General features: G+C 45.8%; 2 protein-coding genes and 1 pseudogene across 5 annotated transcripts; 1 reads left to right on the top strand and 2 right to left on the bottom strand.

The window, feature by feature from the left end:
• The first annotated feature begins 2,199 nt into the window (after nucleotides 1-2,199).
• LOC147606578 (phospholipase D beta 1-like) lies at nucleotides 2,200-58,008 on the top strand. 4 transcript variants are annotated; one of them, XM_086791861.1, is made up of 12 exons: nucleotides 2,200-2,330; nucleotides 2,478-2,601; nucleotides 2,997-3,932; nucleotides 4,336-4,452; nucleotides 24,427-24,621; nucleotides 24,701-24,982; nucleotides 45,347-45,415; nucleotides 45,510-45,657; nucleotides 55,901-56,049; nucleotides 56,153-56,326; nucleotides 56,517-56,714; nucleotides 57,032-58,008. In XM_086791861.1, exons 3-12 carry the CDS (start codon nucleotides 3,003-3,005, stop codon nucleotides 57,323-57,325), a joined length of 2,556 nt encoding a protein of 851 aa, XP_086647987.1. In that variant the 5' UTR covers nucleotides 2,200-2,330; nucleotides 2,478-2,601; nucleotides 2,997-3,002; the 3' UTR covers nucleotides 57,326-58,008. The 4 variants fall into 4 exon arrangements, with proteins under 4 accessions (XP_086647987.1, XP_086647984.1, XP_086647986.1 ...); XM_086791858.1 differs by having other exon boundaries at nucleotides 56,987-57,476; XM_086791860.1 differs by lacking the exon at nucleotides 2,200-2,330 and having other exon boundaries at nucleotides 2,346-2,601.
• On the bottom strand, nucleotides 35,263-37,888 carry LOC147606580 (uncharacterized; annotated as a pseudogene).
• Nucleotides 38,860-39,929, bottom strand: LOC147606579 (uncharacterized). The gene has a single exon (XM_086791862.1). It carries the CDS (start codon nucleotides 39,808-39,810, stop codon nucleotides 38,911-38,913), a length of 900 nt encoding a protein of 299 aa, XP_086647988.1. The 5' UTR covers nucleotides 39,811-39,929; the 3' UTR covers nucleotides 38,860-38,910.
• Nucleotides 58,009-60,948: the final 2,940 nt, after the last annotated feature.

Here is a 60,948-nt window from a genome sequence, read left to right as displayed (position 1 = left end):
TATATAAGTAACTAGGTATCCGAGTTGGAATATATACAAGAGTATAAGAAATATATTCCAAAATTATGTGCAAAAAACGAAGGCAAATGCTACCTTCAAAGCACATGTAATTATTCAAAAGATCAAAAGATCATTATAAAACCATGGATAAAAGCATAGAAGCTACTCCAATCCATAAAAACCATAGTTGATCATAAGAATCAATGCATACCATCTAATGGACATTAATCATGCCAAAAGAAGCATTAAAATTGGTGGCCAACTCATCAATCCGGAGTATATGAACATTGTGTTGTCCAAATAAAACTCCAAAGTAAGAAAGTGAAACACATGTGTGTAGCACTCAATAAGAAAACCCTAGACATAAGTGATCTAGGCAGAACCTGATGAGTCCATATAAAACTTGGAAAATATAAAAAAAAAATCCACCAAAACAAACCGATCAACTAACCCATGATAGAATTTGTCTTAGGCTTAAGAAATTAAGCACAATCCACACTTTAATAAGTGCAAAATAAATTATCATGAAAAAGTGTCAAAGGTGAAACACACTTTGAACGAAAATTATAGCCATCAAAAGAAATTAAGGAACATGTCCAAAAAGAATGGCTAAACAATGGTAAAAAATCATGAATATATCGTTTAGAATTAATCCAAACATAAATATCCATTAATACGAGGTATAATCGTATTAATAAAATATGCGAATAACCCGCATCTATCTAATGTCAGCACGAGAAAACGTACTTCAATATTAAATAACCCTCGAAAATATTAAATTCTCGAGAAAAAGAATTATCACGATTTTTTTCTAATTTTTCCTAATTTATAAGGCCTCAAAATATAATAATTTATAGGGACGAGGGAGTTAGCCTAGCGTACATACCAATAAAGCTGGAGTTTGAAAAGACACATCCTTTAAGGAGCCCTAACCTTTTCTTCTTTTTGATGAAATTCCTATCTTGAAAAAATAAGGAAGTGAAGGAATTTATTGTTGGATGTAGACTATTATAAAAATTGGTCAACTTTAAGCATTGACCAACCATTTGGAACACACACAACCTTCCCTCTTGAAAATAAAATTTTATTACAACATTGGACACTTCAAAGGATCACATATGGTAGCCATGTAAGAAATCCCCACTAAAAAATTGAATGTAACACATGGCTTCTTGCACTTTTGTCAATAAACACCTCAAAACTATGAGCTCATTAGGACGAAAACTAGCACATCATATCATCTCAATATTTAAAACTAGGATCATAGGCCAAGCCACTAAAACAATTTACTTGTTTGTAGAAGCCAAATAGTATCAACCATGCGTGCGCAACCATGGATGCATCATAGCTAAAGGTTTAAGGGAGGGCACGAGAGAGGGAGGGGGTGCATGGCATAATTTCTAGGTTCATCTTACATTTAATTGGATGAGATGCATTGAAGGTGAAAATTATGTGAGCATATGTGCCAGTGTAGCCCGCTATTAGAAACCATTATTGCAATCGCTTCATCTATAAGGTGGTTGTCAAATACACAATGCTACTACTTTCCTTACTTTTATTAGTATATCCCAAATTTTTTGTTAGAAAATCAATCATCCACACGCTTGAGTATTGGAAGACAATGCACCAAATATTATGGCATTAGAATGTAACACTAATGCACCTTTGATTGCCATCCAAACATGGCTTGAACGATGGTGTGCAATACAAATGCTTGCTATAATTGGCTAGTCCTGTGGTAACATCCCACATGAATTCACATTATTGTAGTTGAGCCAAGGGGCCATCCACACATGGCATGAATGAGGATAGATGCACAAAATTTGCTTGACCATTGTATAGAAAATTGATAGTCTTTGAATGGGGTTCTACAATATTCATACATGAGAAATCGACACGCGTAATGCATGCTGTCATCTACAAGAAGAGGAGCCCATATGAGCCGGCAAGAGCAATCGACACGCGTACACCATGCAACAAGAGTAATCGACACGCGTAATGCATGCGGACATCTATATATACCACATTTAAAACAAAGAGAATATTGCGAATACCTTGGACTTAATATACCACATTCAAAAGAAACATGTTTGCCACATATTGACTCAATTCTCAGTCCTCAGTGATGAAGACGGGGTGTGAATTCATTATTATGATTTATCGTATATACATATTATTATTTACTCGCAAAAGGCGTAAGGGATAATAAAATTAACTATGGAGGCTTGCGGACGTGTCTCAATGTGGAGGTCCTGTCACACGTTTCCAGATTGTCGCTGTTGTTGCAAGTTTCTGGTTGTCTCGAGGCCACCGAATCACATTCTTTCACTGTACTACCCAAAATCTGATCTTGCCTTTTGCGTAATTAAAAGTTTTGCTATTATCCTAAGGTTTTGAGCGGCGATTTCTGCTTTTCCGATGCGAAAAAGCTCACTGTGTTTTGAACTTTCCATGCATTTTTTGTGCATTCGTTGCAGATGGGCGATGAGAAAAATGGTCAAACTGAGGTGGGCTTGCGCTGATTTGACGCCACAGTGAGCCGATTTTTCGATTGCTGTTGTGGGTTTTTCAGATCAGAGCAAACGACTGACCCAGAAATAGGTCAATCTTTTTCCAAAATTTCTCGTTCACTTTTTTTATTTGGGGGACTGTTTTGCGGGAAAACTAGAAAGAAAAATGGTGCTCTCTAAACTAAATAAATAAATAAATATGCAGATGAGCGTTTTTTCCAGCTTGATCGTCCCTTTCAACAGGCATTATTGCTTGTTAACATCAAATAATATATTGTTTATTTCCGCGTTTAACCTACTTGCCTGACAATACTTGGGATTTTTTACTCTTAAAAAACAAAATTGCTCGGATATTGATATCTTGAGTAGTGCCTTGCTCTCTAGCAATCAATCTTTTGTTTTTTTAAAAAGCTTTCTTTTCTTGAATTTCGGCTTTGCATAAGGAGTGATTTGATTTAGCCCTGAAGAGCAGTTTTCTTTTTCCAGTTCAACATGGACTTGCATACTGCTACACCAAATGGACCAGAGGCACCGGTTTCGGGAAACCCAAACTGGAATCATATCTTGCTGTATGGGACATTGGATGTGTGGATTTATGAGGCAACTAACTTACCTAACATGGATTCTTTCTCTGAGGGTTTGCGGCAATGCCTAACTGTGTGCCAACCTTGTATGAAAGTGATCCCAAATGCAGATCCAAGTCAGCTCCACAAGCGAATCACTAGTGATCCATATGTGTGTGTCGTCTTGCAAGATGCCACTGTGGCAAGGACACGGGTTATCCAAAACACTCCGGATCCCAAGTGGGATGCGCATTTCGTGATCCCGGTAGCGCACACTGTGGCTGAAGTGGACTTCGTCATCAAAGATAATGACATGCTGGGTGCCCAGTTTATCGGACAAGTGAAGATCCAGGCTGAATCACTTCTGTATGAGAAAATCGAGAATTCAACTTATGACCTCCTTGGGAAGGATGGGAAGCCGTTGAGGTCAGGTGTGCAGCTTCGGCTCTCTTTGAAATACTGTGCAGTCGAAGAAGACCCACTATACAAAGATGGCGTGGGTGTTGGTCCGGATTACAAAGGGGTTCCAAATACCTACTTTTCTTTGCACAAAGGTGGGCGGGTTACTCTCTATCAAGATGCCCATGTCCCGGACAATCTGCTTCCTGAGATCCGTCTCCAGGGTGGGATAAAGTTTGAACATGGAAAATGCTGGGAGGATATTTGTCAAGCTATTGAAGATGCACATCATCTTGTGTACATTGCTGGGTGGTCCATATATACCAAAACGAGACTAGTGCGGAGTGGCACATCGCACAAAAACCTCGGTGAATTGTTAAGGCAGAAGGCCCATTATGAAACCGCCCGTGTTTTATTGCTGGTTTGGGATGACAAAACATCACATTCTGTCATAAAAAATGTGTGTCTCTCTCTCTCTCTCTCTCTCTACACACACACACACACACACACACACATATATACACGTATGTATGTATGTATGCTCTTATCTATCATCCTGTATAATGCTAGTGCTAAAATAAATGGCAGCAGAGAGGAGGTGCTTGCCGGTGGAAGGACATTCCAGTATACTCTATCCAGCTTGGACAGAACTTTCACCTTCATTTCTACTTTTTTTTTTCCCTCCCAAATTTACTATTAACTAGTCGTTCCTAATTTTAGGCTGTTTCTGTTGCAGAGACGTCATCTGTTTCCGTTCTCTCTCTCTCTCTCTCTCTCGATTGTATGAAGAAATATTGTTGAGGATGCATCTGATAATACAGTTGTCAAAGAGCTGTGTTTCATATATGTCTTTGAATGTGCAGGTTGGTGTTATGGGTACACACGATGAAGACACCAGAAGATTCTTTAAACATTCAAATGTTCATTGTTTGCTTGCTCCTCGCTATGCTGACAGAAAGGTCAGCTGGGTCAAGCAAAAGGTTAGATACCCATCTTCTCAGTGGTTTTTGAGCTCGGTCTTCCATGCACTTTTGATATACCCAACGATTTGGTGGCTAGCAAGAGTGGAGCTATGTTAGTAAGAAAATTTATTTAAAAAAGCTTAGCACCATAGATTATCAAGAGAGGGTGTGGATGTTAAATGCATGATTATATATAAAGCCTTCCAAGATTGTTTGCTAGGTTATGTACCCCTATTGTCATGTGCATCCTTGAATCCCGATGGTCATAGACATGTATATTCTCATTAGCAAATATATGGGCAGATTTAGAGTGGATTTTGCAGCCGTACAGGCTCCCGAAAGTGCCCAAGACATAGTCCAATGGTTGGGACACCTTTTGGGCATAGTTTGGACACAAAATATGACTTTTTGGACAAGGCAAAACCGACTTGATTATGAATTGATACCTTTTTTCTAGAAAGAGGATAATTATGCATTCATTAGAATGATCATTCAAAGATCAAGAGGATCCATTTGTTATAGTCTGCAAGGCAGCAAGTACACATTGGTGGATCAGCACACGCTTCTCTTGTCCAATTGCAAGTAGAGGGCTACAAGGATCTTTGGTATGCATCATGAAGCTGTGAATCAACAAGATCATTGTATGTATAGTGTACTGCAGACCTGCACGGACAGGTACAGGCGAGTACAGTCCTGTTCAGTCGTGAACAGTTGCAGGCGGTGCTTCTTCAGCTGCAGGCGGCGCTTTATCAGAGTATAGTCGGTGCATCAATCAGGTGGCTGCAGGGAGAAAAGTACAGACAGCCTGCTGCAAGTACAGACTGGTACGGTCAGTCCCTCTGGTGCAGAACTACGCATAAAAATTGGTAAGCTCTGAACATATCTATCTTTCTTTCTTTCCACTGGCTTATGTCTGCTACAAAGTTGTTTCATCTGGCCCCTTGTGAGAGGAGGGGTATGGCAGTTTGAAGGGTGGAAACAGAGATTGGACAGTGGATGTGTATTTGAACTGAGTTTGAAACCATGTTCATGGAACAGCCAGATGTGTGCTCAAGGCTGCCCTGTTGAATTGTCTTGGTTGATTAGAGGGAAGCACAGTGTGTTGCTTTTGTGGGACACAAATCTGTGTGTGAATCCTCTGTGCTAAGAGGTCTTGAGGGTTGCCAGATTGGACATATAGGTTTACTTTTCCTGGACTGGCTTTGTTGTACTCAGTTATACATTTCATTGAATTTGAATAAAGAAATACCAAAAGGGACACCAAGCTTTGGGGCCAATAGGTGTCGATTTCCTTTCAGTTCTGGAGCATTCTAGCTCCTGTTAATTTGTTATTTATTTGGACTACAATTGGAAGGGTGATTGCTAGTCTACCGCACTTTGGTTTCTACCAGAGGCCAGTTGCAAGGTTCCATTGCCGGGACCCATCATCAACTTTCTTAAGGGGGTGAGCTCGTGGTTGTCTCGAGGAAAGTCATTGCTGAAAAATTCAGCAACATGTCAGACACAGAAGACGAATATTTTTATAATGAAGAGGAAGAGCAAGAGACCTCTCTTGAGAGAAATGAATATGAGGATATTCTTGCAGGAGAACAGGCTGCAGATGATGCACAATATGAGGATGTAACACAGCCAGAAGATATGCCTAGTAAAGAGGAAGATGATGCTCAGTTTAAAAATCGTTTGACAGGTGTAATGGATGTGTTTATGTAGCTCACTCAAAGTGAGCAGTTTGCTGAATTTATGAGATCGCGTTCTGAGCCTGAAAAGAAGAAGAAAGTGCGTTCTAAGAACCTACCTCAGGGCAATAGTGGTGCCTTTCCATAGGATCCATCTTTTGGACAGTTTCCGAACATGCAACATGCTTTTGGTGCCAACTCACAGAGTTCCTTTTTCGGACAGCCATCTATTCCACAGCAGTCTATGCATCCAGGCTATTTTGGTGGTGGCTCTGTGTTCCAATCCATGACTGGGGATTATCCTCAAGGAGGCATGGGTATTCCAGGGAATTTTGGAGCTAGTTTTCAGCCTGGTATGCAAGGGAATATGTATGGTGGTATGCAGTCTGGAATGCAAGGAAACACGTTTGGGGGCATGCAGCCCGGAATGCAAGGAAACATGTATGGGGGCATGCAGCTCGGTATGCATAGTGGTATGTTTGGAAACATGGCTGGAATGTATGGAATGCTAGGTGTGGGAACCGGCAATATTGACCCTATGATGGGCATGAATGCCGGGGGTAGCAATCTTGTGGCCGTCTGGACATCTGCCTCCCGACCTGTTGTTCAGTGTTGGCCGATTGAGTTTCTCTGGCCGACTGTGGTTTTTTCTGGTTGTGATCAGATGGGGCTGCTGTCGGCTTGTTTTGGGCTGGCTGACCAGCAGCCCAGGGCCATATATATAGAGGGCCTAGCCCCCACACCTCTTGTATATTGTGTATAAGATCTACTGTATATAGCAAAGTTTATACAGCTTCTCTCTCTCTCTCTTCTGCGTTTTGCAGAGCAGTTGTCTTTCATTTCCGCTGTGCATTCTGATAGGGAGAGCAGCTAAGGACATCCTGCACTCAATACAAGGGTGAGATGGTGAAAAATTCTCTATAGAGCTTACTTGGAGATGGGCTAAAAAGGCTTGCTGGGAGAGTGGCTGCAGAGGGCTGTCGAGTACAGTTCGGCACAAAGTGTCGGGTACGGCTTGTTGGGCGGAGTGTTGTGTACGGGCACCACAGGGTGTCGGGGGTACTGGCCATGGGGGTACCGGGGGTTTATATAGGAACTTGTATGGTGTACGGGTGCAGGGAAAAGGGCGAGCAAAGTGGGGTACAAAGGACGGTGTACAGTGAAAGTACGCCGGCCTGTGGCTGCATGAGCGTGGGGAAAGGGATGGTACTTGTGCACGGGCAAAAGATGAGGTACGCATGTACCTTTCGAGTCAGTGGCAGCATGGGCGTCCACGTGTCGGTCAATGTGGACCATACGTTGGGGTGGTCAGCCTTTGGTTCTTACGCGGCTATTGTACGGGCGCTCGAGTATGTGAATGCCATCTTTTTGGGATAGGGACCCCTAATTTAGGGTGCCGGCCTTGATATGCATGCCGGAGCGGCCGGTGGGTTTGAAATTTTTTTTTTTCGATGAAAATGTCCGGAGTGTTTCCTTGGTTGTGGGAGTGTAGACCGTTTGTCACTCGGACACTCGGACGTGCATTTATTAAGGTTTAAAGTTTACCGTATTTTAATTGAAAATAACTAAAATTTACGTATAGGCTTAATCCGGTGTCTGTTTTGAGTGCTGTAAAATTCTATATGAGGGTAAAATTGCGCGCAGATTCCAAATTTGGACTCAGATTTTTAAGATTCCAAGTGGAAATAGCTCGATTATTAAAATTGACGATTTTTACATCATAAAAAGACCATAAATTCATCTATCAAACGGGCATATATTATTATTGAAGATGGGCATGTTACAGTGAGAGATACTTGTGGGTCATTCCCGTGGTGTGCTCGACATCAGAGATCTCATGCCTCGACATCGACCTCGACTTGGATATCCTATATCGGCATATTTGTTTGTTTTGTATTCATTGATTGTATTGGTCTTGGCCAGCGTGCCCGTGGATTGTTCTTGAATAAACTCCTAAAAGGGGGCGGGGCTGTCATGTGCATCAGTAATGCCATGGACCTTCTCAAGACTAAATCCAGAAGGGGCAAGCAGATAAAGACCATGAACCAGTAGAAGATGGACATGGAGCAGGACTTGGAGCAAAGCATGGATCAAAAGGCTGTCGGCTGCATGGAGGCTGACATCAGCATGACCAAAGGGCTGTCGGCTGCAGGACAGAGGGTGCTGGCAGCAGGCGCATCCAAGAGAACCAGTCGGCTGCATTTTAATTGATTTTATGAATCAATAACTGGCCGACCAGCAGTCGGCCAGTTTCCCACATGCTCCAAGGCCTATATAAAGGCATCCTTGCTCTTTGTCTTAGGCATTCTCTCCCACTAGGGGATTGGATCACTAGAGGTCCCATAGGGGACAGATTTTAGGGTTAGCTACCTTTTTATGAAGGCAGCCAAGGGCTGCAAAGATATGTACCTTTTTGTACCATAGTTTATAGTGAATTTCCAGCACTTCTCACTCTCTCTCTCTACTCTCTCTCTACCTGCGTTTTTGCATCAGATGGTGCGTTTTTGCATCAGAAGGTTTCCAAGAGTGTTTAGGGCTGAAAGAAGACTTCCCAGAGCTTCCGCGTGTTACATTGGTATCAGAGCATCAGGCTCAGCAAAGCTAAACACTGATTCAGTCCTAGATGATGGTGTACAGGTCCAAGGTACAGGAAAGTACACGGATTCGAAGCCCAATGCAAGAACACAGATCGGGAAGAACTCCCAGGAGGTTTGTTGGTGGTGTTCCACAGTGCCAGATGGGGATGGCAGTTCCGTGAGCCAGATAGGTTCTAAGGGAACGGTCCCAAGGGAGGTTGATCCTCCAAGGGTGGTGTGAGAGTGCCAGACTCAGTTCCAGGAACGAAGACCAAGACGGTGTTCAGAGTCAGGGCAGGAATGGATTGTGGACTAGAGGAAGGACAGATGCATAGATCTTCATCAGAGACAGAGTGGTTTGGAGAACAGATCGGATTTTCAGAGAAAAAGGTTTGCCAGGGATGGAAGATGATAGAGGGACTTCAGGACAGGATTGGGATGATGACAGTCATCCAAGAGCAGGTTGGATTCCCGTCATCAAGTTTAGCAGAGGGGGATGTCATGTGCATCAGCAATGCCATGGACCTTCTCAAGACTAAATCCAGAAGGGGCAAGCAGATAAAGACCATGAACCAGTAGAAGATGGACATGGAGCAGGACTTGGAGCAAAGCATGGATCAAAAGGCTGTCGGCTGCATGGAGGCTGACATCAGCATGACCAAAGGGCTGTCGGCTGCAGGACAGAGGGTGCTGGCAGCAGGCGCATCCAAGAGAACCAGTCGGCTGCATTTTAATTGATTTTATGAATCAATAACTGGCCGACCAGCAGTCGGCCAGTTTCCCACATGCTCCAAGGCCTATATAAAGGCATCCTTGCTCTTTGTCTTAGGCATTCTCTCCCACTAGGGGATTGGATCACTAGAGGTCCCATAGGGGACAGATTTTAGGGTTAGCTACCTTTTTATGAAGGCAGCCAAGGGCTGCAAAGATATGTACCTTTTTGTACCATAGTTTATAGTGAATTTCCAGCACTTCTCACTCTCTCTCTCTACTCTCTCTCTACCTGCGTTTTTGCATCAGATGGTGCGTTTTTGCATCAGAAGGTTTCCAAGAGTGTTTAGGGCTGAAAGAAGACTTCCCAGAGCTTCCGCGTGTTACAGGGGCCTTTTCCCAGCTTAGTGTGGTGTACTGTGCAAGATCCCTATTCCCTTCTCTCTCTCCCCTCTCTCTCTATATCTTTATCTCTTGGACACATGGTAGAATCTGTCACGGCATGCCCCGTTGGACTTACATAGAGAGATTGAATGGAGCAAAGATGTTTTCAAAAATTGAACTCAAAAGTGGATACCATCAGGTAAGAATTGTGGTCGGGATATCCCCAAAACTACATTTCGAACTCAGCGAGTCCACTACGAGTTCATGGCCATGCCTTTTGGTTTAACAAACGTCCTAGCTACATTTAACTGCATGATGATGTGGGTTTTTAGTGTGTTTATCTTTTTGGACGACATGCTGATTCAGAAGAGCAGCACGACATTGACGTAGAAAAAGTGATGAAATTGCTTGAAAGCAATGAGCTTTACGTCAATGGGTTGGTTGAAGCCTTATATTGGACCTTCTGACTCTGATATCCACAATGAACAGGAACCAGACATAGTGGACGAAGCTGAAGTTATGGTTCTAGAACATATCCTCTTGCATCGTTTCAAGCACGACTCTGGCCGAAAAGAAAGACAGTTCCTCACCAAGTTTCAAGACGGAGGGGCACATGAGGCAGTGTGGCTTGACAAGAACTTTGAAAATTATCCGTCATTATTGATGGACTATTTGGAGGCTTTGTGGCTTCCGTTAAGATAAGCAGAAGGGGATGTCACATGCATCCCACACTTGGATGCCACGTTGACATATCTGCACAGCAGGTGTAGGACCTGGAGTGGAAATTGGTCCCTTGTGAGCCCTAGTCTGGGATGAGTCAGCTAGGGTTCCACTCTTGAGCGTCCAAGCTTAGGTGTACAAGTCCCGTACATGGTGTGCAAGGCCCACACATGAAGCAGTGCCGGTCCTTAATGATGACAGGTGTTCCGGGCATGAGGCTTGTAGCCAGAAGGGCCCTGAGAAAAGCATGTAGTTGCATGTAGATTGCATGGAGTGTATAGTGGTACCCTACACCTTGGGCCATGTGGGGCAGCCCATAGCACCTTGGGCCATGTGGGGCAGCCCATGGGCCATGGCTTTGGCCCATGAAGCCCATAGCACCTAGTGGCGAGCCCTAGGAGGGCATGGGAAGCCTGTTGGCCAGCTTCTACCAAGCTTGGCCAACATGTCAGCCTTAGGGCTGTAGCCCATTCGGCCAGCCCCAAGGGCTGCACAGCTAGTCGGCTAGCATAATGTGAAAAGGCGCCTGTTTAATGAGCATATAAACTCGTGGGCTGTTAATAAACAGGTCGATGGACATGCAGATTTCACATTGTGAAGTTTTCATCCGAGTTGTGGGCAGTTGATATTGTGTTAATTCTTTCTATCTTTAGTAGTGCATTTGTTCTATCAACTACTTATTTGCTGGAATAATTCTTTCTATTTGCTACTTCCCTTTTTGCTAGGCTTCATTATGGTTGAGTCTGCCCTGCATCTCCGTCTCCGGAGGTTTGACAGAAACTCAGTACCAAGGCCTTTGTGTGAATATATGCTTGTGTGTGTGTGTGTGTGTGTGTGTGTGGGTGGAGTGCGTGTGTGAGAGCATATCTTGATACAGAGTTCTACACCTACTGCACTGATGACGTTACTGGGGATGTCGTAGTATCTAGTCCATACTATGCATAATGGAGTTGATAGTTATATAGTCTTGTGGGTTGACTACCATGAGTATATAACATGCACGTTCCTAAAAGGTGAATTTGGGCATGTTGTTGGATTCATCTAGGTATATATATATATATATCAGTTAGGACTATATAAGCATAGGCTTGGCAAAGGTCATAATCGTCTCAGATTCACAAAGTGCTGGAGGTATTCAAATGGCCAGGACAGCCAAGGGAATTCCTAACGCAAAGGTGAACATGGTGGTCAAGAACCAGGTCATGTTCAGTGTCACGTCCAGGCCCGTGCCATGGCTAAAATCCCTTACTAATCATTATTCAAGTCAGTCATCAGTAGAAGCATAAGTACCATCAGATAAGTATCATCAGCATTAGCATCTATAGCATCATTGTCTACAGCATCATCCTCATCATCAGCAGCCACATCATCATCAAGAATCACCTTCATCATCAAGAATCACCTTCATCATCACCATCAGCAGCAGGGTCACGATCAGCAGCATAAGCATTAGCATGGAGGCCTGTCCACAGCCAGCCAGGCACCTAGGCAACAGGCGGCCATGCACCACTATGAAGGCATCTGGCGAGGGCAAGCAGTGAGTTAAGCGCAGCAATTTATTAGCATATTTAATGATTATTTGTCCAAGTAGCAGGCCGACAACAACAGTTGTTGGCCGATGTGTACCTCAAGCATATATATAAACATCAGTCCTAATTCAGCATCAATCAAGTCATTCTCATTCTTCATCAAGGCCAGCATCTGTAGAAGATATGAAGAAAGGGGCTAGAAGGTCACCCCCTTGGGGCTGACCAAGGCCCAACCATATAGCATTTATGCCACCTTTTGTATAATATTAAATACAGAAAACCTTGACACCAATCTCTCTCTCTTCCTCTCTCTCCTCTGTCTAAATCATGTTCAAATCAACATCTTGTTCTTAATTAGGCTTAGGATTGTGGATCAAGAAGAAAGCCAACTGGAAGTTATGGAGGCACAAAGCTTCCAAAGCGACACACCAAGAGAAAGTACGCTTCCGCCAAGCATAGAAGAGCTCGTGAGAATAATGATAGAGCAATAAATTCTCTGAAGATGCAGCTTGCCGCAAAAATAGAGAAGCCCAAAGAAGGCCTCTCAGATCTGACACATGTTCTTCACTATGGAGGAACAAAGAAGAAAAGACGACGAAAGACATGAAGAAGCCAGAAGAAAAGCAGCAGAAGAAAAAAATAGAGGAGAACAGAGACATGTGGAGGAACAAAGGGATAAGGAAGCCACACACAAATATGAGGAAAACCAGCGCCGTCGAGCAGCCGTTGATCGGGAGTTTCAGCAAAGACTCGCTATGCAAATCTAGATGATGGTACAGATTCTGGCATCCCTCCCCAAGACGGCTCCGAATACCTCGTCTTCCACCACCCCTAGCACCACCGTTATACGAACCTCTCCAAATTTTAGTAAGTATGATGGTAAGCGTGATCATGCTGCCGTTACTCAGTTTTTTCATCAATTTGAAGCACATTTTCCATTAGTTAAAATTAGAGATCCACAAGACAAAGTCCATGTGGCAGCACACCAACTCACGGGGGAGCTGTTACTTGGTGGCAACATTGGTCACAACTTCACACAGACCCCATCTCAGGCCAATTCCAATTTGATTGGACTACCTTCATGGCCGACGTCAAAGCCTGTTTTTGTTGGAAATCATGGATCTAGGGATAGGCTAGCCTATGGAGGCTCAAACATAATGCTAAACATGATTATAAACAAATGACAAAGAGCAATACAAAGCAACACAAGATGCACTTACTTGACCAAGAGATTGTGTACTTGAGAATGAGTTGTTGTGTCACATTACATTGAAATGACCCTTTATATAGGTCCAAGTACCATATGGGCTTTGCCTTTGCATGTGGGATAACTCCTAGCCTTCACCACATTCATCCACATCCCTTTGACCTTGTCTATGATATGACATAGATCACTTTTTCTAACACCCTTCCTTGATCATGGCATATCATAATGCCCTTCCTTGCTTCTAACATTACATGAAAGAAAAAGCTTAACTCATAAGGAGTATAGCTCTACAGTACATAAAAGAAATTAGCATCGCTCATAGGGAGCATAGCTTCTACATTGCGAAAAGAAAATGACATGACATGAAAAACATTCCTACATGAAAACATTCCTCTCCCATACCCCATCATCATCATAGCATCATCATCATCATATCCATGAACATTGTGCCTCATGTGCACCATCATGTGTCTCTCCAATACTCCATATCCATGAACATTGTGCCTCATGTGCACCATCATGTGTTGAGCATGGAAACCCAACTCCCATCAATCCCCCCTTGTGGGCTACATGGCCAACGTAGGAGAACTGTGAGCATACATCATATCACATGACCTACATCATCGGTGGTCAGAGGTGAACATACATCTTGAGTAAAGGAGTGCATCATCATGGCTTTAGAAAGCCCATTCATCATCAGGTACCTCTTCATCATCATAAGAGGTGGTTATATGATTACATTGTTCGGTGGTAGTAGTGTCCATACATAAACATTTGGGTAAGAGAGGGCATAAATCATTCGTCATTATGACATGTGAGCCATTACATAATAATCAACATAGACAGCATCTTGTTCATCTTCATTGACATCTTCGTCTTTGTCTTCATTCATTTTTGCATCTCTGTCTGCATCTTCATCTTGCATAGCATCTTCTTCGTCCTGACATTGCACACGTGCGTGCATTCCCATCCTTGAGGCATCGGCATAATGCATAGAATTTTTCAAAAAAGAGGTATAAGAACATCCTTCCTTAAGTGCCATAGGAACAACCTCTTAAATTACTTTAAGGTTTTTAAACCTTAGTCTCATTAAATAGAGAATAAATCCTTTATTTTCAAATGAAAACGGCAGATTTGATTCCACCGGCGGTCCCGTTTATTGCTGCGCTGATTCCGGATCTGTCCACGCTGCGCTCTCTGATCTGGTCAACTGCATCGCCTGCTTCTCTTCAAGCACTTCCTCTGTTTGTGTCCTCACTAGGAGCTGTGCAACCCAGTCCTCACGTCTGCTGCGGCTCTCTGATCTCACACCTGCGGCTGCTGCCACCTTCTCTGCGCCTGCTGCAGATCACCCCCGACGTCTCCCTGCAGAACCTCAGCAAGCCGGTCCCTTCTTCCGTTGTTGTCTACGCTGCTATCTGCTGAAGCTTCTCCTTCTCTTTTGTGTTTTCCACTCTATTTGCTCATGCACACTCGTTGACTACTTCTACTCGTAGGCGCTGATGCACCCTCTCTCTCTCTTCGCCAAGCTGAGCTGCTATTACCTCAACCAATGGACTGTTGCTCCTCTTGTTCTCGGTGAAGCTTTGCTTCTCTTATGCGGTGGATGAGGGTTACTATCTTTCTGATCTTCTGCCACCTCAAAGATCTCCACTATACGTGGTTGCCATTTTGAGCTGCTCTGAAATTCTCTCTGGAGATCTAGTGCAAACCTAATGAGAAAGCTATAGTGTGACCCTAATAACACATGGTGGAGAGACCTAATCTTGAATAGAGAAAAATGCTCTCTACTAATGCAAGAGGAAATCAATGAAAACCCTAAATGAAGACTAATGCAATCTTGTTAAGTAACGCTTCACTTATGGGCATCACTTCACAAGAGAAATAACCCTAATGCAAAGCTCTAAAACTAAGTAAGGTCTTAATCACCTCGTAATCCTAGACCCACCATTAATCTAAACACTAACCTAAGCTCTGATACCATGTTGGAAATCATGGATCTAGGGATAGGCTAGCCTATGGAGGCTCAAACATAATGCTAAACATGATTATAAACAAATGACAAAGAGCAATACAAAGCAACACAAGATGCACTTACTTGACCAAGAGATTGTGTACTTGAGAATGAGTTGTTGTGTCACATTACATTGAAATGACCCTTTATATAGGTCCAAGTACCATATGGGCTTTGCCTTTGCATGTGGGATAACTCCTAGCCTTCACCACATTCATCCACATCCCTTTGACCTTGTCTATGATATGACATAGATCACTTTTTCTAACAGTTTTCTTCCACCACAGTACATGACCAGTCTTGAGGATGAGTTTTACAAACTCACTCAGGGTGGTTCCCCTGTTTTGACCTATTCCAACAAGGTCATTTTGATGGCCCATCAGTTGGGCATATCGGAAGAAGATAAGCTCAAGCAGTTTATTCAAGGTTTAGACACTAACACATAGTCACAGGGGACGGAGGGGATGGACGCTTGGAACGGGGGTTGTCGTCCTAGGAACACTTTGGGACGGGGATGGACGGACGCCCCAGTTGGGCGTCCCTCACAAGGGACGGCGTTCTGGGGACAGATCCAAGAGGGGACGGCTGTGAGGGACGGCTGCATGGGAAAGCCCCAGGTTACCGCTTGGGCAATGGTTACATTTTTGACTGTTTTTTTTTTGCCGTTTGGATGGGGCTTTTCGTGGGCCTTTAGCCTTGGCCCATAGGCCTTGAGCCTTTGAGGCTTTGGGCCTTGGCCTCTCTCTTGCCTCCCTAGAAGACACACACACACTCCCTCTCACACTTCAAGCTTAAGCTTCACACACACACACACACACACTCTCTCTCTTCCTTAAGCGGCAAGCCTCAAGGGCTAAGGTCTCAAGTTTCAAGCTCTCACACAAGCAAGCTCTAGCCTCTCAAGACCCAGTGCTCACACTCTCTCCCTCACACACTCTCTCGAGCTTCACACACACACACACACACACACCCCCCCCCCCACCCACCCTCGCACTCAAGTTCTCCCTCAACTTTCAAGGCTCAAGCCTCACTCACTCTCTCTCTCAAGCTATCAAGTGACAAGGAGGCATTGGACATCCATCATCCATGGCATCCTCCTCATGTGGCGGCGACACTTCAAGTTCCTGTAGAAGGATGACAGGATGGACATGGTGGGATGTGGTCAATCACACCCCATCCCCTCATGGAGGCGGTGCACGGCCATTGGCATGCAAGCTTTGCTCGTACAGGCGAGTGGGTGGCGCCGACAAAGTAATTTTTAAGTGCCATTCCTACCCCCGTCCCCGCTTCCTACATACGGCCGTCCCCCGTCCCGTTCCCGTTCCCATCCCTTGTGACTCTGCAGTAACATTAGGTACCCAATAAGGAATTTTGAGCCTCAAACTTATGCATGGGCATTGACCCTCACTCAGAATCAGGAACTCATGTTGAGCGGAGGTAAGCCCAAGCAGGTACAACTACCCCTAAGCCCCAGCAACAGTCATCTACCTAGTAGTCATCTACCCAGGGTAATGGGGCTCATAACATCAAACACCAAAAGGACCAAAAGAAAAATTCTTAGGGTCAATCGGGCAATAAGAAGGATTCTACGCCCAAGACGACTCCTGAGGAAAAAGCTAAGGAGAGCATCACTGGAGGTTATCTCCAGCCGGATGAACAAACACGGTACAAGACAAAGAACTGTTGTTTCTTCTGTCGCATTGTGGGACACGGGAAGCAAGATTGCACTAAGTTTCAGGTTGAAAAGTCTGCTAAGGCATCCACTCCCACTATAGCAACCGGAGCATCCCGATCCACACCTTTGCCATCAGCCTCTGATTGTCACGTGCATCCCGCACTTGGATGCCACGTAGACATTTCTGTACAGAAGGTGGACCATTAAGTGTGAGCCAGGTATTCCAAACTTTCCGCTCATAAGCCACTTGCAGGCTAAGCGAGCAATCAGGAAAGGCGCACAGTGTGCGATGATTTACATCCAGACAGCCCAGACGGTGGCCAGTGCTTCCGAGAAGTACTCGGTTCTCCATGAAAAGTTCCAGAAGATTTTTCTTCGGGACAGTCTCCCTCCCCAGCTCCCCCCGTCCAGACCGGAGGATCACAAGATTGACCTCCTCCCAGGCTCGGAACCCCCGAGCAAGTTTCCGTATCGCCTGTCTAAGGCAATGGAATCGGAGTTGGACCGCCAACTCCAAGAATTGTTGCAAGCTGGCTTCATCCGCCCCAGCGTGTCGCCATTTGCAGCACCGATCTTATTTGTCAAGAAGAAAGATGGGTCTTCTCGGTTGTGTGTCGATTATCGTGCACTCAACAAGCTGACTATCAAGAGCCGATTCCCGATGCCTCGAATTGACTACATTCTCGAGAGGCTGAATGGAGCTAAGGTGTTCTCTAAATTGGATTTAAAGAGTGGATACCACCAGGTTCGGATTGTTGAGGGGGACATCCCCAAGACATCTTTCCGTACAGAACGGGCCCACTATGAATTTGTGGTCATGCCATTTGGTTTGACGAACGCCCCAGCTACATTTAACCGCATGATGATGCGTATTTTCCGGGAGTTGATTGGAGTGTGTGTGTTCATATTTCTGGACGACATACTCATATTTTCAGCTACAGTTGAGCAGCATGACATTGATGTGGAGAAAGTCCTTAAGTTGCTGGAAAGCAACGAGCTCTATATCAATGAAAAGAAGTCAGAATTTTATCTGTTCCAGGTACATTACTTGGGATATATAATCAGTGCCGAAGGCATTCGACTTATCCGGCTAAAGTAGCCGAGATTGTTAACTGGGAAGTACCTCAGACTGCTTATGACATTAGATCATTTGTGGGGATATGCCAGGCATATTCCACCCACATTGACAAGTTTTCTGATCTCTCGGCAGACCTCACCGATCTGCTAAAGGGAGTGAAAACAAGGAGGCAAAAGATTCGAATGACTCCACGAGCATTGGAGGCATTCCAGAACCTCAAGGTGGCTTTGTCAGAAGCGCCTTGTCTAGCCCTTGCCTCGTGGGACGAACCATTTCAGGTGATCACCGATGCGAGTAACATCGCAATTGGAGGTGTATTGCAACAGAATGGTCATCCAGTAGCTTACATGTCTCGTAAGTTACTGCCCGCCGAAAAGAATTACTCAGTCTACGATCGTGAACTCCTAGCAGTCATTCAGGCCTTGAAACATTGGAAACATTTCCTGTATGGCCTTGACTTGGAGGTTCGCACTGACCATCAGGCATTGCGTTGGATTCAGACGATGCCAAGTGCACAGTGGAGTGATCAACAGCACCGCTGGAGTCAGATATTCCAGCAGTTTGGTGGCATGATTGAGTACCTTCCAGGAAAGGCCAATCTAGTGGCCGATGCTTTGAGCAGGAAGGGACAAGTATCTGCGATTCAGACCACTAGACTTGACCTTGTTGGTACTGGACTTGAAAACATGAAGCACACGTACGCGGATTCCGAGGAATTCGGTACTCAGTGGGAACAGGCATTGGATGCCACAGGACCATGCCATTTTCTGATACGCGATGGTTGGCTTTACTACAAAGGCCGACTGTGTGTCATGAAATCATTCCGGGCAGCTCTTCTCCATGATGCCCATGACGCCATTACAGGTGGTCATAGGGACATGAATTCGACTCTGGAGAAATTAGAACGGCAATACTATTGGCCAAAGATGAGGCTTGATGTGTTTACATATGTACAACGCTGTGACATTTGTCAAAAGGTGAAAGCTCCTCGTGGAAAGAAGATAGGGTTGTTACAGCCTTTGCCAATTCCTGAGGGTCCTTTCCAAGACATTTCGATGGACTTTGTCACAAATCTGCCTCCCAGTCCGAGTAAGCGTAATACACAGTGTTTGACTATTGTTGACAGGTTCAGCAAATTTGTTATGCTTATTCCTTGCAGGGCCAATGTGACCGCCGAGGATGTTGCCCAGCTATTCATTCGGCATTGGTACCCGATTGGTGGGATTCCTAGGACCATAGTGTCAGACTGAGATGCCAAGTTTACCAGTCATTTTTGGAGGGCATTGTTTGATAATTTTGGTACTAAGTTGAATTTTTCCAGTGCATTCCACCCACAGACAGATGGCCAGACAGAGATATACAACCAGTTGGCCTTTGATGTGCTGAAGTGTTATGTCCACGATCAGCAAGGTAAGTGGGAATCGTTTTTGCCTTTAGTTCAAGCTGTTCTGAATGACTCTTTTTCTTCAGCTATTGGCAGGACTCCATATGAGGCAGCGTTTGGAAGACCTTTCCAGTCGTTGTTAACCAGGACTTCGTCTTCAGTACCGGAGGCGAACAGAGTGACGGAGTCTTACCAGGAGATCCTAGAGTCCGTTAAAGACAGATTGGCTAAAGCGCAAGAGGCCTACACTCGACAGGCCAATAAAGACTGAAGGGACATGAAGTTTTCGGAAGGAGATTGGGTATATCTTCGGATTATGAAGCAAAGATTGAAGCAGGTGGGCAAGCGATGCCCAAAGTTGTCTTTCAGGAGCTTCGGACCATTCCCCATCCGGAAAAAGATTAATGAGGTGTCTATGCAGTTAAAGCTACCTCCGAGTTGGACTATGCACGATGTATTTCATGTCAGTTGGTTAAAGCCATATGCAGGTCCACCCCCTTCAGAGGTCAAAGACGAAGCGGAACCAGACATCATTGATGAAGCAGAAGTAATGGTTCCAGAACAGATCCTTCTGCACCGTTTCAAGCATGGCTCAGGCCGAAGACTACGATAGTTTCTCACGAAGTTTCAGGGCCGAGGAACTCATGAAGCAGTATGGCTCGACAAAGAATTTTTCGAAGACTATCCGGCTTTATTGACGGATTATTTGGAGGCTATGCAGCTTCCGTCAAGTTAAGCAGAAGGGGATGTCACGTGCATCCCGCACTTGGATGCCACGTAGACATTTCTGTACAGAAGGTGCAGGACCTGGGATGGTGAACTGGTCCCATGTGAGCCTAGTCCGGGACGAGTCAGCCAGGGATCCATCTCAGTCGTCCGAGGTCAGGTGTGCATCGTCCTGCACATGAGTCCAAGGTCAGGTGTGCATTGTCCTGCACATGAAGCAGTGCCAGTCCGCGCTGTGAGTCTCCCTCTGGAATGATGTCAGATGTGCTGTGTATCTGGTTTGCAACTGGATGCCAGGCCTCTGTAGGCATGTAGTTTGCATGTAGAGATGGGGCCAGCCTATAGGGCTACCCCAATGCAAGGATTTGCATTTGCATACTTAGTATGGGCATGGGGGAGGTATAGAACCACCCCCAAGGGGCCAGGAGGGCCCAAGATATTGCCCACCAGCCAAGGCAAGGGCTGGAGGGGCTGTCGGCCAGCTCCAGAGCTTCTGGACAGGCAGCCGACAGAGATTAAAGCCCTAAACAGCAGGCGGCCAGGTGTGGGGGGCAGTCCCACACCCATGCGCAGCATGCCCAGCAGCCAGGGTGCTGTCCAGAAGCATGCGCAGGCTGGACAGCAGGGATTACAAGTGTGAAAACACTTTAGTCGTGGGCTGTCCTGAAGCCAGCCGACTGCATGAAGGGAGTAGTATAAAAGCCCAGCCCATAATTCATTGTAGTCATCTCATAATTCACCAAGAGCTCCAAGCATTCAAGGGCCAGGACAGCCAAAGGTTTGCTAAAGCAAAGGGGTGAAGGACTGAAGGTCAAGGGCAGGTTTTCCAGCCAAGAAAAGGTCAAGTACTTTGTATTTGTTTCAGATTTACATCATTCTAATAAAGCAAATACACCATCCGTGGTGGGGGCCCTACAGAGGGTAATTGGGACCCAATACTGTGTCCTTCTCCATCTCCCCTTTCTCTCTCTATTTTCTGCACATCGTCTTTCAGTTTTGTGCGTTAATTCCGTCGCGAAAAGAGTGCTGTTTTCTGAGTTTTGAAGTACCGATCCTTCTCTGAAGCTTCCGCATATTACACTGATGCCGTTCAGCTATTGCTCGCTTTGAATTCGGTGCCACCAGTGGTATTTGATAATAAACAGGAGGGTGAGGATGAGGGACAGACAAAGACTCTCATCTTGCTGTTGGCACACTGCAAGGGGACAACAGTTCATTGTCCTCTTTGACATGGGCAGTTTTGAGGATGCCATCTCTTCGCAGTTGGTAAACAAGATGAGCTGTACCTTGGTTCCTTACCATTTAGATGTGGACGGGTTTACACTTGGTCTACGTACATGTACCTCTCATAAAGCTCAACAGTTTAAGTTTTAGTTCAGAAGGCAACATTCCAGTGCGATTTCATTGTCTCCCCTCTTTTAGGGTGTTACATGATCCTCAGGATATAGTGGTTTAGACAGTATGCACCCATTCTTGATTGGAGGCAGGACACATTCACTATCGTTGAAGGTTTTCCTGAGCCCATCACGATTCGCGGGTATCGGAGCATTCCTGGAATTCCAATCATTTCTCACATTCAAGCCCAACAAGCCATAAGAAAGGGAGCAGAGTGTGCCTTACTATATGTCTGCTGTTGATCAAATGCAGTTCAGATAGCACCCGCAATGGAGCAGAGGGTGGCTGGTCTTTTGTCTCAATACAGCAACATCATGCTACGAGATGACCTCCCACCACATTGGTATTAGAGCATTCAGGCTCAACCCACTAAGCATAGTCCCAAGGAAGGTTCAAGGTGCACAGTTCCAGCAGAAAGGATCCAGCAAGGTAGCGGATGGAGCGGTAACAGGCAAAGCCAGAGGAAGCATTCCCTGAGGGTATGTACGCATAACCAGTAAATCATTAAGCTCTCAGATCAGTTCCAAAGGCCTAGCAACAGGCATGATTAGTTCTGACAGGTGACCCACCGCTGTGTTAAGGGTAAGAGAAAGCAGGCATGGGGACAGAGTTGAACAACTGCTCAATTCTTCAATAAGACTTGGAAGTGGAGATCAAGAGTGAAGGTGTTCAGACAAAAATATCGAGTTAAGTGCGGCAATTTATCAGCATATTTAATGATTATTTGTCAAAGCAGCAGGCCGATAGTAGCACTTGCTGGCCGACATGTACCTCAAGCATATATATAAACATCAGTCATAATTCAGCATAAATCAAGTCATTCTCATCATTCATCAAGTCCAACATCCGTAGAAGATATGTAGAAAGGGGCCAGAAGGTCACCCCCTTGGTGCTAACCAAGGCCCAAGCATGTACAAGCATTTATGCCATTATTTGTACAATATTAAATACAAAAAACTGTGACACCAATCCCTCTCTCTTCTCCTCTCTCCTCTATCTAAATCATGTTTAAATCAACATCTTGTTCTTATTCAGGATTAGGGATGTGGATCAGTACAACAAGGCTTCCGCGCATGCAACATTCAGGCTGAAGGTTTACAGCCAAGGAAGATCTCCAAGAAATCAGTCTTTTTCATCTTTCAATAAAGCAAATACACCAATCCTTGGTGGGGGCCCTCCAGAGGGTATTTGGGACCCAATCGGGTGTGCTGTGACTTTATTGTGCTTCTTCTCTCTCTAACTCTCCCTCACTCTCTCTTGCACTCTTATCTCCGCTACATGGTGCAAATCGTCAGGAACCATGGTGCTGATTTTTTGTTATCTAAAGTATAATCCTGTCTCTAAGCTTCCGCATGTTACATTTTGCCAGCCCACTTGCAATTACAACACTCACAAGAAGTAGGATCCTTCACAGCACAAAACTTTAACCTCAAATTGCACAAATAACAAGATAGAGAACAATATTGTATTAGTGATGTAATACAATAGACGGCAAAGTTCCACACCCATATGAACGAAAGCTTTGATGGCTGATCCAGAACTGTTGAGATTGAGGTTGTATGTTTATAGAAGCTAGGGAGTAAACTCACCGTGATGATTGATATATTGTAACTTGTAAGGAGATGGGATGATAGTGTCTATATAAAGGCATGAATACGCATGGCGGCCATGACTAGTCACTAGACTGAGTTGGTATGTGGTCATAGTCGATGCCACTGTCCACGGTGTTGAACTGGCCCATAAAGAACTCCCATGCCCATCTGGGCTCATCCTAGGCCCGGTTTGGGATTTTGCAAACTTTGGATAGGGTGTCTAAGAGTAAATACTAAAGTCCATCCACCTCATACATGGACGGAGATGAGATAATAATGTCACCACCTGGTCATGAAACCCCGACTCCTAAGAGTTATATGAATGGTGTCCTTGATCCATGACCATGTTTGTTCATATAAGTTTACATGGAGACCATGTGTGTGGGTGGAGTGACTATTCACATAGTGGGAACATTTATAGTGGATTTCTATGGGGTGCATAGAGGTTTTATATTGGTGCTTGGGATGAGACGATATTTTGTATACAAGGTTGAAGGATGGGAATTTGCCCAAACATCAATGCATTTTGCACTATGCATAAGCTGTTTTGACATGTGACATGCACGCATGAGCCTAACAATTTGTCTCATGTGTGTTTTGAGGACTCCTTTTAACTCAATTGATATGTTATGAGGTTTAATGTGTACTAACCTTTTATAACAAAGTACACGCTACATTAAAGAAGGCTGGACAACTGTATTAAACTTGAGATTCCCAAGAGAAGAGAAGGGCATCCACTTTGTACGTAGAAGGATGCCCACATGTGGGCACGGGGGTGGAGGGGTGGCTCACCAAGTGTATGGTCCCCATTGGCTGACCACACCAGCAGGCTACCTAGAACCAGGACTCCATTCTAGCAGTTTAGCTTTTAACTTCAGAAGTGCTTCCACATTACACTCATTTTTTGACAGCAGTACAGTGAATCTTTCTTACTACAAATGTGGACTTCCGCTTTTAATCTGCAGAGGTCTTGTAATGCCACACGTTTTCAACTTTTTAATTTGTTCTCAATGGGGTTAACTGATTTTTTGCACTGTAGGTTGTAGGAACTCTCTACACTCATCATCAAAAGCTTGTGATAGTGTATGGTCCCCATTGGCTGACCACACCAGCAGGCTACCTAGAACCAGGACTCCATTCTAGCAGTTTAGCTTTTAACTTCAGAAGTGCTTCCACATTACACTCATTTTTTGACAGCAGTACAGTGAATCTTTCTTACGACAAATGTGGACTTCCGCTTTTAATCTGCAGAGGTCTTGTAATGCCACACGTTTTCAACTTTTTAATTTGTTCTCAATGGGGTTAACTGATTTTTTGCACTGTAGGTTGTAGGAACTCTCTACACTCATCATCAAAAGCTTGTGATAGTGGATGCTCAAGGCCCTGGAAACACTCGAAGGCTGATTGCATTCCTAGGTGGCCTTGATCTCTGTGATGGCCGCTACGATACCCCAGAGCATCCTCTTTTCAAGAACTTAAACACAACTTTTGCTGATGATTATCATAACCCTACATTTCCGGTAAGTGGAGGAGACGTCATGCTTTTGCACTTATTTTTGCGTATAAATATGGAGCTTATGTGGTTATGCTTGCTTGTAGAAAGTTGAATGTGGAGGCCCGAGACAACCTTGGCATGACTTACACTGCAAAATTGAGGGGCCTGCGGCATATGACGTTCTTAAGAATTTCGAACAACGTTGGCGGAAAGCTGCAAAATGGCATGGGTTTGGTTTAATGTGCAGGAAGGGTCTGCATTGGTATGATGACGTCTTTGTTGATCTTGAACGGGTGCCTTGGATAATTAGTCCTCACAAGGAGGGCCAAGATGGTAAAGATATCAATGTGATGAAGGATAGTGATCCGGAGACATGGCATGTTCAGGTACTTTATTTGGGCATGTTTAGTTTTTTTTTTGGTTACATGGGTAGCAGAAGATCCGTGATTAAGGCATGCAATTTATTGTTTTGGTGTGTCAATGTTAATACTGAAGAGAAGAGAGGATGGAGAGATTACTTCAAGACACCCCACTGAAGGGCCCCCACCTTGTTGTGTATTTGCTTTATTATAAAAGTTGAATTAACTACAATACAGATTTGATCCTTGACTTTAGAATATCTTTGTCCTTGGTGGGCTGAGCGTTGGACTATGAATCCAGGCTGAACAAGAGGCAAGGACTGATCTGAGCAGGCACTGTGCCAGAGAAGGCTGCCTTCCAAATGTTGGATTCCTATATGTCCTTTTTTTTGCAGGACTGAAGCAAAATGCTGAAGTTTTTTTCTCCTCAAGAAAAGATCCTTCTATTAGTTGAAACAAGCGTCTACTACGAAAGACTACAACCCTTAAACGTAGGTAATTGCTACAAGAAAATCCTCGTATAATTTCAAAAAACTAGCAATGAGGGAAGGAGGCAGCTCCCTGTCTCATTACATGCTCTCAGAGGGAGGTTACATTGGAGGTGGAGGGAGAAAAGCCTCTTTGGGGACTGATCTAGCAAACTAGTCCGGAATTCCCTTGAGTGAAAAAGGGGACTTTGCTCCAAATGCACAGGAAGGCAGCTTGGCGCTGCTGCATTCAGCCCGAATCACCAAGAATAGGCGCTGGAGGGTGTGAATGATGTCCGTTTAAATGGAGCAGATGGTCTTTGCAGGTGGTGTGACCTAACCATGGATAGCATGTTAGGTGGCGATGTTGGATGCTGCTGTCCATTTAAATGGAGCAGATGGTTTTTGCAGGTGGTGTGACCTAACCATCGATAGTGGCGATGTTGGATGCTGCTAATGAGCTCACATATCTGGTCTACACAGGACTCCGGGGTCCACAGGGGAGCCAGGACTGAAGAGGCTGGAATGGCTGAGATTGAGAAATGAGTGAGCTAGAATGCTAGGCCAGTACCGCCGTCGTCATAGAGTAGAGCTGGCACCAACCCCGTGGACCAAGCAGTTGACCCTAGGTAATTGTTTGAAGGTGTGCTAGGCTGAGAGGTGAACAAGTATCCTCCGTAAGACTTGCTGCACCTTCCATAGGTCTCTTAGAGAGCGCTGTAAGAATATACAACTGTGCGTTCAGTTCACACACACAATAGAATCCTCCACAAGAAAGAGCTTTATGCAAGAACTATTATGTCTACAAAAAGACTTAAAAAGTTATATTGACATCTATGGAAGACCGCAAGGGTCTATGAGACCATAAGTAATACGATGGTACCATGGATATATTGGGCCATGGAAGAGCTGAACAGGAAATAAAAAAATGGAGAAAACACTAATGTGTGTATACAACCAGATAGCAGATGATGTACCTATGATCCCTCCTCAGCCACTACCAATCTCAGTGCAGAAAGAGGGTCAGGACTCTGTGATGGGAGCATGTCATGTCGGTGGAGAATGTCCCGGATCAGACTGTGTAGTGGAGGGTCCTGATGCTTTGGGTCAGGGGCGTCTAGCTCGTAGAATGATTGAGCTTTCTTGCTAACTTCTCTGGCGTGTGGGTATGGGTGGTGGGCTTTGTTGGAGTAGAGGCACTGGTATGGGTGGTGGATTCTGATGTGGATGCGGGTACCACAAAGAAATGTGTGATGTCCTGTCGGGGTTGGGCCTATTTCTTAGGGTGTTGCCTCAACACTATATCCCTGTGTGTCGCTTTATCAAGTGCATGCCGAGGCATCTTTGATCCCCATACTGTATCACCCGTGCGAGTGGGCCCAAATCCCTCTTGGAAAAAGCAGTGGAATCTTCCCCGTATCTCGTAGTAAGACGGATAACTAAACATATAATGGGCCTCATCCTCTACTCCTCCTGTGGTGCATATTTTGCATATCCTCCCCTTTTGTGGGATGTCTTCGGCTTTGCCAGTCTACTATGAGGTGGTGGGAGGATACCTTGAGCTGGCCAATCGCGATACTACGCATAGCATGTGGCTGTTGGGTATTTTGGAGTCTAATAGTGTGTCCATTGGTGTGAACACCCCCTTAGGGTGTGAACAATCCTTATTAAGGTTTAGGTCAAAAGATGAGGCTTGATGCCGATAAAAGCAATGTACCTGGTAGAAGAATTATCATAATTCATTCATCATTGTGTTGTGCAATCTCTCTCCATTGCGCTCTCTCTCTCTCTCTCTCTCTCTCTATAAAGCACCGTTAACATGGTATTATAGCCACCCTATCCACCTCTTAGTTGTGTTTTCCATCCCACCATGCTCATGCCTGGCTGACCCTTTTCTCCATGCCATCATGCTCATCTACTTTGCTGCGTTTTTAGGGTTTTTGTATTTTTAGGATTTTCACGTTTTTAGGATTTTTGCATTTTTTAGGGTTCTGCAATTTTTAATGGCCCTACTCTATAGGACCGGCAGCCCTATTGTGCGTTTTTGATGCCTCTTCTGCCTGCCTAGTGTTGCTAGGCATTTTTGAAATGGCAAGTATGAAGCGGGTTTCATACGTTTTGAAACGTTTCCTAAAAGGTAAGAAACGGGTCCAAAAAGGTTTCAAACAAAATAGAAAAAACATGTATATTTTAAACTTGAAATATACAAAAAAAATATATTTAGCTCTATGACATAACTTATAAGAGACCACATTGAATTCATTTGAATAAAAACAAAATACATGTAAAATATGATGATATCACAAATCACGATTGATCATTGGGCCACTACCCACGACCAAGAAAAAGCTTCATACTTAGTGATCACTAAACAGAAATCAAAAGGATCACCACGTGGGTGATGAGTCATGATTCAAAATCCATGATCCATGGCATAAATTGCAAATGAAGCTAGATGCTAGCATCAAGAAAGTATCAAAAGAGTACATAAATATATGATGTACCATATTTAGACTTGAAGGTGACATTGTTCCAAAAAGAATCACCTGTTCGAGGCATCCTACAAGGCGGGGATAAATGTAGATCGTTTGCCCTGCAAGTGCAACACATAACATAAAGTAATCTCATTTTTTGAATTTAACTGTCATCTTGGCAATTGTAAAAACTCTCCAAATTCACCCTATATTGCCCAAGGCAGGTAGCCTCAGGCCTCAATAGAGCAAGGGGAGGAAGATATGCAATAAATATTGATGGAAGAGAACAAAACGTCCTTCTTTGTGAGTTGTGCAGAGAAAACATACATAAAGCAAAACAAAACATTTCCCCTCGAAAAGACCTCCACAAGGCCCAAGGACACCGAGGAACACAAGGGCTAACATGGGCGCAGATTTATTGGTGAATTGGTACACAGAACGTCGAGCAACGTGCACGCAGCCGGCATTGGAAAACGCACACGAGAAAAAAGGTACGAAACGATGGCGATGGGTTGTAGGGTATTATTATAATCGGGCTGGTAAAAAACGCATTTCGTACAACACGAAACGTTTCTAATTGGTACGAAACACGTTTCTGTGCAACTTTGTGCCTGCCATGTAGCAACACACGTGGCTGCATTTTCACCTGTCCATCTACCCACTACTGCCTCCGCCTCTACCCGCCATACATAGTTGCATTTTTTGCTACATAAGCTGCGTGTTCTGTCAGAATCTGCAGTGGAGATGAAGACAAGATCTAAAAACACCTAGAGCAAGTGCACAACAGAAAAACGTAGAAATGAGAGAGAGAGAGAGAGAGAGAGAGAGAGAGAGAGAGAGAGAGAGAGGCATATAACTCTGCTATATACACAAGAGAAATCCCGGAATACAAGATGAGTAGTGTGGGGGGCAAGGGGCCATTTTATATGGCCCCATGCAGCCAGTCGGCCTGCTAAAAAACAGCCGACAGCCCTCAGCTTGCCCACGACCTGCTCCCTCCAATCGACTAACTCTGGACAATCGGCCCAGCATACAGGGGAGAGCCTGGGGGCAGTAGAGCAGTGATACAGCCCTCCACACCAAGGGAAAAAATATGGAGAGTGGGGAAAAATGAGAAAACACCTAAATCGGGCGGGCACACCCACAACAGAGGCCCTGGTGTAAATATACAGATAGGAGATGACTGCTAACACCCCCTCTCAGCTCCTGAATGTGGAACCAACCCTAGTGAGCTGGAGTGCCACCGGAGCATAGCCTAAGGTAGAGACTTCGTGAAGAGGTCCGCCGCATTGTCCTTCGTCGAACAATAAAGAAGCAAGATGTCACTAGCCAAGATCTTCTCACGAACAAAGTGATATTGTATCTCTATGTGCTTGGTCCGGGCATGGAAGACCGGGTTCCGAGCAATAGCTATACAGCTTTGGTTATCGCACTGGATGACTGTGGGCTCCTTCTGTGGAAACCCAATCTCGCTAAGCAACCTCCGCACCCACACAACCTCTCAAGCAGCACCACAAGCAGTCCGATACTCTGCCTCTGTCGATGACAAGGCAATAGTTGGCTGCCTCTTACTGCTCCATGAAACCGCTCCTGAGCCGAGGGAAAAACTGTAGCCTGATGTGGATCTCCTCTCCAATTTGAGTCACTCCAACCTTGGAGTCGGACTCCATCCTTCAATCACCCTCCTGTGTAAAAAAGAGTCCAAGATCCTTCGTACCCTGCAGATACCGCAAGATCCGCAATCATGTGTCCCAATGAGACTTCAACGGCGTCTGCATGAATGAGCTCAACAGCCCCACAGAAAAGCTCAAGTCCAATCTGGCGTTCAGCAACCAAATCAATGAACCAACCAACTTCCGGTACAGAGAGGCATCAACTGGCTCACAAGGATCATTCACTGTCAGCTTCGTGTTCGGGTCCATCGGCGACGTGATAGGCTTGCAGTTCTCCATCCCAAAGGCCTCAAGCAACTTATGAACATACTGCTCCTGAGAGACAAAGAACCCCCTCTGGGTCTGCCAGATCTCCAATCCCAAGAAGAAATGGAGTAAGCCTAAATCGGTCATCTCAAACTACTTTAACAAGGCAGCCTTCGTCACTGTAATGTGCTCCATATGACCGCCGGTGAGAATGAGGTCATCCACATGAAGGATGATCAGCGTGACCATGCCGCGTTCCCGAAAGAGATATAGGTTGGGATCTGCAACCGATCTCTGAAATTAAGTCCAGAGAAAGAATGAATCAATCTTCTGATTCCAAGCCCTGGGAGCCTGTTTAAGACCATACAAGGCCTTCCTCAACCTGTAAACCATACCCTTTGATCCTGGAACCTCAAAGCCTAGAGGCTGCTCAATATACACCTCCTCGTGCAGGTCACCATTAAGGAACGCAGATTTGATATCCATCTGATATACGGGCCACCGCTGAGAAGAAGCAAGGGCAAGAACGCTCCGAATCATGGTCATCCTTGCTGTCGGTGCAAAGGTATCCTTGTAGTCGATGCCAGGCCGCTGAGCATAACCTTTACGTATACTTTGTCTTAAAGACTCACTTCACACCAATGACAAACCGTTTCGACGGCCTCGGTACCAACTCCCAAGTGTTATTCTTCTCAATGGCATCCTGTTCCACTTGCATGGCTTTCCTCCAAGTATCCTGTGCAAGGGCTTCCTTGATGGAAGTGGGCTCTTTGTCCCGCATATGATATGAGACATCAAAGCATAGTTTACCTATAAAAGCTTTGCTGAATGACTTTTATCACGGACTCTGTGCGATCTTCGAGGTCCATCCTCTGTGGTCCATTCAGAGGGACGCTTCATGACACCTGACTCCCGAAGGGTGTCCACTAACCACCTGGATACTCGAACAGATTGTGGAGCCTCCTGCTGTCGGGGGCTCATCTCCAGTTGCGGGCTCAACCTCCTGAACTGACTGAGGTTGTCCAGCTGGAACAATCGACTGGGAATCATCATCAGAATCCTGTGGGTCTCCAAGAAGTGGTGGCTCATCAACAAAGGAAGCCAGAACATGCTCATCAAAGACCACATCTCTGCTGACAACAACCTCGTTCCTCTCTGGATCATATAACCTATATCCCTTGGAAAGAGAGTTATATCCCACAAAGACAAGCTTTTGGGACTTTGAGTCGAGCTTCCCCCTCCGTTTCTTCGGAATGTGAACATACGCATCGCTCCCAAACACACGGAAATGGGAGACATCAAGTTTCCTGCCAAAATATGCCTCAAAGGGAGTCATGTTCGGCACTGAAGTCGTTGGAGAACGGTTGAGGATATGGATAGCCGTAGCCACAGCCTCTCCCCAAAGTGGACGAGGAAGATCACGATGCTCCAGCATCGTCCTCGCCATCTCCACCACAGTCCTGTTCTTACGTTCAACTACTCCATTCTTTCACGGCGAACTTGTATTGGCCAGCTCTCTCTTGATGCCATGTTCCGCACAAAATCTCACGAAAGCATTAGAAGAAAATTCACCTCCTTTGTCAGCCCGAAGAGTCTTCACCTGCAAGCTAGACTCTTTCTCCACCATTACATGCCAGTCCTTGAACCGAGCAAAAGCTTGATCCTTCTGTGAAAGGAAATAAACCCATGTAATTTGGAACAATCATCAACAAGCAACATAAAGTACAAAGAACCTCCCAAAGATGCTGTTTGCATGGGTCCACACAAGTTAGTGTGTACCAACTCCAATGGTTTCGAAGCCCGCCTAGAAGCCTGCTTCGAAAAAGATTCCCTGTGCTGCTTACCACGAATGCAAGAACTGTAGCGTCCTTGCTTGCTGCCAACATCTGGGAAGCCAACCAACATCTGGTCCCGGAAAGCTCGCCTCAGCGCATCCACATTCAAGTGGCCAAACCGAAAGTGCCACAAGTCACCAACCTGAGAACCTGTCAAAGAAGAGAGTGCGGAGAGTTTGTATATACCATTCTCCACGCCACCTTCCCAAACAACCTGGCCAGTCTCACGGTCCCGTAGAGCAACAGAATGCTCCCCAAACTCCACCCGAAAGCCAGTCTTGCATACCTCATGCATTGACAACAGATGAAAACCAAGTGCTGGGACGTAAAGAACACGAGAGGATTGCTTCCCCCCTCTGCCATCAAGAATGATCTCCATCCGGCCCTCACTGTGTGTCGGTATGGTGGAATTGTTGCCAATAAAAATGCGATCTGACTTCCGTTTCAGATCTAGAAGGAAGTGACGAAAAGGAGTCACGTGCTTGGAAGCACCACTATCAAGAATCCATTCCTGAGTATCCTTTGCGGTGAAGCCAATTGCCTCCTCGCTCGAAGAAGATGAAGCACCTGTGTCCAACATCTCCAAGTGCACAAAGGTTGGAGTCTTTGCAGCTGAAGCTAAAGAATCAGCACTCTTCCCAGTCCGTTTGGGACACTTGCTCCAATAGTGGCCTTTCTCGCCACAATCATTACAGGTCCTCTCGGCATTCAGTTTCTCTCGGTTTGAGTCGGGCTTCTTCTCAGAAGACTTCTCCGATGAAGCCTTCCCTTTGCCCTGGTTGTTGTTATTACGACCGTTCGATTGTTGGCCAGTTAAGGCCTCAGAACCTCCGCCTTGTGGAGGGCTCGTGAATCTCTTCCTGGTCCAAGACCATGGGCACAAGCTCCTCCCATGTGATGGTGCTGAGCCTGCCACTGGTAATCAACAAAGAGTAAAAGGCTGAGTACTGAGAGGGCAAATGTGACAGCAACGTTATGGCCATATCCTCTGATGATATCTCTTTCCCTGCTTGGAGAACTTCCTGCTGAAGAGCCTGCAGCTTGTTGATGTGCTCCCGCATCGTCAACGACTTTGCAGGATTCATCAACTGCATCTGAACTTCCAAGGAGATTCTCTTCATGGGTGATACCCTGTTGTAAAGAGAAGCCAAATGTTGCCAAACACCTCTGGCCAGCGTCATATGCTCTATATGATTGATTACCTGTGGTGTGCAATTGAGGAAGATGAAAGAACGAACTTTGGCATTGACACAATCCTGTGCCTGTGCCTGTGCCTGTGCCTCCCGTTCCTTCCGAATAGAGGGTAACTCCCCTTCCTCTAACTCTGGCCGTGGAACCCCAACAACAATGAAATCAGCCAAGTATGAAGACTCCAAAATAGATTCCATCATTACCTTCCATATGCCGTAGTTGTTCTCGTCACAACTGACGGTCCACTGGGAATGTGGGGAGTGTCGGGATATTCACGTGCTTCTCAGCCATCTCAAGTAAATCTGCCATTGCGGGGGTGTAACTGAAAAGGGAGGGTGGGTGGGAAAAAATGAAGAACTAAACCTGCAAGTGGCTGTCCAGCAACAAGGCCCGCCTTTCGCTTGCTTCTTCTCTTCCCATATGGCTCAAAACAGTCCTCCAATCAGCACTACAAACAGCCCCCCTCTTGCTCACACAGTTCCCAAGATCTTCCAAGAGCCTAGAGCTCTGATACCATGTCAGAATATGCAGCGGAGATGAAGACAAGATCTGAAAATACCTAGAGCAAGTGCACAGCAGAAAAACACAGAAATGAGAGAGAGAGAGAGAGAGAGAGAGAGAGAGAGGCGTATAACTCTGCTATATACACAAGAGAAATCCCGGAATACAAGATGAGTAGTGTGGGGGGGCAAGGGGCCATTTTATATGGCCCCATGCAGCCAGTCGGCCTGCTGAAAAACAGCTGACAGCCCTCAGCTTGCCCACGACCTGCTCCCTCCAGTCGGCCAGCTCTGGACAGTCGGCCAGCGTACAGGGGGGAGAGCCTGGGGGCAGCAGAGCAGTGATACAGCCCTCCACACCAAGGGAAAAATATGGAGAGGGGAAAAATGAGAAAACACCTAAATCGGGCGGGCACACTCACAACAGAGGCCCTGGTGTAAATATACAGACAGGAGATGACTGCTAACATGTTCTGCTGTCCATCAACCATTTGCTGCCTCCATGCATAAACCACCACAAGATCATACATAAGCTGCGTTATTTCTTTGCTACATGAGCTGTGTTTTTGCCTTTATCTACTGCAGCCCACCATGCATACACTTGGCTGCTACCGGAAGCAACTAAGGCAAGCAAGCGAAGTCTAGCAAGCAAGAGGAGTTGCAGATCAGCAAAACACAAGCATCTGCACTTACAAAGGCCGATCAGCAAAACACAACCATCTACATCATCATCGTAAGAACTTCAATGGATCAAAAGCTCTTTCAATGTTTTGCTTCCTTCAAAGAGGAGGCACAAGCTGCACAAACAGTTGCTTTAACCAATGATGCTGAGACAACCACATGGGCTGCATCTTTTGCTTCTTTCATGAAGCAATTCTCATGGTCTTCATCGAACACCTTCACATGCATGACTTGTGGGACCTTCGACACCACGTATGTGATCCAGGGCACTACAACACCAATGTTGTAAGTCTGGGATGTTCTTGAGGATCATGAGCTTCATGGATAGTATCTTCCTTGAAAAATATGCATGAGCTCCAAGTCACATTGGCTTGGAAATGACGACGCAAAAGGATCTTCATAAGCATCGAGGGGAGACTTTTTTCCTCAAGTTTTAGTCCTTTTAATTTGAGTCAAGGGTTCTCTGCTCGGAATGTCCTCCAAAATCTGAATATTTTGTGGTCATGGGTTCTCTGCCCATGATGTCTCCCAAGATGTGAATATTTTGGTTTTCCTTTTGTAATGCTCCACATAGTTACATCCAAACTACGTTTGGATATAATCCAAACGTTCCAAACGTTTGGAACGTTCACTAACGTTTGGAAACGTTAGTGAACGTGCACTTTTGATTTTAAAAGTTGAAAAAACGAACGCAAGTCAACGTTGTTTTTTTTTCGCTTTTCCTTACGTGTGTGTGGCAGCCTCTGTGCGGCGCTCAAGTCTTCTCCTGCGGGCGTCTCTATGCGGTGCTCAAGTCTCTATGTCCCATGCCATACAGATTGCAATTGGCCAGATACGGATTTCATCCCACCGCCTCAAAGTGGAGACAGGTAGAGTTGTGCACATCTTCAGAGCCGGGAAGCTCATACGCAGACTCAGAGAAAGAAAGAAAGATTTTATTAACGTCTTCTAGAGGCCGAGCTCGGCCTATGAATGAGACAAATCAATGTACATCTGTCATATATCCTCTGTTATCTAGAAAGTAAGTAAAATGAACAAACAAAAGTAAAGCTGGAGAACTGAACAGGAATCTGACTGGAGTATGCAGTGTGGGGAGGCCTGGGTGGGTAAGGATGGAGCTCTATCTCCTGAGAGGGGGGGGTGCAAAATGCAATACTATATGCGTCAGGTATACAATCATGATATGCATAATCTAGCTAGCTCCATCCTGTCTGGTAGTGGGGATGTAAAATGGTATACATCAGTGAGAGGGGTGTGTGGAGCTCCCTGAAGAATCTGCCTGGGTCTGAGCGAAACTGGGTCCCCATCTCTCCTCTGACTCTCGATGATGTCGGGCTCGGATCTCTGTGGTCTCTCTGTGATAAAGTCTGGGTATCCGATAGCTTGGGGCTCTCTGTCTCCTGCCAGCTCGGAGGCTCTCTGCCCGCTGAAGTGTCACTCCACACTGTGTGGGCAATGGTGGGGGGGGGGGGATAGATCTCTGGAAAAAGTCGGTGATCTGTAGCTGCTGTCCCCTCCCCTGTGGAGTCTGTAGGGAGGTCTCTCTGTGGCGCTGAATCTCTAGTAGGAACCGCCCCAATCTATGCTGGTCAGCTGACTCGAAGAGCTGGCATAGGGAACGTGGTTCCTCAAAAAGAGTGGGTATCTCTCTCTAATGAGAGTGTATGCTCTGCATCTGCACACATAATGCTCCTCACTCTCTACCTCCTCTCGGCATAGTCTGCAGATCCTCTCTGCCCTGGGAATCCGAGCTGCTCTACCAGTCTCTATCTCCAGGCGGTGTGAAGATACTTTGAGCTGGCCGATCGTCACCCTGGTACCATGTGGTAGAAAAGCTTCCATATATCTAGGTCTCTGTATGAATCCATCCCCTGAGATGCTCAGAAACTGATCTCTGTAGTATAGCATCTTTGGTGGTAGAGGCTGGCTGGGTGTGATCCATGTATCTCGTGTATAAAGCTGCCATATGTCCTGCCTCAGAACTCTGTTCCTCTCACTGTGTGAGAGGTGGATATGTGGAGCATCCCTATCATATTGAAATGGTGGTAGGCGGTCCATGTCTAGCCCATGCTGTGTGAACCACTGTGTCAACTGTGCATACCATGACCCTCTGTCCCTGTCTCGGCAAGCTGTTTGGACGCCTCGAAAGCCCGATATGAAAGGCGGTCGGGGGACATCTTTCTGAATCTGTCTATGAGGCAGATGGTCTGAAACAATGCCTCCACTAGCATAGGGGTGCAGCAAACTCCGCTCTAACAATGTTGTGTGGTACCGATGGTTTGCTGCGTATCATCCGTGACAGCATGATGACGTGGGGCTGCTATATCTGAGTCCACCAGTGAGTAGCTAAGCGTGGTTCCCAAACCGCTGCTGCATACATCAGTGTAGGAGTGACCAAAGTGTCAAAAGCCACCCCTTCGTCCGGGGCTCCTGGAAGTGTGCCTGGTGGCACTGTCTCTCTAGCATGGCTAAGGCTGCATATCACGTGTTAGTCTGTCTCTGGCTGTTGGGCCCATAGTAAAGCGTGCTGCTGCAGCCGAAAAGGTGATCCCCAGGTATACATATGAAGTGACCACCTCCACCTGCCCCCCCGGCTAATGTGAATATAGCTTGGTTCCTGCCTTGACGCGAGGTATGGAATATCATCACCTTGGTTTTACCAAGGTTCACCCTGAGGCCCCTCTGAGTACAGAAATCATCTAGTGCCTGGAGATGTTGCTGTAGTCCTCCTGCAAACTCAGAAACCAGTATGATGTCATCAGCATACAACATAATGTGAACCTGTGTACCTGATAGGTCCGTCCCCTCTCCACCTCTGCGTATTATGAAGTCGGCCACCTCATCGATGTATAGCCCAAACAGTGTGGGAGAGAGTGGGCAACCTTGCTTCACCCCAATGGTGCTAGCAAGGATGTCCGATGTCCCTCCTGGACAACGTACTCTGCCAAATACCTGCTCATATAATGCATAGATCCCCCATACCATCTCTGCCGGTACACCCAGTGACTGCAGGCGCTGGAATAGCCTCTCTCGCGGCACTGTGTCGAAGGCTTTGCGGAAATCCACAAAGCAACAGTATAGCTTCTTCCTCCATACCCTGGCCTGGTCAATCAGGCACCTCAAAGTAAAAATGTGATCTATGGTGGAGAAGGCACGTCTGAATCCAGCCTGCCTTGGGGCTCGTAAGCCCTCGTGCTCCGCATAAGAGCTCAGCTCTGCCTCAAGTACTGCTCCATATAGCTTGGCCAGTGTATGGCCAATCATGATGGTCCTGTAGTTGCTCGGGTCGAGCATATCTCTTGCCTTGTGGATCGGCACAATGGTGTGCATTGTCCACTCAGCTGGTAAACCTTCTGCTAGTGCCCTATTAAACAGGTGTGCCAGAAAAGGGGCTAATGTATCAACTGCATATATGAGATGCTCACCCTGTAGACCTGTGTGGTCGGCTGCTCGCCCATGTTGGAGACGACGGATGGCTCGCTCTACCATCGATGCAGTAAAGAAGCTAGCAACTGTGGGTCGGGGCTCCTGTGGCTGTGGTATAGGTGGCTGGTGTGGGATCTGGTACAGACTCTGTGCATATGTGTGCCAAGCGTGTGGATCCTGGATGGGTGTCGGTGTCCGAGGCTCTCGAAAACTCCTCCATGAGACAGGGCAGCCCCGGCTCAGGAAGAAGTGATATATCTCCATCTCCTGCGCCTCTGCGTATGCGCGCCTTTTCCTGCGGGTGAGCCTCCTCATCTCTCTCCGTGCCTCGTGCTCTGTAATAGTCCCCAGGGCTCGCTGTGTGCGGAGGCGTGTATAGAGCTCTCTACACTCATCATCATACCATCTATTCTGAGGCATGGTCCCAGATCTGGCAGGTTCCCCTGTGTGTGTCCGATGAGGAAAGCTGTCCATAGTGAGGCCAACTGTGTGGTAATGGTGTCCATGGATGCCACAGGGTCCATGAGTAGGAGGCCGTCGTGTACCCTGCTGTCATAAATGTCAGCCAGATCATGAGTAAAATGCATAGTGGTGTGTGGGGTCTGTGTGGTAGTGGCCAGTGTCACTGGTGAGCCTGCCAAATATAATGCCAAATATGTGTGGTCTGCCCCAATGGGACGTGGGGGTACCGAGAAAGATGTGACTAGCCTCGTGGCCTCTAGTGGCCCTAGAACATAGTCTACCACTGTGCCTCCTGCCTTGGTATGTCCTCCATGTGGAAAGCATGTTAATCCTCCTGATCCTGGCCACTGAGCCATTCCGTTATATATAACGAGACGGTGGCGCGCTCCCAGTTCCAATAAGTGGTCTCCATAGTGTCCTCTATCTGGCCCCATGTCCAGTGATGTGCGGGCAGCCCCTACCTCCTCCGCCTCTACTGTGTGTAGCATCACCACATCCTCATACTCATATATCTCTCACTGCCTGCTCTGGGTATGGGCGTTGAAGTCCCCCATGATGAAGACTTCGCCTAGAGTAGAGTAGCTCATAATCTCCTCCGATAGGCATGCATATGGTGATGGTCCAACCACATCATCCTCTCTACTCTCCTCCTCTGTAATGACATATGAAGATCCTGATGGTGAGAAGTCGCCTCCGTGTCCTGAGCCACCACTCGGAGTCACCCCTGTAGCTCTCGTCTGAAAAGTACTGCCACTCCCCATGAGCCTCTCGAGGTGCCCTGTCTCGTGGTCCTCCTGTATGTGGACTCCCACTGATATCCCTCCACCTTGGGTAGTCCTCTCTCCGGGCTCTGGTGTGTCTCTGTGAGTAGCAGTATGTCTCTCCCCTCCCTCACATGCTCCAGTCGTCCAGGTTGTGCCCATAATGAACCATTGCAGTTCCATACTGCAATATGTATCTCTGCATATGGGCTAGCCTGTGTCCCATAGGCTGCGAGATGCTAATCTGTGGCCCGGCCATCTATGATGACCCGACCATCTGTGTAGAAGGCTTTCTTCCCCTCCTTCCTCGCCTGTAGTATTCTTGGCATGCATGCTCTGCGATGCTCTATCTGCATCCTGGTGAGATCATCATCAAGGAAGATCGGTACTCCCTCCAAGCCACGAAGAATGACTCGTTTCTTCATGAAAATGGTGCGTGACTCCTCATCCTTAAACTGTAGGATTAGTGCCCTTTTCCTTGTAGGATCTCTTCCCGCTCGCCATGCCTTGGCGAAAGGGGGGGGGCCTTCTTGGGCATACCCAAGTTTGGTGCATAGATTTCTTCCATCACTCTCCGGGGTAGAGTTAGGCCCTTCTTCTATGCCCGTAACTCGTATGTTGAGCCGGCGGGCATTCCTCATCTTTTCTTCCTCAATTGTGGTGTGCACAATTTGTAGTCCCTCCTGTTGTGCCTCCTCCTTCACCTCTTTGCGGAGGTTTCTCTTCGCTACGTCCACCCACCCGTCTCTCGTGGCTTCCATCTTCCCTTCAATGCTTTCGGTAATTGCCTTCTTTAACTCCTCTTTGATGGCTTCTTTGTCGGCCTCTATTATCTCCCCGTCCTCTCGTGGAGACCGGTCCCGTAGCGATGCCATCTCCGCCTTGAGAATGTCTCTCTCTTCCCTCATACCCTCCTTCTCCTTTTGCCATTCCTCCTTGTCCTTCTTCCATTCCTCCCTTGCTTTTTCCCATTCCTCCCTCTCCTTCTTCCATTGCTCCATTTCCTTGTCAAACTTGGAGAATCTTGCAAGGAGGTCACGGTTGATAGTATTGATGTTGCTATCAAGCGTCTTCTTGTTCTTGTTGATCATCTCGGTAAGCTTGTTTTCGAGCTTTGTGTCGGTGGTGGTGGTGGCCATTGAGAGAGATAGAGAGAACCCTAAAACTTATGTCGCTGCCTTGGAGGCCTGAGCAAGGGTGCGCGGGAAAGGGTGCGCGAAGAGAGAGAAACCAACAGAAGCAGGCGAAGAGAGTTCACATGGCGAACAGGCGGGTGGGGAAAGGGGGGCGAAGAGAGAGAAACGAACGGCGAAGAGAGAGAAATGAACAACGAAGAGAGATGGAGGGGCGTAGCAAGCAGGCGGGAGAGGGGCGAAGAGAGAGAGAGAGAGAGGGGCGAACAGAAGCAGGCGAAGAGAGTTCACATGGCGAACAGGCGGGTGGGGAAAGGGGGGCGAAGAGAGAGAAACGAACAGCAAAGAGAGATGGAGGGGCGCAGCAGGCAGCCAGGAGAGGGGCGAAGAGAGTTCACATGGCGAAAAGGCAGGTGGGGAAAGGGGGGCGAAAAGAGAGAAAGGAACAGTGAAGAGAGATGGAGGGGCGCAACAGGCAGGCGGGAGAGGGGCGAAGAGAGAGAAAGAAAGAAAGAAAGAAAGTTATATTAACGTCCCCACGGGAGGCCAAATCCGACCTATGGGACAGATCAGGCCGAATCCGACCTATGAGAGAGAGAGAGAGAGAGAGAGAGAGAGAGAGAGAGAGAGAGAGAGAGAGGATCTGCCGACTATTCCACACAGAGGTTGAGACAGAGGAGCATTACATATGCCGCTGCCCAGTATACTATGAGATCCGTGGGAGGTTTCACTGTCTATTTTGTGAGGGATTCGGTCCACTCTGCATGATCATTGACTTCCAGGACTAGCCTTGCTTGGGCCTCTTCCTGCTTGAGCTCCGCGGACACAGGGACACCTTCTTGAGAGAGCCTCAGCCCCAGCCACCCCGCCCCCTGTAACTCGCGGCGGGTGCCCGGGGAACTAGGGCCTTTTACACACTTGTTGATACCATCAATGCATGTAAAAACACTTAAACATGGCCACAGCCTTAACACATATCCATCATCACTTTGCATAAAACATAAAGCTGGACAAAACATCCACAAATGCTGAAAATGGAGCTTGCACGTGTGACACCGCATAGAGGCCGGAATGGGCCGACCCCCCCCCCCCCCCCCCCCCTTGGAGTATTTTATTACCCAAGGAGAATAATATCATGTACAAGCTTTGAGGGCCTTACTCTCCCCACGGGAGATGCCGGATTATCCCTATACAAATGCCATAACACAGCCGAACACAAGGCTACCAAGCCGGAACATAGGCTGTAGAAATGCCGAGCCAACAATATAATCCATATACCTCCGTGTGGGTACTGATTCTTCCCCAAAAATCACGGGTCTTCATGCAATAGAGTTGGTACAGCAAGTACAACTCTCCATTCAGCTGGTATAGCAGGTACAACAAGTACAAATGTTGGTACATCAGGTACAATGGCTGGTACAGCAGGTACGGTGGCTGGTACAGCTGGTACGGTGGCTGGTACAGCAGGTACAGCAAGTACAAATGTTGGTACAGCCGGTACAATGGCTGGTACAGCCGGTACGGTGGCTGGTACAGCAGGTACAGAGGCTGGTACAGTCGGTACGGTGGCTGGTATAGCAGGTACAGCAAGTACAAATGCTGGTGCAACAAGTACAATGGCTAGAAATCATAATAAATGATTAAATTCCCTTGCCTTCAGTATTTCTTCGCGATGGAAGCCTCCAAAACAGTCCCCAACAGCCGGTATTCTTCATGGGCAGCCTTCAAGAGAGAGAGAAAGAGAGTAGCCATCATTAGGGCAGCCTTCAACGGTGGTAGAGGCTAGTGTGCAGCAAGAGAGTCTCTCTTAATGAAGAGAGAGGGCTCCAATTTATAGATTTGTGTGACATGTGGGAGGTTAAGACCGTAGTAATCACAACCTTAGTCTACACTTAACTGCACTTAATGATGTTTAAGAGACAAACAGATAGACAGGTATGTGTCAATGCAATGCAGCTATATTAAATGAATGAATGATGTTACAATGAAGATCCAAATGGATCTGTAAGACTGAATATGCTGCCTATATGCTGAATATGCGGGCTGAACTGCTGATTATGATGCTGAATGCTGTCCTGAGGATGAAACGCAGATCTGATGGGCTGATGATGATGCGTTTGCTGAGGACGAATGCTGATGTAGATGCGTTTACTGATGATGCTGCTGAGATGATGCGTTAACTGAAGATGCTGCTGAGAATGATGCGTTAACTTATCTGCTGATGGGATGCGTTAACTGAATGCTACTGCTGATGATGATGGCTGAAACGCATGATGCTCCTGAGGAGGCTGCGTTTGCTGATTATGATGCTGAGGCTGATATGCTGAAACGCCAGATGCTCCAGATGAGGATGCGCTTCACTCTGATGAGCCTGATGACTGAATGGATGATGTGCTGAATGGAGAGGCTCTGCTATTTATATGGGTGAAAGGATGCTGGTCGGCCAGATGCTGTAGTCGGCCAGATGCATCACTCCCATAAAATACCATAATACCATAAATGGTAGTCGGCTGCCCCAAAAATGCATAAAAAATGCCTGAATAATGCTGATTAAAATACCTGATGAATCTGAGATGCTAATATGATACCATAATGATGCCATGTCACTGTACACCTGACTGGTGTGCACGTGACATTCCCCGCTGCTAAACTGTTGCTGGGTGGATACCTGGCAACCTTCAACTCGTCTGCGATCCTTCTCCTCCGAACCACTGCCCCCTTCTGTCTTCTGCTGGGACTGAGGCCGTCTGCAGGAGTGAGATCCTTGAGCCAAGACTCTATATACTGCGGGAACTGAATGGCAACTACCTGAGTCACCCCTGACTTGTTCTTGGAAACCTTTCACCTACCATCTCCGTCGTACCTGAAGCTCTGAACCTCCTGAGGCGATGTTGGAGCAAACTTCCGTCTTCTGTGGAAGAGAAACCCCCTGCTGCTGCCAGTTGAAGCCAAAACTTATGTGCTCCTTTGATGATGGATGTCCTTCTTCCCTGAGAGTTCATGGGTAACATGTATGCAGGACTGACTGCTAAAATGACTGCTAAGATGACTGCTATGCAAACCATGTGCAACCCTAAATGCTGTGCAAGAATGCAGATGGATGGGTTACTGATGCAGACCTAAGGGAAAATCCCTAAGGGTGGCTTGCAAAATTTTGAGAACTGGGTTTAACTGTGCGGAAGTGATAAAAATGTTGACTGACTGAATGACTACTGAACTGAACATGCTCTAAGGCTGGCTACCCTGTGACGCTCTGATACCAATGTGACATGTGGGAGGTTAAGACCGTAGTAATCACAACCTTAGTCTACACTTAACTGCACTTAATGATGTTTAAGAGACAAACAGATAGACAGGTATGTGTCAATGCAATGCAACTATATTAAATGAATGAATGATGTTACAATGAAGATCCAAATGGATCTGCAAGACTGAATATGCTGCCTATATGCTGAATATGCGGGCTGAACTGCTGATTATGATGCTGAATGCTGTCCTGAGGATGAAACGCAGATCTGATGGGCTGATGATGATGCGTTTGCTGAGGACGAATGCTGATGTAGATGCGTTTACTGATGATGCTGCTGAGATGATGCGTTAACTAAAGATGCTGCTGAGAATGATGCGTTAACTTATCTGCTGATGGGATGCGTTAACTGAATGCTACTGCTGATGATGATGGCTGAAACGCATGATGCTCCTGAGGAGGCTGCGTTTGCTGATTATGATGCTGAGGCTGATATGCTGAAACGCCAGATGCTCCAGATGAGGATGCGCTTCACTCTGATGAGCCTGATGACTGAATGGATGATGTGCTGAATGGAGAGGCTCTGCTATTTATATGGGTGAAAGGATGCTGGTCGGCCAGATGCTGTAGTCGGCCAGATGCATCACTCCCATAAAATACCATAATACCATAAATGGTAGTCGGCTGCCCCAAAAATGCATAAAAAATGCCTGAATAATGCTGATTAAAATACCTGATGAATCTGAGATGCTAATATGATACCATAATGATGCCATGTCACTGTACACCTGACTGGTGTGCACGTGACAATTTGGGCCTCCCATGAGCTAAAATGGCAAGAGAAGGCTACAATGACAAGTGGAGAGCCACACAATAGCTGAAGTGACAAGTGTGAGGCCACTTGTCTCACTTTGATCCACTTTCTAACAAGTGTCAGGCCACTTGTCTCACTTTGGTCCACTTTCTTGCCACATGTCCCAATCTAAGAGATGGGTCCTTCCATAAACTTTATCTCTAAAAATATCCCAACTGGTAGACATTCTGTCATAGGCACTTTGCCAACTCTTGGTATCTCCTCAATTCCAGATGTAATGACCTAGGATAATCCCCCATTCCCAAAGCTTCTACTTTCCAAATATTTAAACATCCGGGAGTCCACTAGACCCCTTTCAGACTGGGAAATGTTCAGGCTGGTGACATCCTCCCCAACTTCTTAAAAGTTGTCCGCAACTTTAAGCTTCAAGCCATATATTCAAGATATAATCATGTCCCATCGATTGGGCGAGACGAGACAGTCTTAAAAATCCAAAATAACTGAAGAATCCATGTCCCAAAGAAATGGGCGAGACTAAATAAGTCTCCAATATACCAATATCAAAATCATGTCCCAAGATAAATGGGTGAGACAAAAACAGTCCCATAAGTCGAGATATCATAATCATGTCCCAAGATAAATGGGCGAGACAAATCAGTCCCATAAGTCCAGATATCATAATCCATGTCCCAAGTAAATGGGCGAGACAAAACAGTCCCATAAGTCGAGATATCTTAATCCATGTCCCAAGTAAATGGGTGAGACAAAACAGTCCCATAATATCATAATCCATGTCCCAAGTAAATGGGCGAGACAAAATAAGTCTCCTGCCAACAAGACATCAGTCCACATGACCCTTGGCATAGACATAAGTCCCGTCATGTCCACTTTACCACTTGCACTCCGTGTTGGTACTCTGACCACACACGTTGGATGAGAGGTGGGCTCAAGTAACAAGATAAAACAATCACTTGCATATATAATGCAGCTCTGTCTCTGGCTCCCCATGGCATACTTGACATATCCTGGCCTCAGCTGGTATACCTCTATATCGGCCAATCTCAATCTCAAGCTGGTGTGAGGATGTGTGAATCTGACCAATAGCACATCGTACTGCATGAGACAAGTGTACATCCATGTAACTGGGTCTGATCACAAAACCATCTGCTGTGAGCTGAAGAAAATGCTCTCTGTAGAAAGCCATCTTCGTGCCCAGCTCCTCAATCGAGAGAGAGAGAGAGAGAGAAATGAAATGTTATATTAACGTCTTCAAAAGGCCAAAGTGACCTATGAGAGAGAGAGAGAGAGAGAGAGAGAGAGAAATGAAATGATATATTAACGTCTTCAAAAGGCCAAAATGACCTATGAGACCAAAAAGGTTACAACAATTGGTGGATCTGATACAATGTCCGAGAGAGAGAGAGAGAGAGAGAGAGAGAGAGAGAGAGAGAGAGAGAGAGTTTTAAAAAAGCTTGATGCAGATTTTCAGATCAATAGATTCTGGGTCTGCCAAGGGCTTTCCAAAACGTGTGGAAGAGATAGAAAAGGCGGTTCGCATCTTGAACATCCTATTTTAGTTACACCTCTTTTTCTAGGAGTGTTGTGTCTTTGCCCTGTTGATTTTGTTGAGCTTTTGGTGTGTAGAACCTTGTTGGTGGTAAGAACATCGCAATCGATATGAGCATTCATACGGCTTATGTCAAGGCCATCCGGTCTGCCCAGCACTTCATATACATTGAGAATCAATATTTCCTGGGCTCATCCTTTGCTTGGGAATCATACAAAAATGCAGGTAGTTTCTAAAGTCAAGAATTAAGGTTCTAGATTGATGGATTAAGCTGACATGGTTTTATTAACGGCCTTGTTAGTGAAGACCTTATTTTCTGGGAATCGAAATGTAGCTTTTGTAGAACCAAGCAGTAAAAAAAAGATCTTCAAAGTCAAAATTCTCAAAGAGTTGAAAAACTTAAAATAAATGTAATTCAAAAGAAAACGCCTGTTGTTTTTTGGAATTCTTTGCACATGTTAATCAACAAGGTGAACAAAAACAGCTTGTTAATCCTGCACTTTTCTGGCTAGCCATGTGGAAGATGTTGGTTGGTTGCAACTTGCACATATTGACGGCATTGTGCTGATAGCAGAGCTACGCGCTGTTGTGGGTCCTATACAATGGAGGTGTTGGAATCAGTGCGCCAATGTGAACTTGTGCAGATTGTGGTCATTATTATCATCATCGTCATCATCATCAGCAGCATCATTATCATGATTGTTTTTCTACTAGTCCAATTCTGAGTCTTCTTTTTCTACAACATCCCATACCTTCTGTTATTAAAAAAGTGTATGATTACATGCTTTCTACATATTAAGCTCGTCAGATCAAAGAACACACAGTAGATGATGTGTGAGACCTCATAGACAGATATTTATTGACCTGTAAGTTCAGCAGTCACATGCTTCAGCCTTATGATGTGCTCACATTTAGGTAGTGCCAAAGATGCATAATGCCTAGACAACATGCCTCAACTGAGGGTTTCGCATGGAAGTTTTCCATGAGAATGCCACCCCTAAGTATATATACCCTTTCACTATCCCCACTTGCTGGTTGTTAATGTAAAAGTATCTTTATGCCGCCCCCCATAACTCGTGTCGAAGACCGTAACCTTAGTCTTTGTAAGATTTTCGCTCAGGTCTCCTTTTTTTTTTAGAGATCCTTCTATTAGTTAAAAATCAGCAGCCTGAGGGCCAAATATACATGCTCATAACCCTCATAAGAGGCAAAAAACAAACTGGGGAGGGGTGGTTCCCTCCATTGCTGGCAGCTCTTGGCGGAGGGAAACTATATCATACAAAAGGGAAAGGGGGGTGGGGGGGTGGTGGGAGCCACACTGGCAGCCTGTAATGCCAAGTAATCGTGCTGGCCCAATCAATCAGAAAAGGACCTTTTGCACCATGTGTGCAGGAAGGCCTCTTGCCGTCTGGGCATCCGAACCGCCATAAAGCTTCCCTCTTTGACAGCGGAGGGTATGAATGATGTCAGTCCAAATGGAGTTGATGCACTTTGCTGGAGGGGTGAGAGTACCCTCGATGGCCTCGTTGCAACAGGCCCACCATATTGCCATGCACCTATGCTGCCAATGATCTCCCATTTTGGACTAGTGCTCAGAGACTTGGACTGCACACCATTGTGTATAGGTGAAGGATCCTTTGCCAAACCTGTTGCACTTTGGGACAGCTCCAAAGGCAGTGCGACTTTGTGGGGTGGCTGCATGGCACACAGGCCACCATGATGATCAGGCTGCCATCTTGGACTAGTGCTTGGAGACTTGGACTGCACACCATTGTGTATAGGTGAAGGATCCTTTGCCAAACCTGTTGCACTTTGGGACAGCCCCAAAGGCAGTGCGACTTCGTGGGGTGGCTGCATGGCACACAGGCCACCATGATGATGAGGCTGGATTATGACCCGCTAGGTCACCTTGGCCTGTGGGCCGACCGTCAGTCCCTGCCCAGAGGAAGTTCCGGATCAGCCTGTGCACCTATTTGAGGCATGCCCGAGGGAATGCCCAGCTGGAAGTACTGTATCACATGGTGTCCCTGAGCACCTGGTTGGCCACCACCACACGACCAACGAGGGAGAGCCTGGCGGTGCTTTAGTAAAGGAGCCGCTTCCGAATGCTCAGAAGTAGAGGGGCAAGCTGTTGCCCTGGCGAGATATCAGTCCCCACCTGACATTCCCATCTAACCCGGGTGCCGCTGGGTATCCATTGGAATGACTCAACTGGACGACAAGCCAGGGTCGGTGAGGATCCAACCCAAAAGCCACACGACTTGTGCTAGTTTATCCGGGCGCCTGCACAAATCTCTGTAGATTCCCTTCCTCTCCTGAGAGGTAGGTGGTTGTATCATCTGCAAACTCTGAGTCTAGGAGCTCCTCGTGCAATCAAATGGGGAGACGAAGACCCTGTAGACCTGCCCCCCTGGGCGGACAGAAAACTATTCATTAACTTAGCAACAAAGCGGAAGAGGAAGGGGGCGAGAGGACACCCCTGACGAACCAATTTGGTGATAAGGAATCTGTCCCATGTGGCCCCCCGTATAAGGACCTGGATGTGGGCGGCAGAATAAAGCGTAGAGACTGCTTGGATCCATCCTGCTAGGAATCCTATCCGAAGCATGGAGCCCTCAAGGAAATCCCACTCCACTTTGTCGTAGGCTTTCTCAAAATCCAGGAGCAGCTCCGCCATTCTCGCCTTCCGGAGGCGTGCCGTGAAGATGTTCTGGCTGCTTTATCCTGGATGAAACCCATACGTGTCCCATGAATCAGATCTGGAGGTAAGGCTGAAGGTGGCGGCTAATGGCTTTCTCAAAATCCAGGAGCAGCTCCGCCATTCTCGCCTTCTGGAGGTGTGCCGTGGCGGTTGCCTCCCAAAAAGTGAATATGTTCTGGATGCTTTATCCTGGATGAAACCCATACGTGTCCCATGAATCACATCTGGAGGTGAGGCTGAAGGTGGTGGCTAATGGCTTTGATGAGGATTTTGTTGGCACTACCAAGGAGGGCGAAGTGGTGCCACTGATGTACCTCCACCATGGTCACGACCCTCCTTGAGAATCAAGTGAATGAGTCCCTCCGAGAGCCCTTCCAGCATGTGACCAGTGATCATGATCTCATTGAAGGTAGCCCTAAAGCCATCCTCCATGAGATTCCAGTGATGAAGGAAAAGAGAAACCGGTAGGCCGTCCCCGTTCTGAGGTACTTTCGCGAAGCAAGGCATGTAGGGCATCACTCAGCTAGTCGCTCGAGAGGGGGGAGCTCAAGAACCTCTAGAGACCGGGGAAGACCACTTCCCATGTGTGCTGCCATTCTCTCTCATGGCCTCGATCTGTGGGGTGAGGGGGCTGGCAAGAGGAACCCCCTGTAGAAATTTTTGGCATCGGCCCATACTTGGGGGGGATCTGACTCAATGGTACCGTTCTGGACCCCTCAGCTTAGGGACCCCATCTTGCTGGTGGTGAGGACATGTTATCCAGAGAATCCCTCATGCCTGTCTCCTGCCTGGGTCCAGAAAGATGCACGGGCATGATGCCTGTCCCTCCTCTATCGAATGGATCTCCATGTGGGCTGTCTCCATCTGTCACTTCAGCCACTGCTCCTGCAGTCACTGAAGCGAGGCTGGGGCTCTTCTCCACTCGCAGAACACGATGAGTCTATCTTGGGTTGCTCTCTGTAAGAGCGAGCTGTGTCCCACAATCTGTGTGCTGATCTCAGTATCCACCCAATCTAGCCAGGAATACCAAATGGACCACCCTATCTACTATGCAAGCTGCCTTCTCATGCAGGTTGACCGTTGAGCGGAAGTAGAGCACCACAGAGCAGGAAGGTCTTGCCATTGTCCATGCTTGCCAAAAGTTCCGGCATTACCTTTTGGGCACCCACTTTGTAGTCATCTCTGACCACCATGCTTTGAAATACCTTCTCACGAAGCCCCTAGTGACGGGTCGAGTGTGGTGGTGGTTGATCCTCTTCTAGGAATTCGACTTCGAAATCCTGCTCAAACCTGGGAAGCAATATGTCATGGTGGACCACCTATCTTGGATCAACACAGGCGAGCCAAGCATAGGTATCAACGATGATCTTTGTGATAGTATGTTGTTTAAGGTGGATGCTGCCCGAAATTGGTATGCAGATGTCCTTTTCTTATTGTCCACATGTGCTTTCCCTACTGGTGCATCCTCCAAGGACAAGCGCTGTCCCCTCATCAAGAGTCGGCCTTACCAATTGGTGGCTGGCCAGTTGTACAAGGCGAGGCATGATGGAGTGCTCCGTGTTTTGTGAGCCCCCATGAAGTGGATTACATCATTGAGGATGGGGTAGCTTGAGGCCATATCGCTGTAAAACGGTAAAACGGATTTTTCAGGGTGGGCTCTGGTGGCCTTCCATGATCAAGGATACCATAGCCACATGTCAAAGATGGGGGGCAAGGGAATTGGTGGGTGTCGATGTATTTTGCAGGGGATAGTTGATGCTATTATAAGGGAATTGGTGGGTGTCGATGTATTTTGCAGGGGATAGTTGATGCTATTATAAGGGAGAACCCCAAGGAGGTCCCACATGGCACATAGATTTGTAGCACTATTGTTGATGAGGATGTATTGTTGGATCCTTTGCCTACAGATGCAGCACCTACCAGGAAGAAGGCTAGGGTTTCTGAGGATGAGGAAGTGCCAGCTTCTTCTACACCTATTGGGCAGCCTCCTAGGCAACGCAACATTGATTCCTCCTTACACTCCATGTCATGGATCAAGGAGAAACAGCGTAGGGCAGAGATTGAAATAGAGCGCACTCTCATTGAGTGCAATATCTCTTTCAATGTGCTATGCACGGACCAGTGGAAGAGGATGATTGCTGTTGTTACAGCTGTAGGCAGTGTGGATGGGTGGACAGGTTTAGAGTACAACAAGATGAGGACCACCATGTTGAAGGAAGAGAAGGAGAGGATTGAGGTTTCTCTCCAATCTATCAAAGAAGATATAGAGATAGCTTCACAGAAAGCTTGAGGGCATTGATAGATGAGTCACGTGAGCTCGGTCTCGAGCTCTCATGACCACTTCCCTCACTTCTTTAGCTCAGCAAAGTCGTCCTTCCACCTCTAGAGGCACCGGGGTGTATGCTCGTGGTGCACATTTGAGAGGGAGAGCCGCCAGAGAAATTAGTAGAGGTGATCCAGAGCACCAGATGCAGACTCTTCCAGAGGAGATACCTGGGACCTCTACCATTGTTAAGGAGATATCGGGTATTGATGTACCAGGTGATCTGGGGAAACGGAGCCACTATATGATTCTGATGGGAATCCCCTCACAGATGGGGACTACTCATCATTCTCATCTTCAGGCTTGGATGATGATGAGTGAGAGCCGGCCATATGGCTATTGGCGTTTGTAGTATGTACTAGGATTTTAGCTTCAGCAGGACTTCATGTTGTATGCAACGCAGCCATAGTTGTCAGGTACGATACCGTACAGCTCGTACGATAGGATACTTAATGGAAAAATACTGTATGATATAATTTTTTTTCTTATCGTACGATAAAATACAGTGTTTTAAAAAAATACTTATAAAACTTAGGTATTTCCAATTCGAGATATGGAGTATTTTAAAAGGGAGGGAAGCATCATAGTATTGGGCACTGATGACGCTAGTGGGGATGTCGTAGTATCTAGTCCATACTATGCATAATGGAGTTGATAGTTATATAGTCTTGTGGGCTGACTACCATGAGTATATAACATGCACGTTTCTAAAAGGTGAATTTGGGCATGTTCCTGGATTCATCTAGGTATATAATTCAGCCGTATTAGCGGACATGCAGATTTCACATTGTGAAGTTTTCGTCCGAGTTGCGGTCAGTTGATATTGTGCTAATTCTTTCTATCTTTAGCAGTGCATTTTCCCTATCAACTACTTATTTACTGTACTAATTCTTTCTATTTGCTACTTCCCTTAGTGCTAGGTTTCATTATGGCTGAGTCTGCCCTGCATCTCCGGAGGTTTGACAGAAACTCAGTACGAAGGCCTTTGTGTGAATATATGCTCTTATGTGTGTGTGTGTGTGGAGTGCGTGTGTGAGAGCATATCTTGATACAGAGTTCTACACCCACTATTGGGCACTGATGACGCTAGTGGGGATGTCGTAGTATCTAGTCGATACTATGCATAATGGAGTTGTTAGTTATATAGTCTTGTGGGTTGACTACCATGAGTATATATAGTCTTGTGGGTTGACTACCATGCACGTTCCTAAGAGGTGAATTTGGGCATGTTCCTGGATTCATCTAGGTATATAAGCATCATAGTATAGAGGAAGCTCAAACAGCCATAGACAAGCAAAAAAAAGACCATTACCTCCCAAAAAAGTAAATTTTTTTGGAAAAAAACAAATCCGATTTTTTCTTTTGGAAAATCCATACTAGTCGGTATGGTATTCCGTACGATATGGTGTCGTACGCCGTACGGAAACAACTATGAGCACAGCTCATTTGATAGCTCATTTGACATTTATAGAGCATAGCGAATTTCAATTGTTTTTTGTGCAACTTTGTGTACTAGTGTTGCTAAATTATAAATGTTTATAATATGTATTTTTTTATAAACGAAGTGATCACCACCCTCCTCACCCAGTTTGAGATCTTCCACATCCTGTGCATACTACCCTAGGGCTGGACAGGTGGAGAGCACCAATAAGGTCTCAAATTGTCATCGACATCCCAGTGTCCCACCCAATGGCCCAACGCCCTTCTCGAGACCCTTTGGGCATATCGTACAACATACAAGGCAACAACCTGGCACACTCCTTGTCAGCTTGCTTTTGGTCTGGAGGCCATCCTCCCATTTGAATTCAACCATGGCTCCTCCAAAGTTGGTGCTGGAGATGTTGACTGTCCACAATCAGCATATGTTGCACAACCATGGCTCCTCCAAAGTTTGTGGTGGACGTGTTGACTGCCCACAATCAGCATATACTACACAACTCCTCCGCCTTTCCATCTTGGATGAAACCAGACTCAGAGCAGGTCAAGCATTGGAAGGAGAGCAATGCCAACACAAAGCTTGGCACGATAGGCACCTTCAAAAGACTCAATTTTTCCAGGTTGATCTGGTCCTTGTCTATCAGACATGATACTTAAAACGTGCCAAGAAGCTTGTTCCCGCTTGGGAAGACCCCTTCAAAGTGTAGGAGATCCTTCCCCAAGGTGCGGTCGAACTCTAGACATTGGCGTGGCAAAGCCTTCCACTTATCAATGGATCCCATAAACGGTACCGCTCTTTTTCTACCCTTGTTCAGTAAAATCCCAAACGAAAAAAAAAAGAGATAGCCGTGAAAATCGTTTTCTCAGCAGGTTCCTCCACCCCCCAAAAAAAAACACCTTGGTGGCCCCTTACCTCCACTTGACCCCCCTTCTTTCATACTCGTCCCTTCACATGCTCACCCACTCATTTCATACTCACCTCCTCACATGCTTTCATACTTGCCCCATATTCTCTTTTCATAAAACGGTCACCCCGCCTTGGCCACACTTCATACTCGCCTCCCTCCACTTAGCAACTTCCTACTCGCCTCCCCCCACATGACTTTCACACTCGCCCAATCACGCCGATCTCTTTCCATACAGCCGACTCTTTCATGCTCGCCCCCACCTTCTATCAACTTGCTTTCGGTGCCACGTTCCATACTCGCTTCCCACCTTACGCCTGTTCATACTCGCTTTTATTTTTGCTCATCGAGTCACACTGCTGTGCTGCTTGCCTGGTCACGCTTGAAGCTCACCCAAAAGAAAAAAAATAAAAAAATAAAATAAAATCAAAAACCATTCATACTCGCGTTTTCTTGATACTCCCCCTTCAACAATTTCATGCTTGCCTCCCCTCCATCTCCTACTCACCTCCTGCTGGCCGCCTTCTCTTGCTTGCCCCCTTCACACTTCATGGTCGCCCTTCACCCATGTCATGCTCACCCCCCCACAACTTCATACTCGCCCCTTCACAATACCTCATGCGCCCCCCCCCCCCCCCCCCCCCCCCACCCCCCCAAAAAAAAACAAAACAAAAAAATCTCCTGCTCGTCCTCTTTTGGAAGCCGTCTTCTACTTGCCCATACTTGGTTCCCCTTCATACGTTCGATCACCCCTTCACACCTCCTTGCTCCCCTCTGCATACTCCCATGGTCGCCCTACGCACCTCCTACTTGCCTCTCCCACACATAAGCCCTCTCCACTTTCGACTCACTGGTGACTCACTGTCGGACGTTGATTGACTTCATGTAGTGCTTCTTGGGCAGAAACGGGCATATGTAGGCTAACGCTATGTTGAGGGGCTTGATGCACGTGAGCCTCACCACCAACTCCGTATGTAGGCTAACACCATGTTGAGGGGCTTGATGCACGAGAGCCTCACCACCAACTCTGTATCCTCACCTTGGCAATGATATCATCCTTTTGCCAACGGCCATAAGTGCTCTGGGGCTGGCCCTGTGCCTTCCAGGGAAAACCAGTAGAGGTTGAGTTGGACAAGGAGTACGAATGGCCAGAAGTGCCCTGGGGCTGGCCTTGTGCCTTCTAGGGCAAACCAGTAGAGGTTGAGCTGGACAAGGAGTACCAGTTTCACTCTATATTTGCCTATCCAATCTCTAAAGAACAAAGCATTGCTGAGAACCCACCCATGCTTATGCCATGTGGTCATGTACTCTGCAAACAATCACTTCAGAAGCTTTCTAAAAGCCGATCTTTCAAGTGCCAAAAAAAACAACTAAATAATAATAATAATAATAACCATTTTATTATTATTGTCAATTAACCCCAATGTTCTTGAACAGCAACACAATTCTAGATGTAATGGCAGCATAGTTATCCGCTCACTTCAGTCTCATTATTGATTCATAGCCTTTGCCATTCTGAATGTTCCTTTATTTGCCTTACCGAGGATGGTGAGTACTCTAGTGGTGATGGGGGACCTGCAGCCACCATGGGTGCCCACAATGTTGCATCACAGTGTTGCAGTGTTACGGTGTTATGGTGTTGCAGTCCAAGATGCTCCAATTGGGCACTCCAGCATGAAGGTTCCGGATGGCACTACTCCAAGGCATTTAAGGCACCGCACCCCAAGAAAGGAGATGTGTGCCGCTAAATCTATGTGCATCTGGCGCCTTCCAAAGATAGGAGATGCTCACCAATGGTCACCAAAGGCATCTTCATGACTCTCCGGAGTTATAAGGTGTTCTACCCCATTCAAAAGGATAGAGGCTATCATGTAGTTCCACCTTGTCCATTGCAAGGTCACTCTGTGCTATTTCACTGTACTTGAATTCCGTGTTCACTGTGTCATTCCATCCTAAGTAGAGTGTGTTATCCCTAAGTGTGACCACTGTTGAGTATGCACGGTGCAGTGAGTGGTGTTTGTAACTGTTGGTTCGTAGCAATACAAGTGGAGTACATTATTCTCGTGCACTATTCCTTGCTTGTTTAGTTTAATTAAGTATTGCTTAAGTAAGTGTGTTATGCCATCGTTGCTTCCTACTGTTCTATCCTGTGACTCCCGTGGACCTATTGTCCAAGAGTGAATCACCAAATCCTCTTAGTGTACCTGCAACCCAACCTGCTACTACAGGTACACCAACAATTATGGCAGCAAGTAGCAAGAGGGAAGGGTAGGACTCCATATTCACATACCCTGTGTAGTGTTCTCTTGTTCTACGAGCTCTTTTGAAGATTGTTTGTACCATGTTTGAGTGGAACAATAGAGAGCATATGGAAGGGAACATGGGTACTTGAGAGGGTAGTGTGAGAAGGCAGCTCCTTGGAGATTTTCATCAACAATCATATTGTTTGCAATACTGTTTTCATATGCATTGGTATGGAAATCTGGTTAGAAATGCCCGTTGATGCTATGTACTTGATTCTCCCAAGATCAATATACATTATTTGAGAGAGGGGCCGGCTGTTTTGGCTCATTGTGCATCTCTCATCAATTCAGTAAATTACATTTTGTATTGTGCTTCTTGTCCATTAAATCTTAGTGTATTTAAGTTTATTGATTAGCGTTGTGTTGAACCAAACATTCCACACCAACCGGTGGAATTACATTTCCTTCGTTGAGCCTTGTCCATGTTGTTGTGAGCATTGGTGCTCCTTTTGCATGTATTGTGCTTCTTGTCCATTAAATCTTAGTGTATTTAAGTTTATTGATTAGCGTTGTGTTGAACCAAACATTCCACACCAACCGGTGGAATTACATTTCCTTCGTTGAGCCTTGTCCATGTTGTTGTGAGCATTGGTGCTCCTTTTGCATGTATGTGAGTGATTAACATGAGTAGTTTTGAACTCTTGGTGCCAAGGAAATTGTCCTTTGGCCTACACGAGTACATGTTTTTCTTGAATACGAGTTCAGGATTGGCGTTGTTGTGACCTCAATCTTGGCATGAAAAAATGAGTACAAAATCCATGGATTTATTTGCTGTGTTTTTCTAATGGTAAATGGATAGGTGCCAACCATCTTGTGCCTATCGAGCTTGCCTTGAAGATTGTAAGCAAGATAAAAGCTAAGGAACAGTTTGCGGTATACGTGGTGATACCAATGTGGCCAGAAGGTGTTCCCACCAGTACTTCTGTACAGGAAATCCTCTTTTTTCAGGTAATGCCTAATTATTTGTCTCCGTGCATGACAAAGACTGTGCGCTAGTGACACGGCTTTAGGAACTTGTTACTAAAGCCTTGATTTTTCTTTTAAAAAACAGAGTCAAACCATGCAGATGATGTACACTCTCATTGCAAAAGCTTTAGAAGAGATGGGTTTGGAAAAGGAGCACCATCCTACTGATTTTCTGAACTTTTTCTGCCTGGGAAATCGTGAGGTGAAAGAGGAGAATGAACCAGCTCCTGCAACTCTGCTGGATGAGAACACCATTCAGGTGAATCAGCTCATAGATTTTTTTATTTTATTTATTTTTTCTTTTATTTGGGTGGTCATTGTGTTTCAGGGCTTGTTTGAGACCTAGACACTTTTGGATGGGATTGGAAGTCTTAGCATAAGGGCTATTTTTTTTCTGTTTTGGCGCAGAGAGTTTGGACCCTTGCTGATCTTTTTGAAAAAAATTGCAGGCCCGAGTTCACAAGACCAGGCGATTCATGATTTATGTGCATGCCAAGGGTATGATTGTTGACGATGAGTACGTGATCCTTGGCTCAGCCAATATCAACCAGCGCTCTATGGCTGGCTCAAGAGATACAGAGATTGCCATGGGTGCTTATCAACCTCATCGTTCTTGGGCTCGCAAGCGCTCTCCTCCTCAAGGCCAGGTAAATATCATCTCTTAATCTTGCTTCGTGACTACTCATTTGGATAATAAAAGTATACATCTAGCCTGTAACATCACCTGTATTTACAAAATTCCCTCAAGGCCGGGTATATAATAGGGAGTAGAGAAGGCTAGGGGAGTGGATGAGGTCACCAATTTGATGAGAGTTGCTATAGGGAGAGGCATACTTGTATTATGGGATTTAAAAACAGGTGATGTAACATAGCCTTTTCTTAAACTCCTATGAACACGGGTTTTTCATGACTTGAATAGCATTTTGTGAATTGCCATGTAATACATCTGCGTTCTACCAACCAGGTTTACGGGTACCGAAGGTCGCTTTGGGCTGAGCACTTGTGTGTAGAAGAGGATTGTTTCAAGAAACCCTGGAGCCCGGAATGTGTGCAGAAGGTCCGGAGCCTTGCAAAAGAGAATTGGATGCAATATACAGCTGAGGAAGTGACAGACTTGAAAGGGCATCTCTTACTATATCCAATTGAAGTTGAGTCGTCTGGAAAAGTGGTGTCCTTAAAGGACTGGGAATTGTTTCCTGATGTGGGAGGAAAAATATTGGGGTCTAGCACCAACTTGCCAGATAGTTTGACAACTTGAAATTTTGGTTGTATACATATACTTCTTTGCTGCCATGTGGATGCACAGGGTGGTGATGGGAAAATGAACCATGTTAGAATCTCCTACAATTCATGATTCTTTCATTGACAATCAGCTCTCCTTTGAATGCATACTTTGATTCCTAGCCAAACAGCAGTGTAAATCATCAAGAAAGGTAAGCTTTGCTTTCCATAGTATTCCACTTGCTAGCTACAACAGATTCTTGAGTTCAAGTTGATGTTGGTTTTTGGGGTTTAGGGTCTTGATTGTATATGCAAGTGGTGTAATCTTTTGGTGGGTTCATGGGTGCATTTGAGCTTTCATGTACAAGTAAGGTTGTTGAGCTTGCGGTATGAAGCTCATATCAAGCTTTGCATAATCAAGTAAATTCTCAGATTGGTTCAAAAGGCAAGATCTCGTGACAAAACAGAACAAGCTGGAGAGAGGCTAGAGAAGGCATGCGGATGAGCTGGGGTTGGTGTATTGCTAGCCAGCAAGAGCACTCTTAGCCACAAGAACATAAGGTGAAGAGTCTTATCATATATAAGAGAACATTGGCATTGAGGTAGGGTCTGCTTCTTTTGTAATGACATGGATTGATGGATTAGGTTTGGTGGTCAATCTTTGAAAAAAGATTTGCATGCTCTTTTAATGAAATGATGAAGAAAAATCGTTTTTAAAAATGTCAAAAACTTGAAATTTGAAGGAATTTCAAGTGACAAAGTAATAATCATTAGTATAGTTGTTTTTCACTTTGAAAATACTAGGAAAAATAAGCTTTGATTTATAACCAGTAATATTTATGGTTTTTTTTAGTAATAATTTTGTGAATTTATTAATGTACAACAATCCTCTAAGAATCGCTTGCAGTGACCTTCTTGAAGGCTTCAGTTGCTTTGACTACATTTTTGTAGCCGTATTTCTTTTCATCATTAACTCACCCTTCTAAATTAAACCCATACGGAATATTTGCAATGTCCAAGGAAAATGCACACACCACTACACTGGTGGAGCATCAACATCCTTTGAAATGTAAGCTAATTTTGGTTTGAAAAATAAAGTACCTGTTTCCTTTCGTTAAGTGCATCACAAAGTAAATCTTGAGTACTTTGAAGAGAATAACATCCTTAATGCTAAAATCACTTCCATTTACAGATACCATAGGGTTAATACCGTAAGGTTCTTCCCTTCATTTGTCTCACAAAGGATGTATAAGAGTTCACTCTATTCAGACTCTTTGATCTGTTTCATTCTTCATATACGGGAGAGGTTAATGTTCTTCTCGGGATCTTCGGGGCGTACAACATTTGGAACAAGTATCAAATAACGAGTAGTTGAGTTCACATTCTCCAAGTAAGACCAATCTCATAGACCAAACATGCCCAACCTATTGGCTAACCAGCTTGTCTGGCCACCGCCTAGACTTCTTCTCGTTTGTAACAACCTGTTATGTGTTAAGTTTTCTTGTTGTAACAACTTTTGTAACGGCGTCTTACAAACGTGTAGTACCCGGATTGATGCAAGACGTGAAGGGGATTATTTTGAGAGAGAGAGAGAGATGAAGGAATGCATAGTTGAGCTCAGGAATTCATGGCCAATGTATTGTACTGTTGAGAGTCTAAGTTAATATTGAAGAATGTCTCATGGATTTGTCTCTGACTTGTCTCTGCTCCGTATTGCATAGTTCTTTTCACTTTGTGTCCATTGCATGATCGTCTGGACGGTAACTCCTATCCGGAATCATGAAGGACCTAAGAACTAACCTGCATGTAGTCACGACTAACCAAGCTTTGGCAGACTGACAACCCAATGGGCCAACGTTGGCTTGTCACATCAGGTACAATTGTATTAGTCGCTGCTCTTTAAGAGCCGACTAGGTGGTCCGAAACCACGTAAGTGTCGGGTCTTGATCGGACACCGACACTTTTGGCGATCCTACTGAGGAATGGTATGCCAGGGAGGGGAGTACGAAGGTAGAGGTTAGTTCTACATAGGAAGCTTGGATTGAGTTGCGCATAACATGCATATTTACTTGGAAAACTTTTGACATAGAAAAGCTAGTCAGGGTAGATCAAGAGAGGAAGTGTGCACGTCCTTGTGTTGGGTATGTTCACGAGGGAGTCATAGGAGCGCAATGCACAGTTCATGGGAAATGAAGAAAGCTCAAGTAGAGCAATGTGGTACTGCTATAGGTAGTCGGAGGTCTCAAGAAGTGAATGTTGCGATATCGAGCTCAACTAGTGTTACGGCGGACATTGATGACCCGCATGGGTGATAGCTTCCGCATCTACACTACTGGCATGGTTGGTGAGATTATGGGTGATATGCGGCCAGTGGGATGACAGGCTGGGTGACAGCCATTTTGGATTACTAGAGGTTGGTATAGTTATAACGCCAGTTCATTTAGTCGGGTTCACATTATGGATCGACCCTTGTATATTGTAGGAGTAGAGTACTAACCCATATAGTGTGTACTCTTATCTTTATGTTATGTTGGTTGAGTAGAGAAGAAGAAGATAGAAGAAAATTCAGCTATCCATCTCTCTCGTCTGTCTTGATCTCTCTTGTGTGTGTTTGCTTGCTAGGGTTTGAAGCTCTCCCTCTCCCCCACATTCTCTTTAGTGAAGGGTGACCGCATCGTCCAAGAAGACTTTCGGAAGGGATTTTGCGCAGCAAGAACGATCGAATTAAGGAATTAGGAGGGAGAGGAAGAACACCAGGAGCTTCAAGATAGGAGAATGAGCTTAAGGAGGTAAACCTAGGAGATGATCAAGAGTCCAGAACAGTCAGAGTCAGCACAAAGCTAAGTCAAGAATTTAGAGGAAAACTCTTGGAGATGTTGAGATCCTACAAGGATGTTTTTGCATGTAACTACTCTGACATAAAAGGAATTGATCCCAGCTTTTATCAGCACAAGATCAATTTGAAAGAGAATGCAATTCCCATTAGGCAGAGTAGGTATATAATGAATCCTAACTACGCCAAGCAGGTCAAAGAGGAGATAGACAAGCTATTGAGAATGAGATTCATCTATCCGATTGACAGAACATAATGGCTATCACCCATAGTCATTGTCCCAAAAAGAATGGGAAAGCTTAGAGTTTGTATAGACTACAAAAAATTGCACGCCTCCACAATATTTGATCCATTTCCTCTACCATTCATAGATTCACTATTGGATGCTGCAGGTCATGGGACACTCATTTCTGGATGGATTCAGTGGGTACAACCAAGTGCGCATGGCTCCGGAGGATAAGGAGAAGGTAGCCTTTATAATTAAATGGGTTTTTTTTCTCCAATGTGATGACTTCCGGGCTCAAGAATGCTCCAGCCATGTTCCAGAGGATGGTGTAATAAATATTCTATGAATATTTAACCACCTTCATGAGGGTCTTTGTGGACGACTTCAGTGTGTTTGGAAAAAAAGAAGACCACATAAAGCACCTGATAATGTGTTTGGAGAAATGCAGAATAGCCAGATTAATCCTCATTCCAGCTAAGTGTGCCTTTACTGTCACGAGCTAATCTCTATTAGGGCACATTGTCTAGTGGCAGTGGATTTGACAAAAGTTGAGATTATAGTAAAACTGTAGGCGTCCAAGAAGGAGCTAACTAAATTCTTG

Source organism: Cibotium barometz, chromosome 57 (genome assembly GCF_041138505.1).
Source record: "Cibotium barometz isolate CiBa-2024 chromosome 57, ASM4113850v1, whole genome shotgun sequence".
Taxonomy (NCBI): Eukaryota; Viridiplantae; Streptophyta; class Polypodiopsida; order Cyatheales; family Cibotiaceae; genus Cibotium; species Cibotium barometz.
Note: the sequence above shows the minus strand (reverse complement) of the source record. Positions and strands in the feature narration are given on the sequence as shown.

What these genes read in the sequence shown, in the direction of transcription:
- LOC147606578 (XM_086791858.1), top strand. Translation starts at nt 3,003, where the DNA reads ATGGACTTGCATACTGCTACACCAAATGGACCAGAGGCACCGGTTTCG. An exon ending in CACATTCTGTCATAAAAAAT is followed by an intron (nt 3,933 to 4,335) that starts GTGTGTCTCTCT and finishes TTGAATGTGCAG; the next exon opens with GTTGGTGTTATGGGTACACA. An exon ending in ATCATAACCCTACATTTCCG is followed by an intron (nt 24,622 to 24,700) that starts GTAAGTGGAGGA and finishes GCTTGCTTGTAG; the next exon opens with AAAGTTGAATGTGGAGGCCC.
- LOC147606579 (XM_086791862.1), bottom strand. Translation starts at nt 39,810, where the DNA reads ATGGCCACCACCACCACCGACACAAAGCTCGAAAACAAGCTTACCGAG.